Raw genomic sequence first — 72,089 nt, forward strand, 5'->3', positions numbered from 1 at the left:
CCTTCTTAGAGTGGTTTGAACCATAGATCACAATTAACCCCTCAGCCTGCCATTTAGACCATCACGTGTTTTTACTTTAAACTTAATTAGGGCCAAAGAGTACCGCAGTACAGCTGTGGATCCCGCACCAGCAAAGATCCGCTGTGTTCCTACCATGTTGAACCTATCAGTACTGATTGAGCTTCTTCCAGCAGTCTGGAAATGGACTGAGGGCTCTGACCATTCCTATCCATCTTCCACAGGAGATAGGGGTATTTCTGGCCTGGACTCTCAGGATGTTGTGCAGACATTGCTGCTGTGCAGGCAAAGAGGAATACTTGTGGAATTGCCTCCTCTCAGTTTTATTCATTAGGATTTTACCATGAAAGCAGTCAGAAAAAAAAAGAAAATATATATATATATTTCCTGATATTTTATGTTAGGTTTGATCCTGCAGGCTTTGCTAACTTCATTAAGACCTACATAAAATCCATAGCTCTAATGGTCAGACCTTCAGAAGAAGTTGAACCCCCTGGCTCTCCCTAAGACAAAGTACAGAACAAGGAAGAAAACCTCTTTACAGTGCATTGACAACCAGAGAAGCACTGTCATTACTGTAGTCTGAATAGAGTGTTAATGTGGATAACCTTTCTTTTATGAACCCCCAAATGCCTCCAAACTTATCTTGGAAGCGTGAAGTTCAGCAGCAGAATTCTGATTGTCAGATCATGTCAGGTCATCGCCTGACAGTAGTTGTTCCTATGTGGCAGGTGACATCCCTACTTAATTCTAAGGAATATGTCTACACAGATCATTCGAGGTAAAATCTGTCAGCCTTAGGAGATACTTGGTGCTCCAAACTCTCCCTGGTGTCAGTGGGTGCTGAAGCCACTCAGCTACAGGCTTCATTCCTCTGGGAAGACATTTGACTGAAATTTCTTGTTAACACCACTTTAAAAAAAAATAGATAAGCGCTTTTTCAGCTCTTAAATCTTTACCAAGTACCTTCCCATCTTCAGATCATGTCCTTACCCCTTGTTTGCTATCTCTTAAATAAATACAAAACTCAGTTTTACTAGAGGAATGCATTTTCATATAACTGAGTGATGACATATGCTATATAAATGTAATTTAATCTCTTCTTTGGTATGATTCTGGAATTTTACCACGGATTGGATTGGATTTGTCGCATACTTCCAGTTAGACAGATGCATGGAGTCTTGGCAATCAATTACATGAGGCTCTATTAGCAGAAAAAATGAAGGCTCTATACAAGCCAGAACTAAGCCCTGTATTTGGGGTGTAGTCCCTTGTGTCCATTTGTCATTCCTGTCCATTTCTGATATGGTGACAGCATGAAGAGTTTACGAAGAGCCCATGCTTTGGTGAGATTCAGTCCATCTCCCACTTCATTAATACATGGGATGAGAATACACACTACATTAAGACCTGTTTATGTGCATCCCGGACCTACTGAACCTATTTAATTTTGCTCTCCCAGGAATGTGCTCGGGGTCAACATGCACTTTCACCTGCTAGATACAAATTGGAGCACTAAGAAGATGTAACCAGAGAGGAGACTGGGGGATGGGAGGAAAGGGTGTCCCCAGGCCCGAAACTTGGGAAAAGGCAGAGTGAGCAGCTGGGATTTTGCAGAAATACACACAAGCTTAAAGTGAAGGAAGCAAGCACAGGAGTAGGAAAAGGAGGAAGACTGCTTAAATGTCTCCAGATCTCTGTCCTTCAAAAGCTAGGGGTGGTTAACCACGCTGGGGATCATTTCATTACTAGGCTTTAACCCCAACAAGTCAATGCTGTAGGTGTCTTGCTCACTTATCGTATCACCTAGTGGAGTAAGAAGTAATCATAGCCATGACACTAACCCTTGAACACTTCTTCATGGTGTGCAGTTTCTCTCCACCAAACCATGAAGTGTGCCACTGCAACTTACATTTTTCAGCATTTCAGAATCTACATTAAGGTAACATCTCCCTGAAGGCAAGGTGTGGACCAGAGGTGAAAAAAGAGGGCTGTCTTTTCCTCTACAGATTGCGATATGACCTGGTCAAGGACCAGAAACTTGGGCTTCAGGTTTCACGTAGGATGCAATAGGAATTTAAATAAATAAAGACCTTGGAGTTCACTGTGTGTGGTCAGGTATGTCTAAAAGTGACCCTATTGCTTTGTTATTTGCTTAGACAAAAGTTTCATCGGCTTTAATTGGAGTTTTGTCTGCGCAAAGTATAAGACTTAAAGTAACGGTTGCAACACTAGATACTGCATATGCTGTGATTTAAGGAACCTACATCTGACTGAAAGATGTATATCTCACCCTTGTATTGCATATAAATTAAAGACATAAGAGTCCAGCTCAGGAGCCAAAGGTTTACACCATAACCAAAGTACAAACAGTTGTGATCCTAACATAGCAAACTCCCATTAACATCGGCTGCAGTTCTGCCTGAGTAAGATCTGAATATAAACTAAGAAAACTGCACGTTTTAGCTCCATGTGCCCAAGGCGGGGAAAGATTGCAGTTCTCATGTAGGAGTGATCAAGTTGTGTTTCAGAAGCATATTTCATCATATTTGTCCAGAAATACAGCTCTTTCAGACCTACGAAGCTTACATTCTAGTAAATATTCCATTCACCAAGGAGAAAAATGCAAGCCAAGTAACTAATTTAGGGAAAAAAAAAAAAGAAGGCAAAAAGAAAAAAACCCAAAGAATGTTGCATTTTTTCTTATAATCACTAGAAGAATCATTTTATAGTGTTTCCTGTGTAATTACTGCCAGCCCTGTTTAGCAAATGTGAAATACTCATTAGCAATTACTTAACTATACATATATTAAACCTTAATTAGTAAATAAATTAACCATATAATTAATTGCTTTAATCACTGGGCTTTTAATATTGTAATTATCACTTGATACATTAAGGGCATGTTAAGAATACTTTTCTCCAAAAAGTGCATTGTTAATTAATCATTAAAACTTATCTTACTACATGCTCATTAATGATTTATTACAGATGCTGGGCCAAATTCTTCTCTCAATTACAGCAGAGCTAAATCTGTTGAAGCCAATAGAGCTTCACTTGCATAAATTATAGCAGAATTTGGTCCTGTTAATTAAGCAGAAAGTGTTTGTTAGAGCATATCACTATAGATGGAAATCTGTAGTGCATTGCTCACTTTAACCTAATAGGAGCAACCTGCCTTTCTTTTACACTCCTTTGCTTGAACCATGTCCTTCCATAGCCTGAGCTCAGAGGCAACAAGTTGTAATAGCTGGGCAATGAGATGGGATTGGAAAGGTCCAGTTTCATTTCATTCCAGGTCAGTGTGTGGACAAGATCTTCACCTCAGGTAGTTGCTCAGATGCCCTTTAAAGAGGCAAATGATTGCTTCTAAGGACAAGCTCACTTTTTTTTTTTTTTTTTTCCCCTCAATATTAACATCTAAAAGAAGTCTAAAGAATCAGGGTCTAAGGGTGTTAATTTGAAAGGTTGCTATCACACCCAGAACTCAAGGGACAGATAAGATGAAACACAAACACAAACTTTCTGTGGCTACTTTTTTCTTATCCTGGATACGACTTGTCTGTCTGGACTGTATAATCACCTCAAGGAAGTGACATTTTCTTGGGATTTGTATAAATAAATTATCTGCCATAATGGGCCAAATGGGTCTTAGATACAGAGCACAGTTTTGATGCAGAAGCCTTTGAAATGCCAATATGAAGCCTTCTATGGGTTTCCCTTCACGATCGCAATGGGAGTCTCCCACCCACCACCTATTTGCAGAGATCCAAAGTCTTGATTGCATAAATGTAAATGTAGAATAAATGAGGAAACCAAGATTTCATGACAGTGATCTTTGGAATCTGGATGTGTCACATGTAGTATCGTATTAGCACACGTACATATCTCCTGGTCTCAAACCTTAATGACAGCAGACCTTCTTCTGCTTTGGTGAAGGTAATACCTGTTTTTAGAAGGTGGAAATCATACAGCATTTAGTACTTGCTAGGAGGTGCTGTACAGGACCTGCCTAGAGTTTCTATTGAAAAACTCATATTCTCAACTTATTTCTATATTTTGGGAGAGCTTCCCAAAGAGCTTTCATAAGAACAGATTAAAATCTTCATTTTCTCACTGAGACAACAAAGAACTTAATGTACTAACACATCCATGCACATATTAAATCTGGTCTTTCAGTGACAGTTCCAGATAGAAGGACAGGAAGAAAATATATAATTTAAAATGTGTTAACATAAAATAGGTATTTCTTAATATTAATTTACAGCAGAGTGCTTCAATGCTTTCACAACACTATGAACTGATATTCGACACTGCGGGGTGAATAAAAGAAAATCGCTCCCTGGAATCATCCATAGGTCTTGAAATCGTGATCAGTCCTAAGAAAAATGTCTCTCCTCTAGTCACTTTTCCACTGAAGGAAAGAAAGACAAGTAACTTGGAAAAAGAACAGATTATGGAAGTAACCTTTAGGAGTCACATTATACTGGACCTATCTATGACGCTAACAAGTACTGTAGTCTTGTAGGCCCACTATACACCTCTAAATATTTGTGTTGTGTGGACATTTCCCACACAAAAGACAATGAGTATGGTGAATCTTACTTAGATACCGTTCCCTAACTTTAGAGGCTAAATCTAAACAAGGCCCTTATGTAATCTTGACATTTGCTAAGGGAATTCTATGGCAGGTGAAGTTCACAGGGATTTTGGCAATGGAATTTCTGTTACCCAAGGGGTGAAGTGGAGGCTTCTCACTTGTGTGATGCTCTCCATGGGCTTTAGAGAGTTAAACTCCAACGGAAAAACGTCTGAAACTTTCCAGTTCCCCCACTATAACGAAGAAGTATCAAAGTTATAACAGAAAGCAAACCCTGGATTAAATCCTTTAAACAAAAACTAAAGATAGGGGCCTGATGAAAATAAATTTATAAACAATTCTGGTGGATAGTTAACATTAAAAATCTGAGATTCTTGCTGGTAAAGAATTCCATTCTTCGTGCTTCTGATGAATTATTTCTGTGACAATTTCTGATGTACAAAATCATAGCATTTTGTCCTATCCTGAAGGCACTAGTGTCATTCTCATGTACAATATGTAGACAATGGCAACTTTATAGAATATACTAAGAGAGAAATGGTTCACTGATCTAAAAATTTACTTTAAAAGATATTTCCTTTTGACAGAAGCAAAAGATCTATTAAAACCTTTTGTAAAGTACACAATATTTCACATAATAAACAAGAGAATACAGATACAAGTCCTTTGGTACTATGAGCCACATGTGCCTCACCATCGTTGTTCAAGGGGATTCTAATGATGTTGAGAAAACACTGCTGGAAGAAATTGAATTTGACTGTTCTGGTAGTGTTTCTTCATACTGATTATGAGTTCGAAGGTAGACATGATTCACTGTAGAAATCACGTATTCTTAACAGGAAAATAAATTTGCTAGAAAAGTGTTGGCAGTTTACTTAAAACAAGAAAGTAAGAAATATTAGTTTGTGTCCTGACAAAGGTGGTAATTATTTTCATGTTATAATCTACATTTTTTTTAATAAATTTGTGTTTATGTTATGAGGAAAAGTTACACTGGTTTAAATGTACTTAGCTAAACTTATTCAGATTATTAATATAGACTTATTTAAGCGGAATTCGTACATATTCAAATATGTGTGAGTGTATTTATTAGTTCAACTTAAAGCAGTAAATTACTAGCAGACAAAATCAAAGTAGGCAAGAGTTAAGTAAGTGTAAAATAGTCCAGATTAAGGATCTGCTTCAGTTACATTTTATAATAGAAAGTAATTTCAATTAAGCAGATGCATCTTTTTTTCAATGCTCAAAAGGTCTATAGAGATACCAAAGTAAATCAATATCTTCTGAGTAATTGTATATATTATAATTTACATGAAAAGCAGCTATACTGGCTGTCATGCACAATTATGATGGTTTAACAATATCTGCTTTGTGTGGAAAAAGCAATATACTGGAACAGTGAGCTGGGTTTCTCCTTTTCCTGATTATTTCAGCAAAGCTAATTTGAGGTTTGCTAGCTGCTGCAGTTATGAAATTCCCCATGTGTGTTGTACAAATACAGTTCAGTGAAGTCCCAGCTTGCAGACTGCAGCCATTTTGTTGTCAGAGGCTACAATCTGGTCTACCTCACTTGGGTACCCAACTTGCATCCGCATTTAAGTGCCTATTGAAGCAGGCTTCCCAAAGGAAGCACCGAAACTTTCCGTGCAGGCACCAGAGACGTGCGCCTTTGAGGGTCTCTGGAGGGACAGCCTCCCTGCCTAACTTGTGTACCTAAACTCAGCCAGATGGGACTTCTTGGTAGGCTTTCAAAGACACATCGCTCTCTCCTTTAGCTATATACGAGATTTAAGCACTTACTTCAGAGTGCAGCTGCTCTACTTGACTAACACAGAGGTAAAAGTCAGGCACCTGGGGTAGGGGAGGATGGCAAAGGGCGACCCCCAGCAACCCCGATGCAGCTTTCATGTTTTGTCTTCAAGCTGCCTCACGAAGAATTTACTCTTTTTTTTCTTTACCTTGGCATTTCTTAATCAAAAAGACTTGTCCTAGAGTAAAGGTACGTGTTTCTTTCTGGCTCAGATGGAAATACTACTGCGTGCGCCGTTAAAACAAGGGTCCCAGGTGGACCTCAGTTTATCTCAGAAGACGTGCTACCCGCGCGCTGGAGTTCCCGAAGTGCGCTGGGGGAAATTGCAGAGTCCGATTCAGGTCGCGGTTTGAAGTGAAATAATTTTTTATTCATAATCGCCGCATCTATATATTTGTGGATGTCACCAGTGGAAGCAATAAGAAAAACAACTATAAAGTTATAAAAAGAAGCGTTTTATTCCTGCCCTTGTCACCACATGCAATGGAAAGGAACCATATTGGCTCTTTTTTAGCTAGTAATGTCTAATGCAGGAAGACAGGAATAAGCAGAGTAGAAAGCACCTGTCAGCTCTATTTCCCACTCTCCTTGATTAGCATGAAACATTAATAGGGCTCTCAGAAATTCTGGTCTGAAATGGGCTTTGCTTGAAAACGTGTCTGCCTTTACTGCACAAAAGCCGCTGTCATTAAAAAAGGGCAGATAACTAAAGAAGACTCTTTCTTGAAATTTATACCATTTTTTCATACAATGACAAATTATTTTAATAATGGGAATCGCACACTCTGCCATTTGTATAATGTTTCCCATAAAATTCTCCCATTAAATTTGCTCCTCTACTTGACTCATATCTTTTTAAAAAAATGACACACACAAAATGATACATCACGCATTCTTACAAAGAATTGGAAGTGAACATACTGTAATGGGTTAACACGCATTTTAATAAAATTTTCATTGTTGCACATTTCACTTTTCGGTACTGAGAGCCAGGGCTGTACCAGTAACCCCAGGCGATGCCTAAGGATAAAACAAATCATATGGTAGTGAACTATTTTCACCTATTTATCCTTCTACTGAAAATATATTCATAAATACAAAATGAAGCTAAGATACGTAGCCAGTAACATTGTACATAACAAAGATATTCCTTGGTATTTGTATTCTATTGTTTTTTAGTAATATACCTTCTGCATTTCTAAGATGCTTGGGCTTCTGTTTTTATCCCTTACGTATCTTGAAAGCCACCAAACTATTTTAATTTTATCTCCCCAAAGTGGGCAGTAACAAATATTTGAATTCATATAGTTAAATGAAATCCAATTGCACGACCTATTATGGAACATGCATTGCAAGCCAAAAGTGTATGCGTGTCTATTTATCTAGCAGCTGGAGTTTTCTGGGGTAGAAACTTTTGATTTGTGGCATATGTAGGTGCAGGCAGACAATCTGTTTTAAAAGATCTGTGTCATCAAAAATGTTACTGTACACATCAGCGTATTAACTGCTTGTTAGATGGGATTATCTCAGAGAACAAATATTGAAGAAAAAAAGCCCTGAATATTCATTTTGCTATGGAAATACCATACAATTTAAAAATAATAAGTTTCCTTTCTTTGTTACTATATAGGTATCCTAGAATAAGAATTGTATTTTATTACCACAAAGTAAAATGGTGTGGTAATAATAAATTAAGCTCATACAGGTTGCACATAAACACTGATTTTCTTCATTGCTTATTTTGTTCCCTACCTGCAGAGATTTAAAGGTGGAATCAAAAAGGCAGATGCTAAGAATTATATAATAATTGATGCAGTTACTATTTATTTGTTTAAGCAAATTTTAAGATTTCAAATTTAAAAATATGCAGATCTCCTTTTTCTCCCTTCTTGTCCCCCTTCTCCTCCCAAGTTTGATTCCACTAAAGAAAAGATGCTTCAGTTTGTCTCCTAAAATGTTACTTAAAATAGTGTTTCTTCTATAACAATCACGTTATACAGAATGCAATGCAAGTATATTTATTCAACAAACCATCATAAGAAAGCAAACCAAAGTGATTTAACAGCCAGCTTATAAGTCTCAAAGTATTTCTATCTAACAGCAAGAAATCTTTATGAGTATACAAGTCACAAGGACATATATTATGAATAAAACTTAGCATTCTCATAATTTTGCATTGGTCTTTTTTTCTTTATGGATTAGAAACTATAAAGAAAAGATTTTTCTACTTATTTTTGCCCTGTGTTATTTTATAAATAGATAACTTCTCATGGAAAACATAGCTGAGGGTAAAATTACTTAGAGTTTTATCACTCTGCTTACATATGAACAATGCTGCTGAGGAACTTGCTGCTCTTCATAGGCTCTGCTAGTATTACTAGAATTTACATTTACACTTTTTTTGATGCGTCCCGATAGTCCAACCCAGAAACAGAGAATACGAGTTGAATAGAATCCTAAAAAAATTTACATGAAACAGTCAGTAATAACCCACGAAAAAGGGCTAAGAAGAATTCTGATGTGTGTGCCTGCATTGCTTCTTGCTTTCTCTTTCTCTTTTTTCTTTCTACTTCATACAAATTCTTCCTTGTCAAATACCAACAAATAAGTCTATAAGAAACAAAAAATTCAACTTCAAAACTGTTAATATACAGCAATAGAATAAAAGGTATAATGCATATTTGCTAACCATGGTGCATTTTCTAGTAAAAATGCTTCGCAGTATGCCGGCTTGTCAATCTTTAATAGAAACTCATCAATTATTTGTGGGCAGGAGATTGAAGCAGCTAATAGCTCAAATATATTCCTCCATTTCATTGCATCAGTAGCTCTAAATTAATGCCTGCATTTTCCCCCACTAAAATAAGTTAAAAATAAATAAATAAATGAAGATGTAAAAATGTATATGCATCATTTGAATAAACAGTTAAGCATCACAGCACTGGGTATTACCTCTGAAATAGAAATACAAGCCACAGAGCTTTTGTTGTTGAATACAAATTCGTTAGAATGCAGAACAAAATGTGATTTCCTAGCAAACCAACTAACCTATTCTAAAATAATTTTCCAATAGCAAAATTACCGATAGATTTTCCAAATATATCAAAGCACTCAAATGTTTTCTTTTAAAAAAACCCTCCCTACTTTGATTTTTCACTTGAGTGACATCATTCCTTGAACCTGAACTATGTATATATATCTATATCTATCTATCTCTCCCTCTCTCAAAGAAGCTTGTAGGTGGGACGTAGAGCATTCCTCATAAAACAAAAACTACTCATTTCACCTAATTAAAAATGAAACTTCTCTGACATTAATAGGCAGTAAAGCAAATTTATAGGCAGACACAGAACATTTCAGTCAAAAAAGTTAGCCTACAACTTGATAGAAGGCAGGTTTTGCCAATCACATGCCATGAATCTACCCCCCCTGACCCCAGCCTTCTCTCAGATAGCGGATACTGGCATTCTTTGCACATCAGAAATGCGCCAGCAGAGACCATTCATGAGGGAAATAGGAAAGCAAGTCACATTTGAGCAGACAACAAATGCTCCGAAACCTTGACCCACTGCATGCAACAGCGAGTGAGCCGCAAACCCAGCACCCAGCAACATTAGGATGAACAGCAGCTGCAGCTTTCCTGACCTCGGACCCGGTCCTGCTAACGAATCCTCTGTTCCCTGCACACAGCTGCTATTTAAAAAATAAAAGGAGCTTTGCATTATCATTTTTAAGCTAGTAACCGTAGAACAGCGCAGAATAGATGACACACTTACTGTAATGTCCCATGAAGCAAAGTTCCCATCTAGAGAGAGAGGCACTCTTATTCCACTCCCTGCAAAAGGGTTAACCATTATGAAGAAACATTATGCCAGACATTAGCAGACAGCCTACTTAGATATTACATTTTTCCATACATGATAAATCCCGGGTAAACCTGTTTTTCTTTTTAAACACCTTGCAGAGTGAAGCCTAGCACTGCATCTAGTTGCCAAAGCACAATCAATATGGAAGGAGCGGTATTTTATGATTGGAGAAGTTGTTGTGTTTTTGGTGGTGAAATTCATTATTTAGTATCTGAACCCTCAGCATTTCAGTATCATTTATTCATAAAGTCCCTTTTTGCCAGGAGGAAATGGATACAGCTGTAGAGAGAGAGAGTGCGAGAGAGGGAGAGGGAGAGGGAGCGAGACGGATTGATGATATTGATCAGGTACCATCTTGAAACAAAGGCTAGGTGCTCTATTTTAGTTGACAACTGTGACACATAAAAAACAAGCAAGAGAGGGGGAAGGCTAGGGCCTTGAACATCACAGGCTTTAAAAAGCGTTTGAAGAAACCATTATGACAAGCAGGTCTAGGCAAGCTGCTGCAAAAATGTATTCAGAAGAGTCATTAAAAAATGATGCTTTGTTTGCCTTGTGAATATGAGGTTTGTAGCTAGCTGCAGAGCACTCTCCTACAGAGGAAATGATGAGGTTTTTCATGCTGCACAGTCGCCTCTCTCTTCCTTTTTTTTTTTTCCTTTTAAAAACAGAAACTTTTTTTGATGTATTTATATTCCAGACTTAAAACACAGCATTTTTGGATTCAGCGTCAATCAATCACATTCACTGTCAGCTGTCCTCGAACTCCTCAAGTTTGTTATTAAAAATGTTGGGATCAAAATAAATGGAGTGATTTCCTAAGCTTTCCAAGAGTTAAATTGCTACTTTCTGTCCTGCTTGTGTTGCTAGAAAGGTAACTAGTACTTCTGATCGGCTTCTCTGTGATAGCCATGTGTTCTAGTGCAGAGAGGTGTTACTGGCATCGTTAGATCATGAACTCCATGTTTTTTTCCTCCTGCCCTCACAAGCATAGATCTCTGTGTGCCACCAGTTTCTTTGTATGCTCACTCCCATTTGAAAGGGAAGGGAGCGAGACCTTATAGTTAAGGTAAACACTTAAGTGCTACACAGTAGTAGTTCTGTTCCCCATCACAGATGACCCAAGTGCCTTAAAGAGGTACATAACTCAGAAAAGGCACTGGTGAGTTTTTAATCTTTTTATAATTCAGAATCTTTGAAAGCCCTCGTCCAAACAGAAAAATAAGCCATACAAGAAGTGGAAACCTTTCAACATAAATGAAGGTATTCCCCTGCCTCAGAAATAATTCCCCTTGATACGTCTCTGTTTTCTGAGAGTTGCCATTTGTTTTTATACCCAGTTTTGAGGGAAGGCAAAAAAAAAATAGAAGAGGGTCATGGAACTAGTTTTGAAAACTGAGGTGGTACTGCACTAACACTGGGTGAAGTTTCTATTCTGGCTGCAGAATCCAGGCTAGCTAAATGTTCAAAAGGGAAGGATACAATATATTTGAATGAGATTTTTTTTTAAAAACCTGTATCCATAGATTGTTGAAATAAATGGAAAGGCTTCCAATGACTTCAGTAGTCTTTAAAGTATTTCTCAGGTGCCAAATTGTACTTGAACCCTTGCGCAGCTGATCTGTTAAAAAGCATGAGTGATCTAAATATGTTCATGTCAAAAATTCTCCAGTGGTCAGTTGGAGAAACCCCAAATGGAAACTGCTCCTGAGAGACCGAACAAAAGCTTCTACTTTCAGCTATGATTGCCCATCACTAGGGTGATCTATTTGTAGGCTCAAAGAATTTCCTGGTAACAGCAGGGTATGTCTCTATGTGTGTGCCTTTGTGTGTGAATTAAAGGGAAGCTGGAAGCTGTACAAAAGCTCATTTCTCCCTCATCATCACCACCATTTGCGCACAACTATAAGGGAAACCTCTGAATGTTCAACATTTACACTGGCCCAAATTTACACTGGCTACCATCTTGAGGATGAAGCTAACCCAAAAGAATGGGCTTTACACTTGCTTCAAGTTATTCTTAATGCTTCTCAACTCCATCTGAAAGAAAAGGAAGAAAGAAAAAAATCAATCATCTCCCTGCTGCTGACTTCCTAGAGTATACCAAGGAAAACACCTTTGCGCCAAGATTGTACGGGTCTATGTATCTCACAAACAATGCACATATCCTTTACTTTGCCTAGCTGGTAAGACGATCAATATCACACATATACAAGCTACACTATTGTGAGGCTTTTCTTCTGAAGTGCTTTGTGCTCTGAGTCAAGAGTAAAAATAACAGGAGAGACCATACCTGCCAGCCAGTTTGTTGCGAACAGCACACTTTATCCAAAGGTGCCAGAAATGGCAGCATCTAAAAGATGTGAATGGGGTCATAACAGAAAGAGAGGTCAGGACTAGAGGAAGAATACCAGGGAGCACTGCAAAAGCTGTTTAGAGATGAAGATGTTTAATTGAGATGTTGTTCAGGTTGAGCAGAGTGAATTTACTAACAGGATCAGGTGTTTAACTAAGCTCAGATCAGAGGTTGAATCAATGTTTGTGAAATTCCTATTTCACCTGAAAAGGTTCAAATAGCTCAATATTTCTGAAATGTAGTTATTTTTATTTCGTTAAGGACCTGTTATGCTCTATTAGAGAAAACCGGTTTGGAAGCAAAATGTATAGAAACAGAAGTACGCTCTTCCTCCATATTTCCTTCTCAAAGGAAAACTTTAATCATTTTATAGCAAATGCATGGTGAGAAAAAATAACAGTGTATAGCCTTTAGCACTACTAATTTTCGTTAATCTGTTTCTCATCCTATCATACTTGCTTTTTTTTTTCCTGCTTTTATGGCACTGAAGCCAAAATTAGCTAGCACCAGTTGTTAAAGTTCCTGTTGAACTACTCTCATTTATTCAGCTATATTTTCATGTTTATTCAGAATTTCCCTGTTTCACACATTTATTCCTATTATATCACTGTGGTTTTATCCCACTTCTGTCTAGCCACACCTCTTGCTGACCTTCTTAAAAATCCCAGGCTTTACAAAATTTTTTTCATTCTCTGTCCTCAAACATATTTAACCTTCAGTTTCAAAAATCTACCTGAAAGCCACTGTTCCCACACTTGCCATTGTAAGATGTTTATCCAAGCATAATGAAACTGTCTAGTGGATGAAAAGAAGTAACCACATAAAACTATGGACTTCAATATGAGAGCTGGAGACTTTACCTCTTAGCATATATTTTTTTCCTGTATCAGTATCTCACCAAAACAGGATTCCTTTTGGTTATTAATACTCAGAAAGAAGGAGCATTTTGTTTACCAGTTCTCTCAATCGAAGTATAGTTGGAATATCTTAACAGATTTTGGGATGACTTAATATGGGAAACTGTGAAATACTATGAACAATTACTACTCTAAATCACTGGGGAGTTATGAGCTTGAATTTATTAAATATTATGAGATCCTAAGACATTCCAATAATAGTCTCATATATAATGTGTCTAAAAAGATGGAACTGAGGTCAGTTCTGAAATATTGCATTCCACACGAACACTCATGAGGAGGAAAGAAGGGAAGGCTAACTGTCTTATGCCAACACCTAGTACTATAAGCAATATGGGACAAGTCTTAACAAGCAAGTTACAAACTTTCATTTGATCTTTTCCGTTTGAATTGTCTGGATGTAAAAAACAATCTAAGTACTTTGGTGGAACTAGATTTATCTGAAGGGCTAGTTAAATATGGCATCCATCTCAAGCTCTGATATTGCTTCTAATTAATAATTGGAAGTAAGTTTAAGGAAAATAAAGAGAATAATAGAAAGACAAAAGAAGAGTAAAAAGAAAATAATGAAAAAATATTATAAATACAATCATTTTTTCCCCTTCATTTTATTTCAAGTGAGAAATATTCATGTGAAATTTCGCTACAACTGTTCATCAAAGTAGCCTGTTTGATTTGGACATCCTAGGATTTGTTTTCCCTTTGTTAATGCAACAACCCCCAGCCTTGTTGCAGCCTCTGGCTGAAAAAAAAGAAAAATAAAGAACAAAAAATAGTGAAAACAGTTTTTAGAAAGAGAAAGATATAGGACTGGGGAACAGCAAGAAAAGCAACTCTTGCTTGAGGGATTAGCTTTATATAATTCTGTCAAGTCAATTGCATAAAAGTTTTCAATTGATAATTTTTACATGCAAGCCACACATTTCTTTCCTCCAAGCAGTCAGTCACCAGGTCACGACAAACAGAAGTCTCTTTTCAGTGGCAACTCTTTAATTAATCAATTGCATACTACCCACCCTCAGAAACTGCATTATGTGCCAAATTGATGACGTGAAAAATATGTGTCGGGGAGAACTGCTCCACTGGCATCGTAAAGAAAAATACTAAACTAAATAGCTAATAGGGTGTAGTCCGTTTAAGGAACAGTCATGTTTTTTTCATGGGCCAGCTGCCTTGTTAAGCCCACTTTGTTGCACGCTCTCCTCTTCCATTCAGGGTGTAAGCACATCTATAAACTCTGAGTCCTTTCAACATACGAAGAAGTGCTTCGTTTATTAGAGATGCCCAAGAACATTTTTTATTGGCCTTCAGCATTTGTCAGTTGCAGCATTTTGAGTCTTGTAAGAATTTATATATTGGATTATTCCCTACTTATTCTGCTGAATGAGAAGCTTCATTATATTAAAAATGCATTTCAAGAGAAGAAAAGAACCAAATGGGCTGCCTGATTACACTTGAACTAACTACTATTGCTTTTGGGCTGAGAGATCGGCACCACACGGCTAGATGTTGCAACATGCTGTTTCTCAAAGTCTGGCCTCAAAGTGCAGCCCAGATTAGTGTGAGGTACCCAGGTGTTTTATGCAGAGCACAGGGTGAAGGAGGTATACTATATATATATAAGATCTGCTCTTCTGATAGGATTCAGAACTACAGTTGCTCTGAGCTGGTGCTGTGTAAGTTACCGTGCTGGGAAGGAGTTCCACCAAGTTACATAAAAGGGGAAATTCTGCAGACAGGGTTATCTCTGAAGACTAAGGTATTTGGGCATCACCTGTCCCCACTTGGGATGTGCAAACCAGAAGCTGGTATTAGGCCTGGATGCACAGTAACCTAGATGTGATTCAGCAGATGCAAGGTCTGGAATGCTCAAATGTTACATAGCAAATGAGTCTGAGATTTCATTATATTGGACAGAGATGTGTGAAATCCACCTGTGTCTCATTTTCTCTTCCCCTATACAGTTTCTGTGCTACATAATTCTGCAATGAACAGCCCAAACAACTCCAGAGACCTCAGTAAGCTTTCACAGATTATACAGTTCATTGCATAAACTGGCCCTTTGTCATATCTGTGGAAGAAATTAATTTCTGCCATTTTTAATGAACTACAGATCAGTAATACTTTCAGAAGCCTCTCATTGAGTAACAGGAAAATATAATTTCTAATAAAAAAGATAGACATTAACTGCAGGGCTGTTGGATGGAACATACCAAACAGGAATTTTTGATTATAGAGTCAGTAAATTCTGGTGGTCTTTGCCAAATACTCAAACAGCCTCTGCAGATATGTCACCACTGCTCACATCCCTTAAGATCAAAGGGTTTTGGTGGCTTATACTACAGCTTCTGCAACCACATCTGCATTGTATACTCATCCAGGTTTTAATTTGCTGAAAGGCAGTTCTAAGTGGCACTCTGTCCAGAAAATGCAAAGAGAGGGGAAAAATAGTCTTCCAGGAATGGAACAAAACCAAAATGAGGATGACATACCCTGCAACAGAGTCCAGTCTGTGCTCCCTTGGAGCATTAACTGACTGTAGCCCAGGAGAACCTGACCACAACATATTCTGTCCTCTAATATTCACCTATCTGTTCGGGAGTGATTTAGGACATGTTCAGCGCTGTAGTTAAGGGTATAGGCCACTAAACAAAGATTAATTTGGACAAGAGACAGTGTGACTACTTTACAGAGTCTGACCTCGAGCACATAACTGATGACTTTGCCAATTGTTTGCCAATTGATATAACTAGGTTTCCCGGTCTTTCTCCTTGTCTGCATGAAGAATGCAAACGTGGAGACCACTGACAGCATGGATATAAGTATTCAAGAATAATATTTTGGTTTATGTCATGTTGTTACAGGTTAACTCTGGTAGGCAGTGAAGCATCACACAGCTGCTCCCTCACTTCCCCCATCCCTCACCACCAGTGGAACAGGGGAAGAGAAAAGGAAAGTTAAAACTTATGGGTTCAGATAAAAATAGTTTAATAAACAAAGGAGAAGTGGAAGAAGAAACAAAGAAAACCTGACAAGTGACGCAAAGGCAATCACTTGCCACCTATCGCAGGTAATTTTTCTGAAAAATCTAGTGCCTTTTCAGATACCCTAAGGCATCAAAGATACCCATGCCGATTCACTAAATATGACATGGTGTATAGGAGACCTGAGCTCGTCTGCAGCTTTATCTGGCACTGAGGCAGCTCATGCAATCTCATATGGCCCGAATATCTGTGTGGGAATCATACCCTGTGAGAGCAAATGCTCTGATTGACAAAGGTTCAAATGCTGTCCAAGTCAGTCCATCCTGTGCTACACCACAAGCAATGGATATACTTATATTCTCCTCCTATGAATAGCTGTCATGTTGCTCATAGTCAACCCTGAAGGTCCTTCTATAGAGAGTCAATGTGGAGGGGAGGGACTTTTTTAGCCTGAGGACTTTTCTGGAGGCTTCTTTGTGCAGCACTGCAGTTGTTACCCATATATTTGCTACCAAGCTATGGTAAGCATTCTGTGTCAATCTACATTAAGTCAGATTTAAAGTCAGATTTACCTTCCAGACAAATGTTTTGTTCCAAGTGGAGATGTGCCACTCCTTCCAGGTGAATTTTCATGCTCAGAAACTCAGATTCTTGCAGGCGTGGCTTTCTCTACAGCATAAACTGCAACACAGGAACACTTCGATAAATGTGTAACGGTCAGGATATCTCTGTTTTATCCAAAGACTCCAGCCAGGGAGTGGATAAGTGAATTTTGTCTAAATGTCATATTATAAACTACTTGTGGTTAGGAGAAAAAAGCGCTTTAGGACAGGACTACTTAGGAAATTACTTTTATTGATATATTTAGCATCATTACCATGTACAAAAGAGATCTTTAGTATCTTTTATTCCTTTTAAAAACAACTACTAGCCTTTCAGGAAATATATTTTTGATTCAGTATTTAGGCATGAAATATGCAAAGATATATTCTAAGATCTATTAACAGATGGTAATAAAAGTCTGTTAACCAGTAACAAACCAGTTGCTGACTTCTATCAGCATATATCTTTATATTTTAAATGATCTTGTCTCTTGGTCATCGAACAATGTGGCAGATTTCCCACCACAATATCCCAAGAAGGTTCAAATTGGCATCCTCAGTGTGAGCGGGACCCCAAGGAGGGTACATTCTGATAATTACTTTCTTGGGAATGATTTATAAAGATAGAAACTTCCTGTCAAGGACTCCAGAGAGGGCTGTTCAGCCAAAAGGATTGTAGAATGTCAGGATGGTTCAGGTTGTAAAGAACCTTTAAAGATCATCTAGTCCCTCTGCCATGAGCAAGGACACCTTCCACCAGACCAGGTTGCTCAAAGTCCCTTCCAACCTGACCTGGAATACTTCCAATGGTGGGACATCCCCAATTTCTTTGGGCAATCTGTTCCACTGTCTCACCACACTCATCATAAAAAATGTCTTTCTTATGTCCAATTTAAACCTACCCTCTTTCAGTTTAAAACTGTTGCTCCTTGTCCTGTCACTGCAGGCCTTGGTAAAAAGTCTCCATCTTTCTTATAAGCTACCTTTAAATATTTAAATGTCACAATAAGGCCTTGCCGCAACCTTTTCTTGTCCAGGCTGAACAAACCCAACTCTCTCAGCCTGTCCTCATAGAAGAGGAATTCTGGCCCTCTGATCTTTTTCATGTCCCTCCTCTGGACCCTCTCCAAGAAGTCCATGTATTTCTTGGTCTGGGGACTATGAAGCTGGATGCAGTATTTCAGGTGGGGTTTCGTGAGAGTGGAGTAGAGGAGCAGAATCACCTTCCTCAGCCTGCTGGCCACACTTCTTTTGATGCAGCCCAGGATATGTTTGGCTTTCTGAGCTGCAAGCGCACATTGGCAGATCATGTCCAGTTCTTCATTCACCGGTATCCCCAAATCCTTCTCCACAGGACTTTTCTCAATGCCTTCATCCCTCACTCTGTACTGATATTGGGGATTGCCCCGATCCAGGTGCAGGACCTTGCACTTGGCCTTGTTGAACCTCATGAGATTCACATGGGCCTACTTTCCAAACCTGTCAAGGTCCTTCTGGATGGCATTCCTTCGCTCTAACGTATCAACTGCACCACTCAGCTTGGTGTCATCTACAGATTTGCTGAGTGCACTCAAGCCCACTATGTCACTAATGAAGATATTAAATAGTATTCATGTCAGTATGGACCCTTGAGAGAAACTACTCATTACCAGTTTCCACTGATTTCCGTGATAGTACAGGGTCAGTAGACCTTCTAGCTGTGCTAAATACATTGTTTCCAGAGCACCTCTCTTCAGGTTTGGGTTGCCCTGGCTCCCTGAAAACAACTACAAACTCTGTGAAATGTGGTTAGAAAATCCTCCTGATGCCAAAAAGCCTGCTTCTGTTAGTCATAGCGTTTTACATTTATATTGCCATAATGCTAGGGCAGAGGTGATTTGACAGGGATGCTACGGAAAAAGAATCCCTTCTTCGATAAGTATGGTCATATCTTGTGTTAATGTAACTATTATATATATTTTTCTCTTACTTTGAAGGCTTTTATTAAAAAAATTAAGATTTTTTTTTAGTGATCGTTTCTATCTCATCTGCGTAAAACCAAAATATACTCCACTGTCACTGGGATCAAATCAGTGCCTGACTTACATCTAGATAGTTAACAATCTTCGACTCTGCTTTCCATCAAACATAATGGTGAGGTATAAATTATTCAGCTCCATAATAAACCTTTCCAGAGAGTTACAATCATTTTTCCAAATCAGGAAAATACCACTGATGTGCTATAACCATTACAAAAATTGTTTAAATTTCTTTAGGGTGTATAACAATTCTTCTTCAAATATCCCCATTTCAGTCATAAGTCTTTTCATGTTATTGAGAGCATCCTCTTATTACTTTTTGCACTAATCAGAGCCGTCAAATGTCATTTGTCATATTTTGGCTAATCCTCATGTAATATATAGCTGCAGTGGGTATTCCTTTATTAGTTAGGTCACTAATGTTTTTTGTCATTATGAGATATTTGAATAATGTTATGCTTTATGCTCTGATGCAGCTATGCAAGGTGCAGCTAAGTAGATCAGCCAAAGTCCACTGAAGTAAAGAGAAGTTGCTTTTAACCTGAACTGGACAGAGGTCCTGTGGTCTTTTTTTGTGCATTGACTAGATGTGTAGCTATCAGAAGTAATCTTCACACACTCAAAAAAAGCACTCATATTCGGCTTGCAGAGTAACCATTACAAGTCCTAATTCATAGGCCAATAAAAGTATGATGCTGTGATTCTGGTTCTTTTCTATCCACACGTTTGTTGTTGTTTCGGTTTTCTGTGTTTGGGGTTTTTTTGTGGTTTGTTTTTTTTTTCAAAACTATTTTTCTGGCCGAGAGAAAGATATGCAGGAGTGATCAGGCAGCTCAGCTTGAAATTGTGAAAGTTTGTCATGCAGCCATGCAATACCAGATCTATGACACACCTACTCAATATCTGGTCTTCATGTTTACACTATTGCTCTTTGAAATATTCAGGTGGCAAGAGTCAGACCTTCAGAAATCTGTCAAGATATTTACATTAAATGATAACATGAAAAATATATTTTTATGGACTTCTTTATTCTCTTGACTTCTTTATCTTACCTTAGTATTGTGAAGCTGTGCATTGCCAATTCAAATGTTCTTGAAATAAAAAACTTTTAATTATTGTTATAGCTTCAGATATATAGAATCAGCCTCAGTATAACTGAATGCTTATATACACTTACACCACCCTACTAGTTGAATGGAGAGAACTGGTACAATTTCTCTCCATCCGAAGTAAGTGAAACATATTTCCATTTACTCCTTGGGTGAAACATCAGTCATCTCTTTTAGTACCATCTATCTCTGCTTCTCCTTAACATCTGGCCTTTCTCCATCCCCATATTTTGACTTCTTTAACCATGGAGGTTCAGCTTTCCTCTGTTTTCTCCTCTGACATACCTGACTTCCTCGCTACACCTCTGCATGTATCCCATCCTCAATACCACTTTTTTATGGGTTTTTTGTGTGTCATACACAACAACTTCTCATGTAATCTTTTTTACATCAACATCATTTAACCCTCACTGTAGCTTTTACAATCAAGGCATCTTCAAATTCTCCTGTCTCCTAACTTGTCTTCAGATAATGACTGAGTGACCAACCTTTTCCTGAAGATCAGTTTGTTTTTATCACCAATAAGAAATTATGAAAGAGAGATGGGCATTTTGTTGAAATCAGTTTGTGTCCTCAGTGTTATTCTCCATCACAGAGATGGCAGAACTTTCAGATGGAAATAGAGGTTGGATTGACATGACAATAGGGATTATTAACTTCAAAGAGAAACATGAAATTTCATAGTGGTCTAGATAAATTTGCAGAAGCATCTAACAATTTCTATTATTAAGACTTAAGAATTGGTTTTAGTAGTTAAATTTTTTAAAAAAATAAATAAATCCTTCAGATTTCAGTTTTTACTATAAAATTTTGGCAACTCTTGTTTCTAAAATGATTTGGGCTGATAACATTAGATTTTACCATCCTACTGCAGTAGTGAGATTTGTGTATGGATTACACTCTATCAAAATATACTTAGACTAAATTAATTTGCAACTGGCTTATGCTCCCTAAATACGCAGGAAACAAGACATTTTTCTGACTCCCACTAAGATGACCCATACATTAATTCACATGTATTAAATTGACACGTCTCTCATCCAAATTCACAATGGAATCTTTGTTAGATTAGAAAAAAAGGCTTGAATAAATCCAAGATGTGTCTTCATAAATATTAGAAATATGGTAAAGCGAAATTCTTTATCTTTTATCAGCATTATAGAATAACTGCAGAGCCAGTACATTTTGTATCATAGGGACAAGGATCACAACAGTATGAATGACTTGAATTACCTTGGGTATTTTCCTAGCTATAAAGCGATTTATTCCTTATTGCTGGAAGGTAATACTTGTGCTGAAAAATGGGACACAATGCTTAATTGAATTTTTTTTTTTTATGTACATAAAGGCTGCTTACATTTCTTAGAACTGAATGGCATAAGAATGCTTCAATACTGAAGTACACAGGCTGCTGTCACTGTTACTGTGGGGGAAAGTATTGAAATAATTTTGCATATAACGAATAATCGTGGGGATGTTCAAAAAGGCCAAGGGAAGCAGACATTTCAGTCAATATAACAGATGCATAGCTGTTATCCCATATAGGGCCAATTACATCCTTATATGACTCTTTTCAAAGCAATTTCTAAGACTTCTGATTATGAATCTGTAGACCTTAGGTACAAAAGATGTGCATCACAATTTTATATGTATCTCTCTGTTTCTCCCTAGAAACAGGCCCCTTTCTGGAGGCAGTAAATTGAGGTACTTCAGTGAAGGGCATATTTACAGAGATTTTTGTAAGAAATCCAGATCAGTAAGGAGATACAATAGCAGGAATTCCTAATTTTGTAAATATTGGATGGGAGGCACTCAGTCTGACATACTTCTCATTTGCCTGATTACATTCCTAGTCTTTGTTGGGTGGCTCTTCCCTCTGGACGCTTCGGAAGCTCCCATCTAGAAAGTCTAGAAAGACTAAGCATTTGGTATTTAAAATTTGGTTAATGTGGACAGGTTTGATCTCATCTTTTTTTACTGAAGCCATTGTGGATACTCTATGTATCAGGCAGAATTATCAGATCCCCTGTCTTCAGCAACAAGAATCCTTTGGATGCCTATTTAGCAAGGAGACTGTCTAATTATCAGGGCCACAAAACTGAAAAAATATCTAGTACATTATCAGAAGTATAATTCGGAAAAAAAGAGGGCAGAAGAGTAACACACAGATCTTTGCTCTTTTCATAATGAAAATGGCAAAATATATATATATTGACATTTTTCCATGAACAGGGCAAGAGGAGTATTTAGAATTTTATATCCCTAAAAACTGCTTGCCTTTTCTAAGACAGAGCAGAAAAACAACAATTAATAAGACTAAATATAAGAATATGTGATTCCATAGCTACATTTTCTACTCCTAAAAAGGCTGTAAATTAGAATAAAACCAGAAAAGTGTTTTATATATATATAAACATAGTTCTGTATCAAAGTAGACGGAGATTTATACACAGAGGTAAACTCCATTTAGCAATGCATTGTTAGCAAAGTATTTCTGTTATCTGATTTCCTGCTGATGGAAAAGAAGAAAATTTCACTGTGTGCACTGTAGCTTTATTAATTTTTTTACTCTTGTAAAAATTAAAATGCAATGAAGCACAAAACCACAGATTTTGCATTCACCCCAGAAGTTTTTTGGTTTTACTGCTGGAAGGTGCTGGATGAGACATAGATTGCAATAAAATAGTAATAATAATGAAGCCTAGGGAGTAATTTTATTCAAGATATACAATGAGATACTTTTAGCATACTGTATTAAAATGTCTAATCAGTAATATCACTGCTTTCACATATTTCCAAAGATGGCTGCACATAGGCTGGTGAAGATAAGCATGTAAATATTAGAAATCAATACATAGACAGAGTAAAGAGGCAAGAAAAGCTCTGTGAAATACAGTCTGGATAGGTGCAACATTTGCAGTATGAATGATCTTCAAATGTCATGGAATTATTGGCAAAGTTAAATGGGGAAAGTTTAAAGTTCACCCATCAGAATTTTTTTTTTTTTAAATTTCTAATCAATTGGTTCTTGGGCTGAATGTACTATGAATGAAAAGGATTTACTTTCTGATATACCCATTTAGTGTTTGAATTGTAGAACCCAGAAAAACTTATTAGCAAATTGGTGAGATATTAGTAGTGTTTTCACCTAGAGAACAGACTGAGATTTACAGAAGGTTTACTTTACTTAACTGTCCTCCTATTAAAGATCACAAAAGTAATCTGAGTATTTTGGGGTTGATCTTGTATATACTAATTTCAAAATGCCTGTGACTATTGTTTACATGTGAAACTTAGAGTGATGTACTTGATGACAGAATTTGACCAATTTAAGTTTTATTAGTACCAGTTTTTCTACTGGGACTACACTTTCACTTTGAATGTCAGACATGTTTCCAGAATATTGGAGCAGTTTAGTAAAGTGTTCAGTCACAGCTAATTTAATTGGATCATGGATTTAATTAAATGGTATTCACCACTCTTTTAACATTAATGTTATCATCACTAATTATGTCAAAAAGTGGATTGAAGTAACCTTTTGACTGCTGCCAGAGACAAAATAAAAAATATTATTTCTGTAGCTTCATCTTCATCAAGGCTGGATTTCAGCATCAGTGTGAGCAAAGGAAATGGCATTGTCCAGGGCACAGTAAGAGCAAGACTATGGTCTGAAGAAAGTAGAGGCAGAAAAATAATTGCTACAGCCCTTGTCTACCTAATTTCTAAAGACAAATTATAAGATTTGTTTGTTTAAACATAGGCATCCAATACAGGGAGCAGACGCTGGAGACCAGTACCTTCAGAAGCAGGCATCGCAGGCTGCAGCACCTAAAATGACATTACACATCTATTTTTATCAAAACATCACAAGAGAAATGGATCTTGCTAGCTCTTATATTTGATCTCTACAGTGTAGGTAGGTATCTAACCTGTCTATCTGTCATATATGTGAGATACTTTAGGTATTCTGATGACCAGATTTAGGTGTCGAGCTGTTGTGGTTTAACCCCAGCTGGCAACTATGCACCACACCGCTGCTCATTCAGTCCTCCATCCCCTGCTGGTGGGATGGGAAGGAGACTTGGAAAAAAGATAAAAATCATGGATTGAGATAAAGACAGCTTAATAGGGCACAAAATGAAAGGAAAATAATAATAAGCATGATAATAGGATATACCAAATGAGTGATGCACAACACAATTGCTCACCACCCGTTGACCAATGTCTAGCCTGTCTCTGAGCAGTGATCCCAGCCCCCTGCCCAACTCCCCCTAGTTTATATACTGAGCATGATGTCATATGGTATGGAATGCCCATTTGGCCAGCTTGGGTCAGCTGTCCTGACTATGCTCCCTCCCAGCTTTTTGTGCACCTCCCCACTGGCAGAGCACGGGAAACTGAAAAACGCTTGACTTAGTATAAGCACTACTTAGCAACAACAGAAACATCAGTGTGCTATCTACATTATTCTCATATTAAATCCATATTAAATCCAGAACACATCACTAGAACTGGAACTGCTTGAGAGAGTCCAGCGCAGAGCCACAAAGATGATTAAGGGAGTGGAGCATCTCCCTTATGAGGAAATGCTGAGGGAGCTGGGTCTCTTTAGCTTGGAGAAGAGGAGACTGAGGGGTGACCTCATCAATGTTTATAAATATGTAAAGGGTGAGGGTCACGAGGATGGAGCCAGGCTCTTCTCGGTGACAACCAATGATAAGACAAAGGGCAATGGGTGCAAACTGGAACATAGGAGGTTCCACTTAAATATGAGAAGAAACTTCTTCTCAGTGAGGGTGACAGAGCACTGGAACAGGCTGCCCAGGGAGGTTGTGGAGTCTCCTTCTCTAGAGACATTCAAAACCTGCCTGGACACGTTCCTGTGTAACCTCATCTAGGTGTTCCTGCTCTGGCAGGGGGATTGGACTACATGATCTTTCGAGGTCCCTTCCAATCCCTAACATTCTGTGATTCTGTGATTCACTATCCCAGATGGTGGGAAGAAAATTAACCCTATCCTAGCCAAAACCAGGACGCTAGCTTGACTTAGGCTGATTAGCTCCCTAAGCCCCTTTGACTAGGTTGGACAGGTGCAGGATTAGCAATCTATTGCAATGTGTAGTGATCTATAGTATCCAAGACATCTCTACATGGGGCTGGCATGTATGACACTTATAAAAGGATACACAAAAATCTCACACAATTCTAGAGCAGGAACTAGTATCTAGATGCAGTGTTCTACATTAGATATCATAATACTACATACCTGTGTTGATAAAGCTGAAACCTGTGTAGATCTCTGACTACAAGGAAGCTTGTATAGCTATCACCTATTGGTACCTACATTGTAGTCACCTAAATTTAGGTGAGTTCTATGATTAGGCAATTCTACCCTGACTGGATCATTTTATTGCTCACATGCATCTTTGGAGATGTGTTAGGACAACATGATTAACCTCCAAGGTGTCAGTGGGTTTCCATGGTCATGTCTGTCAACCCTTGGGTAGCCTAGGGAATCTCACATAGCAATAATTGTCTTTGGGTAGGCAAATGAAGAAACTAATTTCTCTTACTTTTTCACTCAGATAAAAATGTCCATATTTACTTAAACCACTTGCACAATTTCCATTATTTTCAAAGTGCTTAAAGGTACTTTAATTTAATGAAAGGTCTATTTTTTTAAAAAAAGATATTTAAAGTGTTCAAAAGATTTTCATATGAGTACCTAACATCCACTAATATCAATGGAAGCTACTACTGATTTTGGAAATTTCAGTAGTCCTTGTCTGCACCCTTAGTACTCTATAAAAATTCCTCCAATTTATTACTGAAAGTCCAGATCTAGCCAAAAGTAAATAGATCGAAATCCTTCTCAGTTAAACCACAGGGTAATCATACCATCTTATAAAATGTCAATAACTTAGGATATAACCTGAACCAAATTTTTGTAGATGCTACGGTTTCCATCTTTTTTTGTTCTAGGATACAAGAAATAAAGTCTATAATTGGTTAGACGAATTAGTAGATCACCCGAATCCTTATGAAACAGGTACCCTCCAAGAAAAACTTCTCCTGCTTTCCCCCCACACATTCATTCTTATGAAGCTGTGTTTAGTGCTTAACATTGTGCAGTTGTTAAACACAACCCTGCCTGGTTGAACCCTCATATGCCAAGTTAAACCTCCAGAGACAATTTTTATCTCTGAACTGTATATGGATCCATAATGGAAGCCCTAGACTCCATGCAGCCTTAAATATAACATCGTGAATGTGATGTCCTTATAAGTCAGCAGTATTTCTAAACTTTTACAAAGGGCAAACATCACACTCAAATTACTGGAACCGTTTGTATTTTCTTGCTTGACTATAATGTTAGATGTATACATTATTTATTAATGGAGGATGGATTTTTCTTTTGATTAAATGCTACTGTTACTTTAACAAACAGATATGAGATCCCCAAGCTCTCAGTGTGCAGGGAATTTTGTCCACGCATGCCATGCCAATGGATTGTCAGTAATGGAAAGCGACAGAGTGTGGAGGGGAAGGGGTTTTGCTGAAATACCCTTACTTTCATGGTAATCTACCAGCTACAAATGCTTATCTCAAAGGACTGCACCTTGCTATAATTGCTACATTTTGTCCAAAACTATAAAACATTGTTCTCCTTGCCAAAGCCACTGAGAATAAGGTCCAATGTTTTAATGTTAGAAAAAAATCCCAACAATATATTTAAATTTAGAATTCAGTAATAAATTCAGTTTTGAGTAAATAATCTAATAGTATTGTAGAGTATCAACAGTTCTTTGATATTCTCCCAATGGGTGAGCTAACTGTAGGATATCTACTTTTGTAGCCAGATTGCTGCAAGATAACAGGTAGAACAAAGAAAATAAACATGAGAAATCCCAAGAGAACTGCCCATTCTATTTCATTCTATTCCATAATGATATTACAGTAACTTACTTTTTTACTTCTGTGCTATGCACCTGAGTGATCTCAGTTTTGACGGCTGTTTTCCAGCTGCAACTTCACTGGGACACTTTGCAATATCTGAAAATTTTTACTATAGCTCTGTCTTGGCACCAGGGGTGCGATTCATTCAGTCATTCAAACATCAACTGTCTAAGTTTTCTCTACGGTCACTGAGGATGGTCAACTCCATAAAGTTAGTAAGCTGCTAAGTGCTTTTCTCGGTGTTAATTGGCTTCCGGAACTGCCTATCTTTCTGCTTTATATCAGTTAGAGCTAGTATAACTAATTGTCTAACTTTTAAATGGCTAAATTTTGCAGACACTAATTTCAATCTCAAAGTCTACTGATTGTGCGTGAAAATATCATGCTCCTTTCATTTTAAAAAGTACTTTAAAACATAATTCTAAAATATTTTTTTCATAAATCTACTATTTCTTAATGTTTATTGTTTATTTAAGGTATATTTAATAATTTAATGACACAAAACTTCATTCAGTTGCCATGTTGAGTCATGACTTTTCGCTGAAGTATGAAATGCTTTGCAGCCAGGTAACTGGGTAACCAACAAATTTGTTTTCTACAAGGGACTTAGCTGGCTCCAAAAAACTATTATCTTTCTTATATGAGCCTGAAGTGCAGCTCTCCTGCAAAATGAAAGCATTCCTATTAGTTGACCTGAACTAAAAAGTTCTCTCTATGTCTAATATGTAATATGCAGATTCAGAACTGTGAAACACCACAACAAAGAAGATGGATGGCAGCATCCTCGACGCTAGAACAGGAGGGCTCATTATCATCATCAAGTTGTCACCAAGAGGATACAAATAACAGAGTATCAGACGCTGACATTCATGATTGAAATTCTGAACATTCTGTAGTAGAATAAATGACATCTTTGGTTATGTAAGGGTGATAGCAGTAGCTGCCCTCACAGCAAGACTATTTGCATATAAAAAGTTACATGGATACTAGCAGATAAAAGATTCAACAAAGGAGCACATTTGTTATTAGCTGAAAGTCAAAGTTGGAATACAGTAAAAATATCAGTGATAACAAAAGAAAGCTTACAGTGTAACCAGCCAAATTCTTGATGGGTGGATTTGCTACAGGTAATCTAATTCTGACAGCAGAGTTGAAAGCAGTCAAAGCCAAAAAAGAAAGTTCCACATATCAGATATCAAAAATTAGTTTTTCTTAATGCTTAGAACTGCACCAAGAATCAATAAATCAACCTGTTCCAGTCACATTATCTCTTTTTACAGTATTAACAGTAGAGGAAAAGACATAAATAGATCAGACAATGTACTAAAGTCCTTCCAACAAAATTTAATTAGTGAATGTGTATAAGAAAATATAATGTCCATGGAAGGACAATAAAAAGTTCTGGACACATATGTGTACAATTCGTACCTGATCCTCCATATTCCTTTCCTGTTGAGCTGAGTTTCTGATTTGTGTTGGATGTCTCTGGCTTTGTGTCTTTCAAGCAATGCAGAGTCATGGTTTTGGGAATAGCTCAGTCCCTGCCAGCCAGCTCCAAAACAGACTCACCACAGGACACAGCTGAGCCTGACATCCAAGCTGGTGGTGCCTCTGGGAAAGTGTATTTAAAAAGGGCAAAATGCTGTGCAGCGGTTGTGAGAGACAGGAGTGAAGAAAAAACTAAGTGTGAGAAACAACCATGTAGACACTAAAGTCAGTGAAGGAGAGTGGGATGTGTTCCAAGTGTCAGAGCAGATTCCCCTACAGCCCATGAAGAAGACCATAGTGAAGCAGGTTCTCCATCTGCAGACCACGGAGGACTACGTGAGAGCAGATATCCACACTGCAGCCCGTGGAGGACCCCACACCAGAGCAGGTAGATATTCCTGAAGGATTTGTGGCCCTTGGAGGTGACTCCATGCTGGAGCAGTTCTTGAAGGACTGCGGTCTGTGTGAAGCACCCACACTGGAGTAGGTGAAGTGTGCGAGGAGGAAGGAGCAGCAGATAGGAACTGTTATGGACTGACCACAGTCTCCATTCGCCATCCCTCTGCACTGCTTGGGGCATACAAAGACAAGCTGGGAGCGAAGGAATGAAGCTGAGCCAGTGAGAGCATTGTTTTAATTTTGTTATGGCTTCTCACTCTTCAAATCTACTTTAATTGGCAATAAATTAATTTATTTTTCCACAAGTCAACTCTGTTTTGCTGAGGAGGGTAATTTAGAAGTGATCTCCCCGTCTGTGTCAACCCATGGGTTTTTTTGTCTTGTTCAGGACAGGGAGAGACAGAGTGGCTAAGGAGGGGAGTAGAAGCCAGCTAAGGTCAACACACTATGAGAACCCTAAGAAAACAGTTACTGTTTTAGGACACTAGGATCCAACAAATAAGCACATGTTTTCTAAAAACATCATTAGCATTTGCTGTTCCATACGACACAAATATCTGATATTTCTGATTCTGGTCTGTTGACTAGGCAGGCCAGAACCTATAAGTGACCACTTTCCAGGAAAGAAGGGAAATGAAGAGTTTATGTAACAAGGAAGGAAGTATAAATGCGATGTATGTTTTAATATCAAATGAGGCTTTATACTAAAATAAGTCCCAGAAATTTAGAAAGAGAATTCTTTCTCCTTAATTTTAGATGTCTACACTGTAGATGTCTACATTTGACATAGTGTAAGCTACATGGTCAGTGAAGACAAATGAGGAGCTTTAGGAACCTACTACTTTGAATGTAAATACACATACGCTGGAGGCATATCTTCATTGCAAGGAAGTCCATACCTAGTATCTAACTGACATTTCAGGTGCTACTATGGTCCTCAGATTTGTTGCTTCTTGACTGTGTGAGCACTGAAGGAACATTCAACAGCATATGCAAAGCATCCCTAAGTCTTGACTGCACTGAGCTGTGTGGAGCTTTGCTACGGTTTATGAGTTGTCTCTGAACTGTCCTCTCTATCCTGCCTGTAGGACCTGGCCACACACCTTTACTCCCTGAGTGCAACCAGTAGATTACACTTGATATAGGAAAAACCTGATAATAGTCACATCGAGTCTGGTGGTTTTTATCGCAGCTTCACAACGTCAAGTTCGTTATCCTATTGGATATAATTATGTAGTCTTTTTCTTTCTCTCCACTCATCTCAATTTTTCATTTTAAAGGACTGAACTGCTTTAAACCTCCAGATCTAAAAGGGACTTTAACTATGAATACTAAATGGATGAAGGATTCTGCCCTCAGGCCTGGTGTGAGAGGCTTCCTTACTCATTTTACTGCTTTCTGTGTTTCACTGACTTCCCACTGTTGTACAGAGAACCTAGGCAAGCAGCTCTTGCTTTTGAATTCAGAAGGTGCCCAGAGTTAGGTTGGTGGGATGTTATTCTTGGATCCACTTCTTTCCCATATCTCACTATCTCTCATAACTGCTTGTACAGCCATGCCATAAAACAGATTAAGTGTCCAGCACAGTTCTTCCTCCAGCCAAAGCAACATGCTAATTTATTTGTAAGTCTACAGAGAGTGAGGGAAATGCTGCTCAAATCAGTATGGACATCCATTAACAAGGGAGCACTTTTCTAGCCAAGACCAAGTAATTGAGAAAAGTTTAGTGATTTAAAGATTTAAAATAAATTCACACCTCTCTGCTAAGTACCAATTCTCATAAAGTGATTAAGAACCTACCTGAGTCATTACCTGAAAGAAGCAGCCTTGGAAAATCATCACCAGTAGTCCATATAGTTGAAAGCTCTAGGGCGTTCCACAGGATATTTTCTCTGGTGACATTGTTGATTTGGGAGATTGCCAAAGCCAGCAAATACTGTTGGTCTCCTGGCGTACAGCTTAACAATACAGCTGAGCCTACTGAACAGGTAGCCTTGGCCCTGCTTTTTAGCTAACTTTTCTTTCCTTCCTTGCTTCCAGTTGGGCAGTCTGGCCCTCAGACCTGTGCACCCATTGAAGTAATCTAGAAGAAATCCTTTTTTTTTTTTTTGAGGGGATGTGTGGCCAGGGAAGACTAGGCAAATGGACTATCTTCTGACTTAAACAGATGGATCAGTTCAACAAAGGGTCCAATAAAATGCCACAATTGACACAATGAAAAATATCTGGCCATGAGTAGTGAAGGAAGGAGTGTGAAAGACATTAAGTGGACTCAGCTGTATTTTCAAACTGTACTTTAGCTTCTATTTCACTTCTCAACTACAGGTATAAAGGTAGCAAGCTTTATGATTCCCCTAAGGACAACTAATGGTCTGAGAATGATAGAGTTTGGCTCTGCTTAGTTGCGATAAATCTTTAGGAGTTACAGGACTACATGTTTTTTATGCCAACGGCATTCTAAGCCAGCTTTCTTAGTCATTAAATCAGTTGTTTTGTTTGAGGAAATAAATGGTTGAAGCCACCTTGAGGCTAGTTTGGAGGCATTCACATCCCTGCTACTCTGTGAAGAGTTCCTTTTCTCTGTCAGACTCTTTTGTGCTATATATGCCTAAATTGTGCCTAGTTTTTCACTCTGAGAGCTGTTTAACCTAACTTTATATGTGTCTACAGCTGACCTAATCATCCTACCTTGCACTTTCAGTCAGAGAAAAAGTAATTTTTAAGGCAATTTCAGGCAATTAATCTAAGCTATATCAGGGAGGGCCTGTTTCTCTTCATTGCCCACAGTCGAAGCACAGTGACAAGTTTAGATGTAGTACGTCTCTGCCTTTGTTCTGCCAAAAGAGGATAGACTCTAATGTGGTGCAATCTGTGAACATCTGTAGAGTGAAACCCTTGTTACACGACACAAGTTTTGTGGGTTTTACACCATATTAGTTCTATTCCAACCTCCTGTACTGTGTAAGGGCCTGCTCCCTGGTGTGTCCTGATGCCTGGCTGGAGGTGGTGGGATGGGACCTTGTTATGATTCCCTATCCTGCCATCTCCCTTGGGACCTCCTGTGGCACCCAGCCCCAAGGATCCGCATCTCAGCAATGATTGTGCAGCAATGATTGTGCAGCAGTGATTGCTCTGCATTGATTAAACCACGTCTTCTAGTTTAGTTTCACCAAACCTGAATTCAGTTTGAGCACTGAGATAATTTGATGATGAGAATCAGAGCATGGTAAGCTGAGCTGACCTGGAAAACCATTTCAAAAGCAGCTTCTTGATCCAAAGAAAAAGGCCAATGAAGACACGGCATGTACTTTCAAATTTCTTTAGATAACTGAGGAAATCCATTAATTTTAAATATGCAAAGTCAAATATTATTTTATTTAGGGACTCTATCCTCATTTACTTTGCTAGCATATACCTGTTGTTTTAGCCCATGGTGTGGGGGACCATAAGTATGAGAAGGCAGAAAATGAGACATGGATTCAGATATCAACAAATACGATAATTTCACTAGGTTTTGGTCTAGTACTTGATTACTTCTTTTTTTGTAGAATATGTTTTCTTCTTGGGTATTGCTATTGCTACCACAGGTCTCCTGTATTTGGTCCTAACATTCTTGTCAGACACATATATGTGTATGACAACTGGAAGTGTAAGTCATTCCAGGGTCATCTCAACTATTACTAAAACATACTGGATGACAGCAAGGCCACAGGGAAGGTGATAAAATGTATATAGCGACTCCATACTCCATACAACTAAATCACTTTTCAAGAAGCCTCTGATCTCTACAACAGTTTCAAAGTATTTGGAAACACATTGACAGCACAGTTATTTTCCAGTGTTATTAATAACCTGTTTCCCTTAAGCAATTGGTTTTTTGTTGGTCTTCTGAGTGGCTCCTTATGATAGGTTTCATTGTAAACAGTGTTTCTAACTATAGGCATTCTCTACATGAAGAAATTTATGTCAGTGACATACACTACCGAGCAACTCACAATCAACAAGAAAAAAGTTCAAAATACAAATTGGACACTTGTCCAAATAAATAAATAATGGGCCATTGTGCCATAAACTCAATGGCAAGGTTCATGCCATTCTATATTAATTTAGAGGATATTTGAACAGCAGCAGAAGACAAGATTTTAACATGACACTAAGGCAATTTCTTCTCTGTGTATTCTTATTAAAGCTAGTTGAATGGTGAGAAACAAAGACAAAAACTAATACACCTTCCACCCATCCCCAGTGGTGCAGGGGGATGTGGAACGGGGGCTGTGGTCAGTCCATAGCAGCTCCTCTCTGCCGCTCCTTCCTCCTCACACTTTTCCTCTGCTCCTGTGTGGGCTCTCCAGAACGGCAGCTTCCTGCAGGCATATTCACCTGTGCTGGTGCAGGCTTCACCACAGGCTGCAGTACGGATATCTGCTCTTCCGTGGTCTCTTCCATAGACTGCTCCACCGTGGTCTCCTCCAGGGGCTGACTGCTGGGGAATCTCTGCTCACGTGCCCGGAACAGCTCCTCTTTCTGCCCTCGCCTTGGTGTCTGCAGGGCTGTTTCTCACACCTTTTTTTTTTCCTTACTCCTCTTTTATCCATTTTTTTTTGCCCTTTCTTAAACTTCTTTTCCTTGAGGTGCCACTCTTTTGGCTGAGGGGCTCAGCTGTGCCCTGCGGTGGGTAGGTTGGAGTCAGCTGGAACCATCTATGTCCAGCACAGGGCAGCGCCGGCCTCTCCTCACCGAGTCCCCTCCAGCCCCTGCTGCCAGCACCTGGGCACCTGCACCATTACGGTGCCAAAAACATTATTGTCAATTGCTTTGTCCATTAAAGAGTTTATATTCTAAGCCTAGTTATAACTGTGCTATCAGTAAACTCATGATCTGACACTGAATATTCATTTCTAAATGAGGATTGCATTGGAAGAACTGATGCTAAACTCAGGGATTTTTAGGGAGTATCTACTTAAGACAGTGGTCTTGGTTTTTTATATCACATTGTATGTTATCTACAGTGGAAAGTACGTAAATAGATGAGGCATAAATTATACATGCTTCTTCATGTATTCATCATGCAGTAAGTATATGCTCATAACAGGTCTAAATTATATACAAAAAGTTCTGAAATGAACTCTGAATGGGCTCTTACATGTACACAATTTGAAAGGGCAGGCTAGCACACAAACAGATACCCCATCCTGCTGAGTACATTCAAAGCTGGCAAAGCAGAAGCAAGCTGCCAGTAACCCAGCTAAACAAAACTTCATCCCGTAACACAGCATTTTTACTACACCACTGGCACATTGCAAAAGATAACTTCTCACTGCAAGTGCCCAGTGAGCTGTACAGACTTCCACCAGACTCTGCAAGCAAACTCCAACAGTTTGCTGGCTGGATATTTTATTCTACTCAAATTACTCCTTTTCCCAATACAAACTGAAACAAACACTAATATCTCTTCTTGTCTGTCCTCCATAATTGCTGTTCAAGAGTTAACGAGCATATTTAGACCATCATTACAATCTAAGCTGGTACCACAAATACAATTCCTTGCTACTGCATTAATAGGAACTAAGTGATCAGCTTTTAACATATGATGTTGCTTTGATAAATGTGAAAATAACCTGATGTTTCCTAGTAACCAGATGTTTCTTAGAAGTACTTAAAGTTTCACAGAACCTGTGTTCAGCCACTTGAAAACAGAGTTGGAGTGTTCGACTGCTGTTGTGGTTTAACCTGGCAGGCAGCTAAACATCACGCAGCCATTCCCTCATTCTCCCCCAGTGGGATGTAGGAGAGAATCGGGAAGAAGACAAAACTCATGCGCTGAGATAAAGACAGTTTAGTAGGACAGAAAAGGAATGGAAAAGAATAATAATAATAATGATAAAAGCATATACAAAACAAGTGATACACAATGTGATTGCTCACCACTTGTTGACCAATGCCTAGCCTATCCCTGAGCAGTGATCCCAGCCCCCTGGCCAGCTGTCCCCAGTTTATATGCTGAGCATGATGCATATGGTATGGTTTGGGTCAGCTGTCCCAGCTGTGTCCTGTCTCAGGTTCTTGTGTAACTCCAGCCTCCTCGCTGGTGGAGCAGTGTGAGTAGCTGAAAAGTTCTTGCCTTAGTGTAAGCACTGTTCAGCAACAGCTGAAACATCAGTGTCTTGTCAACATTATTCTCATTTTAAATCCAAAACGCAGCACTATACCAGCTACTAGGAAGGAAATTAACTCTGTCCCAACTGAAACAAGGACAACTGCAAAATGGGTTGAAAATAATGGAAGTTAGGTTGCACATGGGAAAATAATTTTCAAAGGAATATATTGTAAGGTTATGGAACATAAAGTACCTGTTAACATGCATAAAATATATTTGTTCACTCTGCAGCTACCAGTTTCAATATCTGAACTGTAACTGATATCTCAGTTGAGAGCAGGTAACATTTGCTTGTGTAAGTCACAAAAAATTACCTATTCTTCTATGAGAGAAAGAGCAGCTGGAAGACATCCATTGTGAAAAATCTTCAGATCCTGAGAGGAGCTTATTTGCTAGAAGCTATTTTTTTGCAAGCTACGGAATTTGGAATCAAAATAAACAGGTTATATAGCATTGTTTTTCTGCATGGCACATTGCATAATGTAATGCTTATGAGACCTTGAAACATGAAACAGTACCAAATAACAAAGAAATACCAATATGGAGCTGGAAGATTGAAAGTTTGGAAAGCATTGATGACATAGAGTTCTGTATAGCCCCCATTACTTCCAGCACCTTTCTGGAAGGCTGAATAAATTTGGATTATTTACTAACGTGTTTTCTAGAGCAGCCTTAAGACCAGTTATGTTTACACAAGAGAAATGAGCTGACACATGCTGGCACGGGATCTGGAAAGAGCTGCCAGGGTGACGGGGCAGAGTCACTTCCTTCATTACATGCAAAGGCAGAGTATTGTGAAGCTGTGGCCCAAGTCAGACCTTCAGCTTGGAGACAAAGTGACAGCCTTGTGAAGAGTGAACCTGTGCATGATGTAAGTTATACGGCAAATTTGTTCCTCACAGAGCTTTGAGAAAGTGCTCCACTGGAGTCGTTAAAACTGTGATAAATTGCCTGAAAACATGTTGCAAAGATTCATAATCACTTCAGCTTGTTCTTGCTTTACCACTTCATCTTTTTCCTGTTCTTTTCCTTCTTATTTTCAGATACACTAGTGTATTATGGAGCTAATGAGCAACCTGCATGATATTGCTCAAATTTAAGTAGAAGATGGTAGGGGAAAAGAATTCCATACGATCCTGCAGAAGGAGAAAAAACCAAGAGTTTTAAGGCAGGCTAAAAGCTGGCAAACAGAAAAAATAAGATTTGTATTTGCTGTGTTCTGTGTCAGGAATAAATACTTTCTGATATACTCAAAGATAATTTAGATATTCAACATTAACTGGCTGGGGTTTGTGCTACCTAGAGTGTATTACTTCTTGCTGACAAAATCCCTGGAAGTGATTTTTAAGTGTATATGTCACATCAGATTGCGTGTAGCTATGTGGAGGTGAACCTCTCATCCTGTGACCTCACATCACTTCCCATGCAGCACAGTTCACAAAAGTCTAACAGCAAAAAATACAATTCTGTTTACAGTGCAAGGAGAAGCAGGTCAAAAAGGTGGGGTGGAAAAGGGTGTAAGTAACTCAAATTGCTCTATGGATTTAGACACTGATTGTCCAAAGCTGTAACCTGCCTGCTCGGTGATTGCTTTTCAGAGATTTTATACCAGTGTGTAAACTCCTTGGGGAGAACACTGATATGACAGTGTCAGATTTGCTGCCTTTTATCAAGACCCTCTCCAATTTCAGAAAGTGGGTTGAGGAGCATAGACAAGATAAACCACTAAAAGTAGCACAACCTGAGTCTTTCACCGTGCCAACGTGTACCGGAGGCAGGGGTTCCCTGTTGCCAAATGCGCTGTTGAGTGCTGTAAAAGGCAGCTAATATTCCTGTCTTTTGAAAACACCATTCCGTTTAATGAAGACAACACTTGTAACTGCTTTGTGGCTCAGATGAAATTGCACTTTACGTTGTAGCTTTAGGCCATTGGTTTAAGTCCAATTTGACATTTTCAGCTCATCAAGTCCCTGGTGGACAGATGTCCACCACACAAAACCACTGTACATAATCTTGTAAACTTGGCAGTCAGTGAATTAGAGCAGCCAGAATGATAGAGAAGGATCTGAGAATGTGATGGGTCAGAGGAGAAAGACAGACAGAAAGTTGAAAATTATTATTTGGTCACCAGCTGTTACTTTTGCCCTAAATCAGTTTTTCTTTTTCAAGCCTCTTAGTCAAACTTTAAAAATAGAAGAAAATTAAGAGAGAACAGCTGTTATTTCACAGTTTTTAAGGAAGGTCCATCAGTAAGACTTTGGACCAAAAAAAGAGAATTGTTTTTAGAGAATTTAATAGGGTCGTCACTGAGAAATTCTTCATGCATTTGTTAAATTAGAAGGAGCCTTTTGCTACAGAAGCTCACACATTTTTTGTTTACACAGTGAAGTAAAAGAGAGCAGTACAGGGCAAAATAAATAATTTCTCATTAAAAATAAAACATGAACACATTTATTCCTCCTTTTAAAGTGAAAACACACAGAGTCAGAGGTAGGACTGCTATACAGACATCCACTTGCAGATACAGACTCATCTAAATACGTATCATTTTGCGTCTGAAAATCAGAACTCATTCATATATGGAAGAAACAGCCCAGCACCACAAAATAGAGAATCTATGCTCCCAAGCTTGGCTCTTACATGTAAACCTCGAGCTATTGCCAATCATCTGCCCATGTTAACAAGCAGAACAAATATAATTGCAGTGAAAGATAAGGATTTAACATGCAGAGAAGTAGTTTTCCAGCACAACTCAAATTCAAATGCTTTTATTCTGAATTTTCAAATAGCAGTTTTTCGGATGAGAGTTCTTACACTTAAGTCTGTAATCTTATTATCATCCCTTACTTTGATGGAGTTACTTGTGTGAATAAGAATATTCAGTCTTCAGAGAGGCTTGTGAAAATGAGTCCTTAGAGTGTTCTAGAACTTGGATCTGTTCATTTATCTGAAAGAAGAACGAGACTCAGGAAAAATTAGTATAGTCCTCCATAGGGAAGCTACTTATGCATAGGACTAGTTGTAGTCTATGTCCTTCATGGATAGAGCAGTAGGAAACACAGAGGAAAGACTTTTATGAAGAGTATATACTGTTTATTAGGAGATAAAATAACTGTCAGAAGTAAAAAAAACAAACCAAAACCACCAAAGCCAACAACCACAACCAAAAAACCACCACAATCTATCCCATACTTTCTCAGTTACAAAAGTGTATAGCTGACACTTATGTTTGAAGAGAATGGTTAAGTGGAAGAAGTTAGATTAGCCAAAAAACCTCAGAATTTTGAAACCAAGAGTAAGGCAATTTCTAAGCAAGAAAATATTTAAAGTAGTGGCCCAAAGAAACTTCACAGTAACCAAGAGAGGGAAAATGTCTAGCTTTAAATTTCTATCAGAGACAAACAAGGATATCTAATCTATAACAGTCTGAAACTGAGTGTTGATTTTTGGGAGAGAAAGGGAGTAGTAGGTAGGAGGCATAACAAATGCAGTTGTCTATACTTTTGAAATCCATTTTTTCATGAATTGTCTTCTTCACAGTATGTTCAAATAGTGTTAGACCTTCCTTGATCTCAAGAATGCCTTTCAGTTTCTTGATAACAAGGGAATCAATTAAGAAGAATGGAAAAGGAAGGGTCCCCAATGGGTTTTTTCATTCCCTTCTTAGGTCACACTAAGATTTATGCAAGGGAAGAAGTGATCTGAAAGAAGGAGGAGTAAATTATCTCTTTTTTGTTGTTGTTTTCTTTTTCCACTAAATCCTTTAGATGGTGAATTTATAACCGATAAACCCAAATGACATAGGACAGGTTTCTATCGACATCCTGAAAACCTCGCACTTTGGAAAAAAAGAACAGTTGCTTGCACTCACCAAAGGATTATCTCATTTACATTTTCAAAAGGGATTACAGTGCCTTTAAAGGACAAGCATCTTTTGGGCTAATTAATTTTCTCAGACTAACTTGCAATGTATGGTGAGCACTTGATTAAATATTAATATGGGGTAGAGGGTCACACTTTCTGCAATATTCTAAATCTGTTAGCATATTGTCAATGGGCTCAAAATGTAAGTATATGTGCAAATGTTTTTGTGTGTGTGTGTGTATTTATGTGTTCTGGGAGAAGAGAGAAAATGAAGCGGACTAAAAGACGTTTGCGATAAGGTGGCTCCTGCTGGGGAATACAGGGAAGTTTGTGATGAGTGAACAGAACGTCACACATTTAATCCACATTGGTAACATGATGTGATTTTAGAATCCAGGAATTTCTGAACATTATGCATAGATAGATGCCTAGATATAGGATATTTAGTGTAAGCTTTTCATACAAACATTCAAAAAACGTCAGGCTGAAGAGTGTGGTACCTTAGATCAAGGAAAAGCCCCACACTACCCCCTAGTGATCAGAGTTTGGTGACCTCCAAATAACAGAAAACACAATAAGTGGACTTTAGATCACAAGAACAAAAAAATGCCCAGGAGCGATGCAAGTCACTGCTGGTGTTCTTTACTTAGGATCCTTTTTATGATAGAAGAATAAAGCAATGGCTGTCGAAAGGCTGCAACTCCCAATTCCTTGGTCTGAAGCCTCAGTCTTAGTAACCAAACAAATAGAAAAATGTATATATTCAGAAGGAGAAAAAAAAACCCAAAACCTCAGGGGAGGTATCTCAAGTGTTAGGATTTGTAAAAATAAAATAAAACAGGTTTTATTGCAACCTTATAGTTGCCAAAAGATTGTCTTTCAGTTTTGTTAGCTATTTGCATTGCTCAGATGTACTGATTTATCAGATATCATACATATACGTATTTCTTAGCTTTACATAATCTTGAAATTACACAAACCAAAAGCCAGTATCCTATGTATATACATAACGAAACTGAAAGTAAGCACTGATTTATGCATCTGAGGCAACCTGAATCTTAAAGGAGAGAGGAATCACCACCAACAGCTTCAGTACAACTTTGTAATGATTTTGGCCACATTTCACTAAAATAATTAAGAATATATATAAGTATAAGCAGCAGAAGGACATATTCTAAATGAAATCATGCAATTTACATGTTCTAAGATGAAAAGTAACCAAATAACAGCTTTTTTATCTGATAAAGATGTACCAAGAAAAAAATGAAAAAGGTTTTGTTTTAATTTTGTCTTGCCATTTTCCCTTTGAGTGGTTAAGCAGTTAGTTGTTTTGGATTCTCTAACCAGGGAGAAATCACAAACAGGTTCTCTGACACAGATTTGGCTTTTGCTGATAGATTTTATGCCCTAACCACAGGTACATAATCTGCATAGGGTGCTCTCTCGTATTCATAACCTAAAATTAAAGCCCTACAGAATGAAGATCCTTCAGTACCTTTTGCAGAAGAGATATTATGTGTCCTAACCAGATTTAATGTGGTTAATTACAGTTGATCCGTCACTTTAAATTTTACATTGAACTTATTAGCACAGTATCTCAGAACATCCAAAATCAATGCATGAAGTCCCATCTATAAGCTATATTCCTCTTTCCTTCCCAGAGGACAGTCCTTAAGGTCATCGTTTTTATTCTTTGTTTTATTTTAGCAAGTTCTGCTGAGTGTGCATCCTCTTTTGTTGCAGTTGTGGGAAATCTTCATCCTTGCAGCTGACGACTTCATAATATGTAGGAAAGGGAAATATTGAAAAAGCTGGCAGCTCTTAGATTAGAATCATCAGGGCCATGGGACCCTCTAAATCTGATATTCCAGTTCATGATAGGCCTCCGGTGTAAGACAGGCCATGCAGGAAGCAGTCAACATTATGACAGAAAACATCCAGAGGAAAATAATACTAATAGGAGGGGAAAAAAAGTGAAGTAAAATCAGGCATTCAGGATTTCTTAGAGCAGATGCACTTCTCATTGAGACAGAGCAATATTATGTTAACAGGAGAGCAAGAGCTGAGGCAAGCAGTAAAATCAAGATAATAAGACAGACTGGAGGGATGTAAAGAAAAATCCACAGCATCCAAAAAGAGAAGAAGCTAAAGAAAAAGAAAGTACAGGGTTGTGCCACACACTGAAATCACCTTGGCGCAGTCTCAGATCCACAACAAAATCCAAAATCATGGCAGGTGTAAATACAGTTAAAAAAATATATAAATACAAATCCAAGAAAAAATCAAAGATATTTGAAGAAAAAAAAGCATCTATTATAGCCTCCACAGTCTAAAGTCCTTTCCAGAAGCGCATAGTAACAAACATTTTACATTACCTTTAAAATTTGATCATTGATTACAGATTTGTATGAAATTAAAACGGGAAAATCAATGCTGGTCCCATACTTGTATTGCAAAGATGAAATTTTACCCCCATTTCTACCACTATCGTTGGGAAAAAGAGGGTAAATGACTGATCCTTGACCCCAAGGCCAAAGGGCACAGTCTGGATCACATCCCAACTGCTTAGGGCTACTTCTCTCTAGAGAAGATGTGTTGGGGAAAATTAACTGAAGCAGTACTAAAAAGAGCTAGGGAACAAGTAAAAAATTAAGCATGTAAACAATCAGGATTGTAGCACTTGACTCCTCTGACTTTCATGTAGCTCTATAGACATGTCTAGAAGCTCTGCAATAGACTAGAAAAGACAGCAATGATTTTACCCAAACTAAAGCAACTTAAAATGGAGAGGAATTTTTTTTTTCAGGGCACACTGCATATTTTTACAGACAATTCAAGACAGAGATTGTAGGACTGTGTGTATTTAGGTTTTGTGATAAACACAAATAGTTGATAGGCTACTACAGAGGCTGGTCTACTCAGTTATTAAATTATTTTTCAATCCCTCATGAAACTCTGACACAGCATCATAAAGTCTAAGGAATTCATACTTGTCATGTTCACAGGTACAACTCGAAGAATAAACAAGTAGTATATATATTTTAATTATTAATACCTTTCCTTCTCACGTCCCTTGAGATTGATTTGTATCTGTTCCTATCTCCTTATATCTATATTTATTTTGTTTCTTACACACATGTTTAAATTTAATCTGATTGTGTCCTTAGGCCTGTTGTTGATAATTAAACCCACGTATTTTATTCCCTGTAGCATGCATTGCAAACTCAGTCTCTAAAAATGAGTCTGAAGCTCCCCCTTGATCTCAGTAAAATTATAGTTCAGTTTCCCTTCTAATTCATTTTGTACTGGGCACGGTTTTGGATTTTTCATCTGGGGTAAATACGCATTCCTGACTTTAAGTCTAAAGCAGTTTTTCTGATTGATGTCAAGTTAGTATCCAACCTGTAGTTCAAACCTGTTAGCAACAATGGAAACAGTAATCAAATGTCGGTGGCGTCTGGAGATCTTTTTTTGGTTTTTGTTTTTTTTTTTTCCTAAATTTATTACCTGGAAATCATCTCACTGGAGCAACCAGATGTTTAAGCTCTTCAGAAAAATGGCAGGGTGGAAGGAGGCAAATGACCAGCAGATTTAGGTGTCTTGTCAAATATGTTACACCCAAGAAAATTTTTCATTACCATTACAATTTCATACACTGTCCTAAGCTTTATGAATTCCAGGCTCAGAGGTCTTCTTGATGACAATATATACACGGATCAATATCAGATTATGAACCTCATTTACCCATTTAAATTGGCACATTGAAAGCACAAGAACTGTTCAAATAAACAATGCTTCTAAAACACCTAGGAATTGATGGCATTGTGTTTTTATGTTTAAAACCAATTATCATTTCAGTCTTCTCCACATAATGCCATATTCATCTATCATGAAAGAAAATAATTTCTATTTAAACCATAGTCTGTGCGGTTGAACATATTTCTACATGGCATATGAATGCCTAAGAAGGGATATTTCTGCATAAACACAGAATTTATGTGAAATAAGTACACCACTGAACATGTCAGATTGGCAGAGACCTCAGAAAATGCATATGTACCCAGAAACACATATATTTTTCTGATTTCAGTGGTTGTACTAAATGAAAGATAAAACCTCTTTCTATGTGCCTTTCTTTTCTTGTATCATTAGATCTTCACAGCTAAACTACAAAGGTAGTGTGCATGACACACATAACTCCTCATCTGGGTGTTCCTGCTCCAGCTGGGGGATTGAACTAGGTGATCTTTCGAGGTCCCTTCCAATCTCTAATATTCTGTGATTCTGTGAAAAGCATATGAGTCAGTGGACAATATTCTAGGCTTACAATACAGAAAGTTAAACAACTTCACTCAGTTTCATCACTAAGGGGAAACATTTTGATCCATTCATTCTTCTTTCCCCAACCCATGTCATGTGGCTCTGTTTTTTGATATACTATGCAAATATGTGTGTCAGACCTACAGAGTCTGAGCCCTTACCTTGCCTCTATTTCATCTTGTAAATAAGATCTGACAGATTCTTTAGGCTGACCTCTTTTGCCTTTTCCTTCACCTCCTTATTCAACAGAAGCTGAAAAAAGTCCCTGAAAAACTCTGAAAAAAAGTATTTATAGGGCCACTGAAGACACTGTAGTGAGAGGACAGTGACTTCAGGCAGAACCTCAGCAGAGTTTAACCACAGGCTTTCGTTGGAGACACCTGTATGTTTTAACATGAGTGACTGCTGTGTAACCTGAGCACATTCCATGACATTTTATATGCTGCGTTTAACAATACCACCTGTACATACTGCTTGTAAGAGTTCATTCCTGTGGAGACGTCCAAGTGCATTAACACTCTCAGCGAACCTTGGTGTACCATCTAGGAGTTTCAGTACTGTGTAGGTATCAAATTGATAGCTTTGCTTGCTCAAAAAAATCCTATAAAGATGAGAAGAACAGTGATGCTGTTGAACATCACCGGGGAGGTGATTTGCAGAGCATGCCGTGACCACTGTGAAGTGGCTCATCGGATGCTACATCACTTGCTGTTCCCAGCATTGGAAAGGCCATAGGATTGCTGTTACCTTTTCTGCTAATTTTATTGAACTAAGTAACCAGCTTTCAGTATCTGTGCCTTTCTTATGGCACAGATCCCAAAAGATCCCAAAATAACCAGCATCCTCTTCGATCGATATTGAAGAACTAAAGGCAAGTGAGCCTAATACTGCAGAAAGCACTATCCAGAAACATGTCAGCCTTTCTTAGTTATCTCCCTTGAACATGAGTGCCCCTGAAGCTTCCACATTATTGTCATTATTTGCTTCCTTTTGTGATTTTTTTTTTTCATTTAACAGTTCAAAATACTATTGTACACTGGACACCCCAGGGCTGATGATAATATTGGCCAAGTTGTCACTAGTGGGAGGCAACGCTTCCACAGTCATGGTCCTAGCACTGAATAACAGAAATTCTGGAGTTTCTTTTTATCCAGTCTGCTGCTGTTATAATTCGGCACAATGCCATCAGAGTAAAAGATATTTACACTGATTTTCACAGATGTGCAAAATATATAGGCTTAAAAAAAAAGAATTTACTGAAATTGCACAAGCTTAAAACATAGCTAAACCCAAGTGGCTAAGGTCTTACCACTTTTTAATTACTCTATGAACAGAAAATTCTACAGTCCCTCATGTGCTAAGTTTTGATTTCTGTAGCTGTGGTGGGGTTTCGACAATAAAATTCCTGCAGATATTTTTGAGGTTGGGATACATGAAGAGTCAGGACTTCAAATTCAGGAGAGACTGGTGACTAAACAGTCATTAGCCTTATTAATCTAGAAAATTTATGCAGCTTCTTAACATATTTCCTTGTCCACAGTTTTGAAGAGCCTGTGTCACAGGATTCTTTTGAAAATATCTCAGCCATTGCAATTCCACACTTGATTTTATGATCATCTTGAATATCATAGATGCCCAAGTTTACGCCACTTCAGCAACAAACACCATGGCTTGTCTTGAAGGCAAAACATGAATGTGACCACAGAGCTTCCCTGTTTGTCCCAGCTGGAGAGAAACACCAGAGCTTTCTAGTAAAGATATATTAATAGATGGGTTTTGGCAGGTAAGCCAGGGGTTAACTTCCTTCCCAGCACTGAGCCACAACACACCAACAGCAACCTATAGAATAAGAACAATGCTAGATAATGCTGCAGTGTAGATGATGCATTAAGGTGACTAGTATTGCGTATCCTGATTTTAAAGGAATTAGTAAACCAAATAATATGATTCTGAAAGAAATTTATGCCTGCCACCTTCCCCCTGCTCCCTGTGAATCCTGTGTTGGGGGGATGGTGGTGTCAGAGGAACAATGGTGAACGTAGCCCAGCACTGGCTCAGGAAGGCTCTAGTCCTCACACTCAAGGGAGTGCTAGCACGATGATTAGGATTTAGAGCAGAGCTGGTCCTGGAAAGAAACCCTAGAGATAGCCAAGTTTTGAGAAGAAGTTTTAATGCGCTCATTGCTGCTGTTGTTTCCAAGTTTCCAATGAAGATAAATCCCAGGAAAGCAGAAATTAAAGAACTGCTCAGGCTTTGACATGGTGAGGTTATGGACCCAAGCATTGTGTTACCACCTGCGCAGGGACATATTATCAATATGTGGTTGTCTCAAGAGACATACTTCTGAATTTTAGTTGCCATGTGTGTGTCAGAGCTGGGGAGAGAGCAAAAGTCAGATTTTGACACCTCAGCTGTAGGGTTTTAGATCATGTCTTTCCTTGTGGTGCTTAAACTAATTTCAGTGAAAAAAACCTTAGGTTATACTTATGCCTTTATTCACCCAAACTCTGCTGAGCCGAATTTGATGAGTATGAGCTGTGTATGAGGATGACTTCAGAGGATCTTAGAAGGTTGACCTGTTCATCAAAAAACATTCTGAATGTTTTCTGCAATTCTATTTTGTTTTCCTTCTTGTGAAGTGTTCAGAATTAAGATTTCATTTGAGATACGATGTAGGTTTCAACATTGTACTAAAAAGCATTTATTGTAAACTGATACTTAAAGCCAAATTTTGCCCTAATTACTGCCACATGAAGATGTACTGTCTTCATAGCAATAGCAAGCACTAAAAAATCTCATCAGCAGCTCTTATTTACCTTCAAAAAGAAAAACACAGCATAAACTGCATGTCCACAATTATGAACATAGTTTATCCAAAGGTATACCCTTAGTCTTAGTGTTTCAGTATTTGCAATTTTTTTGCCATAAATATTGTACTTGTATTTTATTTGAGAGAGTAAGATAATAGATAGTGTATTATCTCTAATGGTTCATCACTTTTACTCTCAAAATTCACAGAAAGACACAGTGTGCTTCTATGTCCTGATATTCCGATTTTTGTAAGGTTATGAAAAATAGCGAGTGTATAGTGCTAACTGCAAGTATGTGATCTGTGGTAAGCTTTATTAACAAAAACAGAGCTATTTCTTGTTTCTGACAACAGCTCTGTATACCAGACACTGACAAAATATGCAAGAAGTACAGAGAACAGAGCAAGCTAATCACCAACTTTGGTTCTAAGAATATTTTGCCCTGGAATGCAGGTGATTGTGATTCAGCATAAAAGGTAGCTGTAAACCATTAAATATGCTTTCATTGGAAAGAAAAAGAAATTATCATCCAGCCTTCTAAATTACATACCTTCTTCCTAACTTCAGTGAGATTAATTTCTACTTTGTCTTTCAGTCTTTGTTAAAAAAGAAAGAAATTTAATGATACTATTTTCATTATACAGCTATCAGTTACATAAAATATCTTTGTTTAGAGGCCTAATAAAATTGGTCATATAAAGAGGAAATGAGATTTTTAATGTAAAACGAAGCTGACAGTGCTCTTCTATTACTATGGTCTTATTAGGGAAAAATTCTCTGACATCTGTTTATCCCCTGCAGCCAACCTTGTATTCAGAATACAGTAATTGATTCACAGCATCCACTAGGGATCTAACTGGCTCACTTTTCCACACCGCACTACACAGGTATCTCTGCAGCTAATTCTGAATGTACATCTACATCGTTATCTCCTGGTGAACTGTGACCCGAAACACTTTGGAGGCCCAGATGAAAGTGCTTCCTCACCCCTCCAGTGCTGGGGGTGCAGGCGTTTCTGCAGCGCGGCAATTCACCCAGGACACCCAATCACAACCAGCCCCTTTGAAGCCCCGCTCAGCTGGGAGACCATGAATGATTCATGGCTTCTCTACACACACTAAAGGGGGAAGAGCAAAGCTAGTGTGTATTATTCAGGACTGCATCCTCAATAAGCCTCCGTGTTCAGCAAATTGCTACAACATTTTCTGCTTAGTCCTCACCTGTACACAACATCTCTTTTTGTGCACACCTCTTTTGACAAAGATAGGCAGATTATTTAGGAGGCCATGCTAATTAGTGTTAATACAAATAAAGAAGTCCAGTGTCAGTGCATAAAACCAGCGATCAAAGGATTAGAAGGAAATTAAGGAAGGTAAGAAGATAATAATTTTACAAAGGTTGAACTATGAATTTTTTGTTTACCCACTTCCATTTCCACTACAGTAACTGCCATCACACAGGTCAATTTAGAACCTGGTTTAGTTTCAGATTTCAGACTCCATACATATCTTATCTGTTTGACGAAAGACTATTAACTCCAGTTCGATGCTATGACCTGATATTTATAACTAATATTTGCAAAAGAACCTCCAAATTTGCATGCATCCAGGTAGCAGGGCTTGACACCAGTCCTGAAAGTCTGTGTCCTGGAAACATCTTACAGGAAAGACGTCACTTCAATTGTATTATAGACCCATTCACAGAAAGACTTCCAGTACAAAAGATAATAATGACTCAAACAACACACTCTCTTTTCTTTCAAAGACCTCAATATACACTTGGGCTGGTGGGATCACAGGACTGCAAACATCTACACCTTTCTACAGCCTTTCCACACCATTCACACAGACTTCCTGGACACTTCTGAGGTCAGAAGTTGAAATTCCTGTTACTTATAAGTATAACCAGAAAGCGGCAAAGGCAAAAGACAAGCCAGTTCTCATTGTCCTCTTTTCTTCATTGCTGGTATACAAAGGAGCTAGCACAACTAAAAGTCACTCATAAGAAAATGATACAAAATGTTAAGAAGGCAGAGGATTTAAAAATAATGGTTTTGTAACTACATTTGTAACTTTCTAGGTTCTCAAGGTGCCTGTTTTCAGAGATCACATACAACTGTGCATCATCAGTTTCTCTTATTTTAAAGGATAGTTACCAACAGATTAATGAATTAGGTGAATAAAAAAAATACAACAGACTGTGGGTGATGCTTATCACTAATGCAGTAGGATATCTTCACTTCAGGAGGCATTACTTGTTAGGCTTATTATGCACCTACTTACAATCTTATATATACTGTGGTATATTCTAATATTTGGTCCCTTGCCAAAGGTAACGTTTTTTTGGCAAAGACTTGGTTACATTGTTGAGGGTAATGTGTAACCCATTAACTTTCAGGGGACCAACTCATGTAGTAAAGTGAGAACATTGCCAAACAGCACCACTATTTCATATCCAAGCCGTTCTGTGGTTATATCTATTCAAGTGATGGATTTCTGACATGTGAGTGTTACCCTGCTATGTGTATAAATAGCCAGCCCTGTAGTTACATTGATGTGAAAATAAGGGAACACCTAGACAGAGTGCAACTAAGAAGAGAAATTACTTGTAATTCTTTGATCGACATTGTGGAAGTACTTTATTAATATATTAGTACAAGTATCAATGCAAATAAACCATGCTTACGATAAGATCAGAGGGAAATACTGCTGTATACAGCAACAAAGAAACAATAAAATGTCACTGCCTCTGCTACTCAACAATTCTATTCTGGTGTATAGAAATGCGATTTCAAAAAGTAGACCTGGATTTTCTGCATATTCAGTATAATCACTTTGTCATCTCTTCCTATGAAAAGTACCTGCTCTACTACAATTAAGAACAGATTTCAGGAGGTGCTTAAAACGGGATCCACCACATATCATAGAGCTGTAGAATCGTAGAATGTCCTGAGTTGGAAGGGACCCACAAGGATCATCAAGTCCATGCACATGACAACCCCACAGTTCACACCATGTGTCTGAGGGCGTTGCTCAGTCTCTTCTTGAACACTGTCAGGCTTGGGGCCGTGACACCTCCCTGGGGAGCCTGTTCCAGTGCTCCACCACCCTCTGGGTGAAGAACCTTTTCCTAATGTCCAACCTAAACCTCCCCTGGCTCATCTTCCTGCCGTTCCCTCGGGTTCTGTCATTGGTCACCACAGAGAAGAGATCAGTGCCTGCCCCTCCTCCTCCCCTTGTGAGGAAGCTGTAGCCACCATGAGGTCTCCCCTCAGTCTCCTCCAGGCTGAACAAACCAAGTGACTTTAGCCGCTCTTCATACGGCTTCCCCTCAAAATGCTTCACCAAATTTGTGGCCTTCCTCTGGACGCTCTCCAGTAGCTTTATATCCTTTTTATCCTGTGGCACCCGGAGCTGCACACAGCGCTCCAGGTGAGGCCGCACCAGTGCAGAGCAGAGCGGGACAATCACCGCCCTGCCCGGCTGGCAATGCTGGGCTTGATGCACCCAGGACACGGGTGGCCCTCTTGGCTGCCAGGGCACACTGCTGGTCATATAACACACATGGCTGGATATATTACAGACACTGCTTGGACTGGACTTCCTACAGAAAAGGTATCATCACAGTTACTTTTCTTTTAAAACCTGAGAGGGAGAAAGAGGAGTCATTTATAGCTCCTCAGGGACAGCAAGTTTCAGGGGAACACTGTCTCCCTCATGAGATCCAGTCTCACTAGGTTATGGAAACTGGGACCTTGCTTGTGCTCCTCCTGACCTTGTGAACCTTATACCTTATTTTATTGTGGTCCAGCTTCAGTAGGAGCCGAGAACTCCTGGAAGACATGAGATGTGGATGGAAAGTGAAATTCACTTGTGTCTTTTACAACCTGAAGAATTAGCCACAGTAATGAAGCATACCACCTCTGCACTTTGAAATGAGGGAATCTCCTTCATCCTCTCCAAGACGAACAGGAACCATGTCTGAGAGGTTTTGCATAGAGGCAAGAAGCACTTGCTTTACTGTCTTGGTACAGTTTAAAAACTCGGGAAATGGACAGGCTGCCATGGAGACTCTGTACCTTAGCACTTTTTGTCCAGTAATGGCCTCTGATTCTATATGTGGGACTTTAGCATTACTTTTCCAAGGTGCTTAACTCTGCTTGTCGAGAACACAGAGGGGTTAGGCTTTTAATTATGGGGTATGTGTATTTCACATGCAGGCCAGATATTTGCAATTTACAATCCTACAAGTCGATTAAAATTTTTTCAATAATTTTTTACAAAATATATAGCCTCCTTGGGACGTTTGAGTAGCTCCAACTAGCATCGTTAAGTTCATCTATTCAAAAACATTTGAACTGAGATGAGAATCACACTTGAGGGATAAACAGTAAAATCAAAGAGACAGTTTTCTACACTAATCCTTTGGAGTGTAAAAGTAATGAGTAAAACAGTAAGAGTGGCTAAAGGACAATTACCAAACAGATGAATTTGTTAAAGCAAAACAAGGAATAGTCAAGGCAGACTATAATTCAGTAGGGCTTTATAAAGATACGCACATATAATACAGGCAAACAAATATGTGGAGAGATTATATGTGTAACAGACTCTTTACATCCAAAGCTAAAACTGCCAGCGAAAAGTAGTGGCAAACATCTAAGATAGTTTGGATGTCCTATGTGCTGGGAGATGCAGCTTTGCCCCTTGCATTCTGTTTGCTCCCTATGAATATCTTCCTGGCTGCACAATACCTCTGATCCAGCACAAAAAGACAAATCTCTGGCCACTGCTGGGCTAATCTATATTTGGTGATTAGGTCACTCTAATCCCAAAATATGCATGGAAAGATATTCCTTCAAACCCTTTTACATTAAGGGCTGCCTAAAAGAGATTTGTAATTAGATTAATTTTCCCATCCCAACATCGTTATATAAAAGTCACCTCCGTCTTCAAGCTTGGCTTTTCTATTATACATACACAGTATTAGATTCAAGACAAGTTCTCACAGTCTACTAATGGTCTTAGAGTCCATTGTGAGGTATTGTTCTTGTGTGTTGTTTAGAGAAATTGTGCCTAATTTAGGTATTTGAATTGTATCTAAGGGCTAGACAACTGAAGATTAGGCATTGCAACACTCAGCTCTGAAGTGTCACGTCCCATTTTTAGATATAGTTTTAGGACTTAAAGGCTTGTATCTCTGCTTAACACAGCAAGCCTGAAAACCAAGCAGTAGCTAGGGACTAAGACTGAGCTGAGGTTTAAACGTATTAACGTTGATCAAATGATAGCCACTGAAATCGATATTCTAATGTAAATTACAACTCATTAGTTTAGCATTTTATTGTAAAAACTGTTTTTTGCTTTTTCAATTTAATATGTAGTTAATTTCAATATATCCAGTTAGCTAAACATTCATTTTAAGAATAACTTCAATTTAGATATCTATCTTCTCTAGGCCTTAAATTAGTAATGAATTTTGATCTATAATTTTACTTTATGCTGGGTCTGTAACTTTAATGGCACAAACCACCAAACCTGAAGTTTAAAGAACTTAATTAAATACAACTTCATTAATCAGTTTAATAACACCCCAAAGAAAATATTTTACCTAAAATCACAATTAAACTGGTTTCTGAACTTCTGATTTTCTACTTATTTCATTAACCAAGAATTTCAGAAGTTGGTACAGACTAGAATTTTGGTCGAGAAGAAACCGGCTTTACTGATTTTCAGAATTATGCCTTTCCCAGGTAATGCTGTTCTCATTGTACTTTGTTCTGGATGTCCCAAGAACTGGATGTTCTCTCCAGTTGCCTTTCGCATTTTTATATAAAACTGTAAAATTTCTCTATAGAGTCCAAATTTTTTTCCTGGTTCTTCAGTAGGATACAGAATATACAAAGGAATGCTGGTCTGTAATGTGTCCCCAGGTGTTGAAACAGTATAAGTGGTAATAAGAGCAACACACAAGACAATAAAGAATACTGAAAATGTCCAATTATTTGTCAGATTATACCACTCCGAAAATTAGTTTCAGGATCAAAATAAGGATGTAGACATAACCCACCTTTTATTTACATCAGGTTTCTTCAGATCTAGATTTCTTCACATCTGGCTCTCAACTGAGGGAGTAAAAGAACTACCAGGTCCCTCTAACATAACATAGACAGATGAGAGAGAACAGGTAAAGATAAACTTTCCCCTCTTTGTATTTTCATTTTTACTGTTTTATATTTGAGTGTTTAACAAAAATCATGTCAGCATTCCATAATACCTAAGATCTGAAACTTACTAAGAATCGTTATGCATATATTCACAGTTACTTGAATAAGCAGTAGAGCACTTATTTAAAATGTTAATATGTATGCTGAGATTCTTCTGAGAATCTGGTGTTTATAGTACAGAGAGCTATAGTGATCTGGTCACCCTAGGCTCCCTTTTATACCATTGCAAAGAAACAAGCATTGTTATTGTGTGATTCATCTGAATTATTTTAGATGTCCCCTTCTGGTGAGATGTTCCTACCCCAAGTCACAGTGTCAGGAAGGTGATGATTTAGCTCAGATAGATACCTCTGTACAGTCCCAGATGTGTGATATTGTTCATATATTTTTGTTTGTCATACTGAGATGAAAAATGTCTTGAGAATATCTGTAAAAGAAGGAAGGGTGCAAAAACAGACAGGAAGGGTTGTGAGTAAAACGAGCCAGTAGGAAAGAAAAGCGTATACATAAGAAAAGGATTCTAAGCACATGAAAAGTTGGAGGGAAAGTGGAAAGTTACTGCATCTAAGTGAGTTGAGGGACCCACATTAGGAAGAAGTGACACGAGAAAGGCAATTGGATCTAAGTTGTTCAGAGCCATAAAGATGAAACCAAAAAGCTTCAATTAGATGGGAAAGCTAAAGATGACCTAGTGAAAGAACTAGAAGAGCAAAATCTCGCCAGAGCACAAGCAAACAAGGGTTGTAGATTGCTGCATTTGAGCGTCACAGAGGCAGAAACTCCACAGAGCAGGAACTTGCAAGCATGGGAGGAAAGAATGCAAACCAGGGAGGCTTATGGTATATTATATGTGTGCATCCCTTCAGAGGGTACTGTGGCTTGAGATTCAAATCTTCCCTTAGCTACAATCAGTTTTAGGAGATGAAAGGGAGAGATCTTCACCAGAAGCATGAGAAAAAGTTGCTCAAATATTTTTTACTGCCTTTCTCTTTCGACCTCACCATTCACTTTTTTCCTTAAAAATTTTCAGGCCATTCATCATGCACAGTAGTCTCTGGCCTCTAAGTAATTGAACAGTTTAACCAAACCACTGATCACTGAAATATTCTTGCCTAAGCAAGCACAGCAGGAGAATCTGAATTAATAAACAAGGCTTTGTGACTGTAATGTCCTTTCAGGATGAAAAATGGTGAAAGGACTAATGAAAAGAATATTAGAACAATACAGGAAAGGATAACCCTTGTCTGACACAAAAAGAGAAATTCCTTGCGTGTAAAGAGGACAGAAAAAAGTGAAAGATGCCTTAAAAGAAGTGGCTTGTTATACACTCTTCTTGTTTCCCAAAATTCCTGAAAACAGCTGCAAAATTTTTAGAGTACTTAGCACATCAATCACCAAACTCTTGCAAAAAGACTCTTAGGAATGCTGACAATTGCACAAGCCATCACGATATTTCTGTGGGTCTTTTGCTTATACATTTTACTCCTTCTCATGCTGTCCAATGTGCATGAATAATGAGCGTAAAGTTCAACTTTACAGAATTCTGGTGTGGCTTCCTAAAACCATAATTCTGTCTCAACATTGTAAATAGCACCATTTTAAATTCACCATTCCTGTTGCATCTTTGAGGATATCTGCTTACAGCCAGTAGCACCAAAATTCATTAGGTGTGTAATTTTCCAAGGAATAGCACTTTTCTTTTAATTGTAGCAGTATTTAGGTGATGGAAGATTTTGCAAGCTATACAGTTGCAGTTATCAAGTCATTTATATACATGAAAAATAATTTACAAATGTACAAGCAAAAGGAATATTCACAGGATGCTAAATGTCGATAGTGTAAAGAGAGAAAAGAAGCAAACTTGTTCCTTTCGTGACACATCTTATTTCATAAACTTTTATTAATGTTTATAATTTCCTAATGAGAACATCTGTCATCTAAACAATTAAATTGATAAATTTGTGAAAATGCATATTTGTCTAATTCTGACAGAACAAAATTCTGTTAAAATGAAAGCAATAAACTTTAAATTATTAGAAACTGGAATAGCAAAAACATAAAACCCTTTGGTAAATATCTCATGGACAAAATGGCAAGATGGAATAGATATCAGTGCTCACAATTAAATAAAATGCAAAGTCAGCAGTCTGGTCAAGATGTCAAAGAAAGTTTAGTTTGGGTATGTAAGTTACAGTCATTCAAGGAAGAAAAAATTTATCTAGATCCTGCTCTTTAAGGCCAGAAAGCTATTTCATCCACAGAACTCACATGAAAACTACAATATATGATTTTCTTAATTTCTTTTTCTATAAAAGCAATACCAAATCTGCAAGCTGCAGCAAAAACATATCTTGGAAAATGTACCGAACAATCCATCAGGCACACAGTGTGTTGGACAATGTACATGCATTAATTATATTTTACATATTGCAATGCTGCGCTAGTGGTAAAATTCAAGTCAGGTGTTAACAAAACTCAAACCTCTTTCTCTTTAAACAAGCCTTACCTTTTCACTTACTTTTTCTCTAAACCTTTTCTGGGTGCACTTTCACATTTCAGTGGAATAAGGAATGATTCCATACAGCACTGGATAAAAGTTCATCTTTGGGAAAGTATGTGAAGAAAACTTCAGAACGTTTTGAAGTGTGTGAATTAGTGCTCCTAACTCTGAACCAAGCACTAAGGCCAAAGGAGGAGAAAAAACATAATATTGATTTTTCTTCAGAGAAAAAAGAGTAGCTGCATTTCTGCTGATCCTTATCTGCTGAGCTCTCCCATTCTGGGCCTACACCTGTGCCTGCAAAATCTGGACTATGAGCTATATCAGGTCAAGCTAAGGTCAAGCTATTAGGAACAGTTATTTCACACAATGTTCAGGACCTATTTTGTGCATCCTTGTTAAAAGTCCATCCTCTCATGGAGGACTTTCCTTGTTATCAATTAATCTCAGTATCTAGCCCTGCAAACACACCCCAGTGATGACAATTTTACTGGATCTCAGTCCATGCACATTAATTTTTGTTTAGCTGTGCCTATAACCTGCAATATAATATAACATTCAACTAAAAGATCCCTACCCAGCTGCGAGTTGACCCCAGAGTTAAGTGCAGGAAAACTGAATTAGTGCATTGCTGCCTGGTGGAGAGATTTGGCCATGGGGTTGCACTGATACATGTGTCCTGCCTTTGTGGCTCAACTTAGCCACTCGCACTGGTGCTTTGCTCTGAAAGTACCAGCCCACTGAGAATTAGCTGGGGTTTCAATGGAGTCACGTCACTGCAAAACACTTTTAGGAGCACTAGCTTATTATTCAGATTCCCCTTATGAATTAATGGTCGTTCCAGTGAGAGGAGTCAGATCACACGTATGGCTGCAGTGGGTTGCCAGTGAGGCCACAGCCTGGAGGTGGGACCTCCTTCCGGAGGAGAAACTGAAAAATTACAGCATTTACATACAGTTTAACGTATCTGTCCCCTATCAATTAAAACCAGATGATGAGGCACAATGTTGTATTTGCAACATTGGTCACTATAGGGATGTTTTGATAACCCAGATTCAAAATCAAGGGTTCACTTCATGACCAATGAAGTATGAGTAGATTGTTCAAAGTGGAGTAACTTTGTTCTGAACACTAAGAGCTTCAGAAATTACATCACTAAAAATCTCTTAAAGATATAGAAATAATTTAGGTAAATATGATAGTTATTTTTTTTCCTCCATCTGAAAGTATCTCTTTAAGAGAGCCACACTTAATTTTATTAATTTGGAGATGAAAGAAAACAGGCAGAAGCGTGACACTGACATCTTTATAAAATATTTAACAAAGGTATCATCTGTTGAGGTTTTCTTTATTTTTTTTTCACACCGTAAGCTTCCATCTACTACTTGACATAGAAAAAAAAAGCAGAATCTGAGCCAAATGGAAAGAGCATATCAGATCTCCAGAAATCACATCACTAGAGAGCAAAATCGTTTTCTGACTTTCAGACTTGTGAAATTAGAAAAGAATATCCTTAACTTCTCACCAGATAAACTGACAGGTTTTAAGAATTCTTGTGTCCTTTTTTTCCACTTGACTTAAATCTTCTCTGTGAAATCAAATAGGGCTCAGCTGAAAATGCATTAGCATTAAGAAAGGGCTAAATTCCACTCACAGAAAGCAATTTAGAACAAGTAGGGACAATTTTAGATTGTCTTGATGAAGAAAAGGTGAGTGGGATGAGTTTTCCTCTTCTATCATGCATGAATGTTTTAAAAACTGGCCTCATCCATACCTGGAATGAGTAAAGGCCTACGAGTCTAAATAAATAAGGGACGAAGGGAGTGAACCGGGTAAATCAATTAATCTTCTCTAGCAACATGTTCATATGAAAGGAAAGAATGTATCATTTCAAGAGAAAAGCTTTAACATCAGTAATTTAAACTTATTAGACATTTAATGTGCACATATTTAGGAGAATATACTGTATATAAGAGTTACCTTGATGCATCAAACCAAGGTTTTAAAAAAAAAGTACTTAAAAGTGCACATACCTGTGCACATATATGTATATGCAAATGTAAATTTCATTAAAGCACGTATAAGTTGATGGAAGATCAGCTATCCATTTTCTTTGCAAGTTCTTACCACTGTACATTAAATGTTTATGATTCAGAGCCATGTAACAAATCGCAATCTATGCAAAAAAAGACCTGCCAAAAAAAGTAGCTCAGATATGCATTCAAGTCACTATGTCTTTACTTTTTACCTGTCTTCACTTTAAAGGTTGCCAAGCAAAATTTCATGTGGTATAGAAATTAAAAACTTTTCTAAATCTTTTGATTTGATACATCACTGATGTGGTACTTAAATCTATTATGTCCAAGTATCAAAAGTTGTGCTCCAATTAAAGAAACGTCGTCATGATCTGAAAAGCCAAAGGCAATCCTGTAGTAATGGTTCTTCAGTAAAAAAGCTATAATGTCTCCTAATCGATGGGCCAGAGCCTAGGCAAAGGCAAAACTGGAGTATTCATTTTAACAGAGTGGAAGATCCTTTTCCCCTAACATCAGCAGTGAATGGTCACAGTGCTAGCCACTTTCCTAGGAGTCGTGCTTCTACCACATATAGATTAAATTATGTGCCTTGATAGATGACATTTCAATAGAAGCAATAAGTGCAGGCGTCTTAGAGCAGAAGCTGCTCTTCTCTTCATGTAATATCCAACATTATTGTGCGTTACATTACCATAAACATCTGCCTTTGGAGTCTGTTGCATGTGTTATTTAATTATTTTGTCATTTACTAGAATTATACTGTGCACAGACGGTTTTCATCCCAACTACCTTATATTAATTTGAAATCACTAGTCTTAAGTATCATTGCAGGGAGGATTTCAGATAATAGACCACATTGAAGCAAGAAGTTCTAACAGGCTATCAAATTTTCCAGAGGTATAGTTTCATTATGAATGGGTTGGCTTTCTGTATATACCTGTAAGAAAACTTCTCCAAAAATTTACTAGTGCCAATGCAAGAAGATTTCTGAATATGCATGCTGTAATAAGATCAAATATGCCTATTATTTTAGCACTATATATCGTGCAAAACTGCTACACAACTCTCTGATCAAATGCTAACAAATGAAATCCCTCACTGCTTCAAATAAAATGTGCATTGCGTTTTTTTATTTGATTTGTGCAAGAAAACAGGGAAGTCCTGGCTGCCTTTTACACAACTTACAGGAAGAAATTACAGTAAAATGCATATTATCTGCTTCAGTCATCAAGGCGTGATGTTCCTTCTCACTCCCCTTGCAGAATTAATGCAGACCCACACGGGTTTAGTTCCCTCAAAATCACAACTACCTTGAGATGAAAAAAAAATTCTTACTCCCAATCAGTTTCCACTGTTGATGACTACCACACTGGAAAATAACATGACCGGGGCAGTGTGCATCTGTGTCTCATTAAAACTAAGGAGTCATTTTTATGTATAGTGAACAATTAACTCTATGCAAAATTCCTGCTATATGTACTTGCCTTGGGGCATTGTTTGTTATGAAAGACAAAATAAAAATTGAGGTCTTGATCTGTCAAAATGCTGAGAAACTCAACTACTGTTGAATTCAATGTGTGCTCAGTACCTTCCGTTCTTGTTTAATTCAATGTCAATTTAAGGTACTCAGCTAATCCACAAGGTTCTCGGAGACCTGGGGTTTGGGCTCTGCTGTTCTACTCTGCAAAGTCACTTCTCATACATTTCACACAGACAAAGCTCTTCTTTCAAAAACCAAAGTCTGCCAATGCCAGCCACGTTAGATCAGGCACTTTTAGAGATTTTTCTTTCCCCATCGTTAGCATGAATTTTGAAATATTAAGAGCATTACACTGTTTTAATGTTTGCAGCCTTTATGTCAAGCCATAAGAACTTGCTGCCTTACAGTGATTCTTATCACATTTTGTAGCGCCTTATAACAAGACTGCTGAAACATACGAATCTTTTTCTTAAACATTGTTAATAAAATATTAAATTGAGTATTAAAATTTCCAGAATGACATTCTCATCTCTTGAATTTATTTATAGGTGAAATAAAAGAAAACTTTCTGAACATGCAGTGATTTATCCCTACTATATATTAGTGTGGCATAAGTTAAATGGAAGACAAACACATTTATGTTTATACAGTTCATGTTTCCATTATCTATATATCTTTACATAATTTAGAAGTATGAATAACAGTAATTTTCCAGGCAATAAAAATAACACTTCTGAACCTCTTTTATGTTTATTGTATCTACTTGCAATGTTACCTTGATTTTTCATACTGAAATACCTTCTGAAGAGATTTTTTAAGTGATTATTTTTCGTGTTTTAGTCTACTTCTCTTCTCTTTGCTTTTACATAAAAGTACAGCCTGAAAGCATAATTCTAAAGTCTCACTCTTTCAGTCAAGTTAACACACTGTCATTAAATCTGACCTGTTACAAAGACTTTCTTAATTTTCTCTTTATTAAAATATTGAATAACTATTTATGAACACAATGCACATCCATGTGTCCATTACATAATAGCCATTAGAAAAAATGTGTTTAATTCTGCTGCTATGGAAATGGATCACCAAATATAGAAAAAAAGAAATTACAAGGGAGGATAGGTTTTAAAACAACAGAGTTACACAGGAACATGATCTGCAAGTGTTTGAATACTAATTCTAGTCAGTAAGTAACATCTTTACAGCCAAAAGGATAGATTGTCATATCGGTCACTCGCTTTCAAACTGGTGCTGCTTTACTGACAGTCACCGAACTTAATTTTATTGGTTTAGTTTTTCGCCATTATGAAGTGTCTCTTCCCTTCGTAGTAGTAGTAGGAGTTTGAGTTATGGTGAATTTGTATGAGTCTCTGTTTTTATGCATTCTTTTGCCCTTATTTGTCAGTCAAATATAAATGAAAAATATATATCGACTGTCTGGTTTTCTTCTGTGCACTGGTTATTCTATAGTTTATTTTAAATATCATTCTAAACTACTAATTCCAAGATTCTTTTTTAATACACTAATATTGCAGGTAGCTGGATGGAAAGAAAATTACAAAAAATACAAATATACTCATACAAATGGCATTTTGATCTGAATGAGGAAAGTAGATCTGATCCAGTTGATTTACTTTCAGGTTACATTTGTAGGTGTTATTGAAGAACTTATGAAATAACTGGTTCTAATAATCTGCTTCTTTGTTTTCATTTTATATTGTACCTCATTTTTTTTTCTCTTTCTTAGGAAAGACGTTTTGATATTGCCATCTCTAGGATATTTTTTTCTTTCTTTCTTTCTCTTGCTTTTAAAATGTGAGATAACATGTTGTATGTCCATTTCTCGTGGTTTATTTTTCCTTAGAGAATTCCCAAGACTATGCACTGACAGATCTTGGTATCCAAGGGGGAGTCTACTTACAGGATTAAAGGCGAGAACCTCAATTAGACTATCTCTGATTTCTTCAGATGTTTTTTCTAATCTTTTAATATGGGATTAAAGTCAGCTAGAACCTAGCTTGCTTTTTTCTTAGCTGAGATCTTCTTTGTTGCAATGCAAGCTAGATATATTTTTTGTTTCTCTATTAAAAAAAAAAAAAAAGAAAAAGCATACCTCTTTTTCCTTAATTTGGAATCATTCTAGTCCAGATGAGGATAATGAACTTTTGTCAGCTCTTATGTGATACTGCGTGCAAAATAGCTTGATAAGCAATGTGAAGCATACACACGCTTCTCAATGATCTGCAGGAAAACTCCCTCAGAGACTGATTAGCCCATGCTTGTCACAAGTAGGGGAGATAATTATGGGGGCTTAACAGTCTATATGGTGGATCTTTTGAGAGGAGAAGGGTAGATCTAAGACTGTCTCGTGGATCAACTGTAATTTTTAATATTACAGATAACGCGTGTGGTTTTTTTAGTATATCCCTGGAGCCTGGGTGGTGACTCTTCCCATAGAGTGACATCATATTACTTTTTGAGAAGATAAAAATTGTTCAAATTAGATTATCCCTAATTAGTATAATCTTATGAACCATTCTGAAAAGTTTATTGCACCCATGCTGGCAGTCTCTGATTCCGTATTGAGGGCTCCTTATTACAATTTGTGTGCTAATCCTTAACCATGGAAATGGTACATAAAAGTAATGTCGTATTTCTTCATTTGACAAACTCCACATTGTACTCTCATTCCAATTCTAATAGCTATTTTTATGGATCTCTGTGTATCAGGTAACAAAATATTTCAACTTTTTTTAAAGTAAAGAATGTGTCATTCCAGTAGTAATTTACATTCATTAGACTAATGTGTTTGTTAAGCAGTACTGGCAATATTGAGGGAAGGGACCTTTAACAAATGTCAAAGAAAAAAATTGTTCTTTACCCTTATTTATGAACACAGGCACCTTGTGAACACTTAGTCTTGTGTATATATAAAGTTACTAAGCAGAAAGGTGTGTAACATACCCACATTAATTCTGTCTTTGCTGTTGTTGACTACAGTGTCATTTGTGGATGCTCAATCCTCTAAAAATAAAGATACAATTTTCCCTTCAGACAGGTATGAATATTCTGCAGAAGTGGATTTTCTCGTTAAAAGGGCATGGAGGCTTGAGAGTTTTGAACTACCCCCTTACAAAACCTTTTTTGCCTTTTGACACTAGCTGCACAACCCAGTAATTCTGCATGCCTTCCAGTACAGCTTTCATCAAGGTGATATCCCACACCATTTTACAACCCAGTATTTCCTTTTTACCTTTTTCCTGGAGTTTCTTCACCTCTACCCACCACATTCTTGTGTATGAGTTGGCAGGCTTGCCAGACCACTTGCTTGGACTGCCTTTATTACGTGGCCAGAATAAAGCAGCCACTTGTGGCTTTGCAGTGTGCAAAATCAGAAGGACCCATATGATGTGCATCTCTCACCGGAGGCACTGTCTCATCCCGGACCAGGTTAGCCTGCATGGCACGGCTTTGCTCTGTACCCCTCCAATTGAGGGAAATGCTCAACTGTGTACAGCCCCACCGCAAAAATTACACAGTTAAGTAGGTGAATAAGTGTAATTTTCTTCCTCCCCTTCACTTTCTGGAGTGTATTCAAGGCCTGTAGTCATCAACAAAAAATCTGAAGTGTCATAAGGTACATGGGCTTCTACAAACAGTCCCTCAGCATCACTATGGGGAGATTGAAAACAGCAGTAAATAGAAATAACTGTGTTAAATTCAGTGAAGATTCACTGACACTATCCAGATATCCAGAGGTTTGTCCCTCTATCTTGCATGTGCTTTTCTGCTTCCACTTAAGAGACACCACCCCTAGATTTGAAAATTTTCTTTGACCTCTGCTTTGCAGACAGGGCTAAAATGATATTTTGCCTTGCTCCCTCAGCAGAGGACTTAAAGGTGTATTTGTTTATTGTATGGTGGTATTTATTTGTATGGTGGTATTGCTCTTGCTGTGTCTGTCCCTGAAGTTTCTTCATGACAGAAGGACAACAAGAGTGTAAAGAGTGTTTTAAATGAGCAGAAGAATTCTCACTTATGATTATTTCTGAGTCTAAGTCTTGTAACAGAGTAAGGCCAGGATAATGCACTTGGTAGTAACCCATGGATCAGTCAGATTTACTGAGACACTTTTCATTGATTTCTGACTATGAGTTGCAATTGATCCTGCTACTCTTAGCTGTCCTCACAAAGCCAGCCAGTGCCACTAATCCCCTTAAGCTGCAGTCAAGAGATGCAGATAAAAGCTGGTGATTCACCTTGGCTCGAATAACAGTGCTCTTAAAAAGAAAATAGAGGGTTCATGCCTTGGATATAAAAATGTTTAATCTGCATGCTTACTGCATGTTGTGTCACAGCAGAGCATATTTCAAGGCTATTAATTAAGACAATAATAGATTGAGAGCTCAGAAAGAAACTGCGACTAACAAAAGCAATAATTCTTCTGTCTTTACATATGAAAATGGTTATAAAACCAAATATAAATGATTTTGTATAGAATTGTTGTACTTAGATGAACCTGGGAGTGTGGGAGACAGCTGCTCTTGCAGATCTAATGTTTTTATTTCAAGACAAAGGAAAGCAGTTTACAGAGAGCCACAGAATATCTAGGTGCAACATCCTGGCATCCGTCACAGTATATAGAGCAGGATACTGTGTTAGGAGGAAATACTACAATCAGACAAGAAAGTATTAAAATGAAAACACCACACGATAGCATGAAGGTAACCTAGACAAATACGGGAAAAAACAGACGAAACCTACGCATTTTCTCTAATGGTATTCAGAACCTTTTCTTGTGTTTTCTATGAGGAAATGTAAGCTATGTTGTGCTTTATTGAGAAGTCGAAAGAAACTGAAAGCCAGGTGAGCGTGTTCACATGAGGCCTTTATTGGAAGTGTTCACCGGACTATCAGCAATTCTCTTCCACCTCCTGAAAAAAGTTTTTGGCATCTCATAAAAAAGTAACAACAATACCATGAAAATTTGATGCTCAAAACACACACAACAAAAGGCAAACAGTGATGAGTTACAAGCACAGTTAAAGCAGGGTTACTTGTCTAATCTGTATGATGAAATATATTTGCGTAGTCAAATCACATCAAATAGTAACCAAGCTGCATGTGTCGGATTGATTATTAAATGGGACTTAACCTATCATCGAATAAATTATTTGCTGGGAATAGTTCACCCTGTTCTAGTTAAGTCATACTGTGACTATTTTACATCTCTCCATAGCTCTAATCAAAAGTGCATTCCCTTTTTTTCTGCAGTCCTAGGAAGGAAAGCAGATCTCTTTTCCTCCTTGGCTCTCTTCTGTTCCCACCACCTTTCCACCGTGTGGGGCCCTTTGCCCAGGCTTCACTCAGAAGCCTGATGTGTTTCAGGAAGGAAAAACCACATTCTGCGCGTCACAGTCTGCATTCCAGTATCATGTGTCAGGATGGGCCCATGTGGCGGTTGCAACTCCCCACTCCCCTGCAGCTCCTGGATCACTCTGCTACCTGGCTACCAGGGCAGTCAGGTAGGATTTGGGGAAAATAATTCCCATTGTGCGAGTGCACAGGATCCTTGCTCTCTGAGGACATGACTTGAAGACACTCTGGCCCCTATCCAGAGCAACTACTGGCTTTTCTGCCCATGGAAATTAAAGTACAGGAAAGGGCTACCATGTGCCTGGGGTTGGGCTCAGAAACTAGGAGACATCTGGCATGTATTTATGGTATTCAGAGGCATTCCTGGATGTACCTATGCAGACGTAGCACAATCAATCTGATTTCCTTTGCTGAGATAGTAATCTATGCTTATTTATGTTTTTTGAAAAATAAGAATTTAGTACTTCCGTATGATGTAATTCACATATTGCCTGAGTTTAAAATACTTCTGTTTAGTCGTCAATAAAATATTTTATGAAGTTCAAACACAGTGAAGTAGCAGTGGGATGCAACTGAAATCTACCTTTTGACGGACAGCTCCTGTGGTTAAAATGATCAAACTAAGTGTGACTTAAATAAAGACATGCCCACCCCAGATTTTGGAAGCACCAACATGATCTTTTAACACATGGTGTTATATTGACTCCTGCAAGCTGAACACAAGTCAAGCTACAAAGAGTTTATTAACATCAGGCCAAAGAATCATCTTTTTCTATAAGATTTTTTCCCCACAGGTGGGAAAGCATAGTGTGAGCTTAGAAAGGATAATTAAGAGCTTTACCTAGAGAAAACCACCACATTAATTCTTGGATTCCTCTATGGACAGCAGTGGAGGTAAACAGGAAATGGGCTCAATAGGCTATTAAATAGGACTGGCTGTCAAACAAGAAGTTGCTGTGCTTCACCATTTGTTTTTTCTTCTCATGAAATGAAGAACAGACCTTTAGAGTATTCTGGGACAAAGAATGAGTGAGAATGATGCTCTCTATAAAGCAGCCAGCAGTGCGACTGTGAGAATTACAGAAAAGGTGCAGAAATACCTTGAAAACTTCATTTTGCCTTTTCTAGAGCAGGAGGTTCCAAATTACAAGCAAATGTTTTGGCTACTGGCATACAGCATCAGGCTTGCTTATTAGGTATAGAATGACAAATAAGTCTAAGAGAAAACTTTGAGATATCTCCTCTGAAACTGAGTGATTTCAGTAACTGACATTTTCTGACACGCAAGGTATTTTGTGAAAATAACCCAAACAAAATTGTTCTGCTATTAAATTAAAATCAGTTTTGAATCATTAAAGATGTTAATCTGTTCCATCATGAGCTCATAGATCACTGCTGGCTTTTTAGTATCTGATGATGGCACCGGAAAACCCTTCTGACCAATTTGTTTCATCATTCAACTTCCTTTGAGCCAAAAAAACTTTATTGGTGAGATTCATTTCAGTTACTGACTGTAGCATTTAGATATTGAACTCTCAGCTAGTCTGATTTCAGGTACCTGTTTTTTGTCACAGACCACAGAAGAATCATCTGGTTTGTCTTCAATATTTTTAACATGGCTTTTGAATATCTACATTTGGGCTTTTCCTCCACAAAAATAACTTTTCTACAATATAGATCTCAGGGATTCTACCAATATTTCTAGTCTCCCTATGCCATCATCAGAAATCATTGTTGATGCTACAGACATGTTAACAATGTATCACAAGTTTTGATTTCTTCTTGAATATACAGCTGCTAATAATAAACATCCCCACTTAGAACTATAAGATATCTGCAGTAATATGATGCTACAGTAATTTCTAGGCACCAGGAGGGAAGTGTGGAGGTCTTTTTCTTTTAGGTAATATTGCTTTGCCTTTTTTTTTTTAAATAATGACATTAATCTTTTTGTATAGGTGGGATTTACTTCTCTTTTGCGAGCACTTTAATTTTAAATACCGATCAGAAAAAATATTTATAAGCATCACTTTTTAGAGAAAGACTCTGCAGTAATTACCACAGATTAGATCAAATTAGGCAGAATCCTGTACAAAAATACTTAGAAAATCTCCAAAAGCATTCTGTCAAATTCCATAATAGAGCTATTAAACTATGTCTACCAAACATCTAGCATCAGAACAGAGACAAAGCATTTTTAAAAGCTCCTATTTTTAAAAATTTTATAGCATTGCTTCATAATGGAAGAAGCAACAATTCTTTCTTTATTGTCCCAGAAATGGATAAACTTTTATTATTTCTGTTGATCTTAAAAATGTCCATTTTAGCCCATATTCTGGCACTTAGAGATCAACTATTTACAACAGCCGATTACAGAGCTAGCACATGTGGATGTATGGGCATAATATCTGCACATTTTATTTTGAAAACCATCTTTTGTGTTCTCTCCCTTTCGATCAACCAAAATTCAGCATGATGTCTCTATTCCAGAAGGGAAGATAAACAGAGGATGGAATCAGCTTTCTTCAATATATTTCTCTAAGCATATAAAAAGTCCTGTTTGGCAGAGCAAAAATCAAGCAGAAACTGTTTCATTGCTTGCCACTCTAAATCTCTTCCAGCCAACGATTTAACTTAGCCTCCCACTTCACGACTGTCCCCCAAATTCATAGCCAAGGGCAGAGTGGGCTTTCTTCAAGCTTTGCATCTGCCTTTGGGCTGAAACATGAACTAAGCTGTCTCTTATAGCAAGCCACTTGAAAGAAAAATAAAAGGCTATTTCAACAAGTTTCACCTTGCAGTGTTGTTGTTGTTATTATTATTATTATCACCATCCTTTGTAAAGGGAGTTTGTATTATGAGATTGCCTGTGAGCTATCACAGAATGCCTTCTATAAATATAACTTGTGAAAAAGAGCTTACACTCAAAGTGTAAAATGAGAGACAACAGGTGGAAGCAGCCATCAGCTGGAAGGGAGCACAGGGGAACAATGAAGCAATTACGAACAGTTGATGAAGCAGCAGTCAGAGAACACCAGCTGCTTAACTATTGTGGGAGCTCTAATTACAATTCTTCTTAGGATAGTGAATTACTCTTGGAGCGCTCTGCCCAGATCCCTCCCTCAGGAAGATGTACGTGATTTTGGGAAGAAGGAAAATGCAGTAGGGAGGAGTGCAGGGCCTCTGTTCTCCTTTCTTGACAAGGCAGAACAAACCAAGTTCACATGTGTGTAATGCACTTCTCTTTATGTATTCAGAGCAATACAACATGCGCTGCAGCAGAGGTCCTTGAGCTGTTAACTTGTGGATCTCTAACATGATAAAATGTGTTATTTCAGTATAGATATTGAGCTATTAAGATAGATCATGTCAAAAATCTTAGTTTTAATGGCTCCACGCTATGCGTTGACATGATCCATCTTAATGGCTTCTTTCCTTCACAGCTGCTACGATGTACTATGTCAAAGCATAATATTGAGCCTTTCATTTGAAGTGCTACATCATATCAAACCTTCTTTTGCAGTTATTCAAATGTATAATGTCAGCATATAGAATGGAGCTCATAAGTGGATCCTTGACAAGATGTATCATGTCAATGCATGGTAATGACTTTTATGACACCAGGCAGTGCTTACTAAGTATGAAAAAGTTACTGTGTGTAAGCACAGTAAATTAAATCCAAGAGGTTTGGATTTTGTTTTGTGTTTAATACAAAGGGAATGAATTCAAACCAAATAGGGACTGATTTGGAAGGATCTTACATACTAATGGAACATCTTTTTCTTCTTTACGAGCCTGTAACTTTTCTGATTAGAAGTGTATCATTTCAAGCAAGGTTAAAAGGAATGTGAGCAGCTTATTCCTATGTGAACTGCACAGGAAAGATAATGAAACCTTTCCATGGGTCATTGTTATTTTTTTTCTCTTGAATGTTGCTGGGTTTTTTTGAAATTACAATTGCAGTGTGCTGGTTTTGACACTACTTCCATCAAGGGAGTCTACTAAACTGCACAATGAGAAATTGCATGGAAAATTCAGTACAAATCACTTTTGTGCTTTGTACAACTGAGAAGACTTGTTTAGACTACTGTCTTAATCACAAACCTACTATGAGTACTGAAACCATGAAACTCTCTTTCATCTTATGCTTTCTCAGTATATATTTACACTGATGCATGTGGCTGCACATATATAACAGTATTCTAATAACACAGGTCGAGTTCATGCTGTGGTACTGGAATAAGGACATTTGCTCTTCCAGGATTTCAGGATTTGCAACAACAAACAGCAAATTATTCTTATGAAGCACAACAATTTTGCCTGGAAAAAGGAAGAAGCAGCAGTAGGATGCAGAGACTCCTCAGAAATGGATGCAGCACTTTGTTGCATGTAGGATTCAGAATACCTGTGAGTTACAGTCATCCTAGAATAAAGTGAGAAGAATCCGCCGCCTGGGACCTTCTTTTCCCAGAACAGCCTAAACAAAAATGTAACAGAGTGAAAAGGAGAAGGGATAAGAAATAGCACTATGTGTGTACACTTAGGCAACTGAATTTGTATTTTTGCAAGATGAGTGTACTACCTATCCTCACCATTTTTATTCATACAAATAGATTTTTTTATATATATTCAGTGTCTAAGGGTTCTAAGGTTAAATTAATCCACAAAACGCTAGGGATTGGAGTCTTTTACCTTGAATCTTTTATCTTTATACCTCAAAGGGTATCCTACAGTACATGAAATGGCACTAGGTACCTATTTGTATGGCATGGGCAACTGAACCCAGTCCTAGGGGTCCAAATTCTGACCATGTGAAGCTTGAAACACTTTTTACTTGCTGTTGACATTGGATTCAATTACTTAAACAGTCATCGCCTATAATTTCTGTATCAAATCTCAGGGACTGGAAATAGGTATGTTTACCATCTGTCTTCCCATAAACTGACAGCTCCTATGTAAACATTGCACACACATAATGAAACAAGGAGAAGTCGGTATATATAAAAATTACACAATATATTGCACATGGTAATAATACGTGGTGGTAAATTTAGGTTCATAAATCATTACACAGCGCTAAAACCCCACAATAATTAGCATTTCTTTTTTCCCATTAATACAGTGGTTTATGAACACAAATGGTTAGTCATTATTAGGAATAAAAAAATAACAATAAATATTCATGTATATGTACCTGAGTGATTGTGTCTCTGAAACTGGAATAATATCAGCCAAGAATATGCACAGTTAATCCATATCTCCAAGTTGAGAACCATTTGGTTACAAGCTCGTAATTGTGATTGACTAAATATTGTCTTACACTGATATATTTTGACAACAAAATAACTGGAACATTTAATTCTCTATCCAAAATGCCCAAACACAGGTGAATCTTCTTCAGAGGCTTTTTTTTTTTTTTGGCTTTGAGAAGATATCTAAAGGAGGCATAAAAGAAAGCTGGAGAGGGACATTTTTACAAGGGCATGTAGCGATAGGACAAGGGGTAGTGGCTTTAAACTGAGAGTAGGTTTAGATTAGATATAAGGAGGAAAGTCTGCACTGTGTGGGTGGTGAGACACTGGAACATGTTGCCCAGAGAAGTTGTAGATGCCACATCCCTGAGAGTGTTCAAGGACAGGTTGGACGGGGCATTGAGCTACCTGAAGCGGAAGGTGTCACTGCTCATGGCAGGGGTGTTGGAACCAGATGATCTTTAATGTCCCATCCAACCCAAATCATTCCATGATTCTATGCTTTTATGATTTCTTTGGTTTTTAAAAACAGTCAGGTGTATATTTACAAAACACTCCCACACAGACACATGAAACGTTCATTCCCTTTTATGTATTTTGTATCATTACAATAAAAAAGACAGGACCACCTAGAAGATGTCCAAAAACTCAAGGTGTTTGTTTCTGACAAGGCAATGACACACCTGCCTAGCTGAAATTGAAACGGTGTGTCTGGAAGGGAGGTTCTCATACAAAGTGCAGGCAAAAGCAGAAGAGATAAATTGAAGAGCCCCATACCTGCTGCAGGCCATAGTGCCACCCCACCTGAGTTGAATTGCACAGGACCAAGAGTGTCAGACTTCGGTTACCAGACAAGAGAAGTTAATAACCGAAAAGAGTGTATGGAAGGGAGGAGAATGGAAACATCCTATTTGACACCGGTTTCATGCATTGCCAATAAATGAATGTCTGTGTTTTAGCAGGGAAAGACAGCAATATCAGTCACCAATGTTATTTTTAACCTATATTGTACATTATTCATTTCAAACATACCTAATAGATTGCACCAGGCTTTCCGCCTGGGCTGTGTTTAAGATATGAATTAAAAGGAACCCAATTCTATTCAAAAAAGTGTATCTGTTGCTAATAAACTCTCAACAGAGACTGCACAGCAACCTATGTCCTTGAGCACATGTGCTCAGCCTCCTGGGCTGCCTCTGTCTGGCCCCAGAGAGCCCTGCCCTTGGCACAGAAATGGAAAGAATCTACTTTTTTGCCTGGAGTTTTGCCCAGCAAGTGAAGTACTCACTACAGACTGCCAAGATAGATACCTAGTATAGCAATTTCTTATATATACATGTCAAAATGCATTTTCTTATGACTGTCCCAAATTCCTGGGCCTTTGGGAAAAATTTCTTCTTTTTCTTATTGGCTTTTGGCTTTCAGATGTTACATCAAGAAGACAATTTACTTGCGGCAAGAGGAAGAAAGTCCCCAGAGTTTGAAGCACTACAAAAAACCCCATACAATTTGAAACAAAATTCATAGTGGTATTATATTGCAAGGCTTTAAAAAAAAAAATCAGTGTCACTTTTGAAATGTCTAAATGCTGATACAAAAAGTGTGAGTACACAGGCACTGCAAGTGTATTTTAAGGAGTTATAAATAACCCAACATGACAAATAATTTGTAGCACAATAGAACCTCTTTAGGAGAACAGTTCTGTGGAGTAAGTTTAGGGTAACAAGCCACAGAAACACAGTAGCTCAGTAAAATATCACAGGTGAGTATTCTTTAATTTTCATTGATAGTAGGGTAAATGTCTAAATAGACATTTTTGTAGAAAGAGCTACATCAGAAAACTCTTCTACCCACATTGCATCTTATGTCACAGCCCCTGTAGTTCAGAATACACAGTACACATTTTGTTACTCATTGCCTTGAGAGAAGAATCAGACATTCAGGAAGGCACCTCATAAAGAGGTGGTATACTTCTATGTAGAGGAAGAACAGATGTCGTGAATGAAGTGAAGGATTATATACCTTAAATTAGTGTTCATGGAGTACTAAAGCAAGTAGGATGCAATAAAGTGACAGGGGCTGCTAATAGAGAAGTGAATTCTGCAAGATATTGGAGACAAGAAGGGACAATATGAAATCACTATAGTAAACATTATATTCTTCTGTTGGAGCTGAGGAAGAACTCTCGAAAAATACTTTCTCCCATTCTATGAATAAATAAGTAAATGTAGGCTGTATTTTACATACAACTTTATGTTTAGTGATAATATTTCTTGTTCAATTGGACTATCACATTTGCTTTTTTTTAAAAAAAAGCAGCAATTACAAGAAGTCCTGTGTATTTGCCTTTCATTTTCCATTTTTATAATTTCCACTCCTTTCATATGTAGAAAAACAGCATGGCTACGGTACTGACTCATAATCAAAACCATTAATGCTTTTATTAGCATGCTGTACAAGCAGAAGCATTTCTTAAGAGTACGGTAGAGCAAATAACAAATAAACAAACACATCAGTTGGAAATTGTGTCAGATAACCTATTTCTGTTTTGGATGTTTATTTGCAAAATATAAAACATTAGAACACATAAATTATTCTCCAAAACCTCCACAGATATGTAGCTATTTTTCATATTTAAAGCTAAATAGATTCTTATGTATTTCAAGCTTCCATCTATGCTGTACCTTCAGCCAAGACATGGGTTTACAAGTGCATTTGTAGACCAAAATCAAGTTACTTCATTTCCAACTGCAACCACCTTGCTCAGGAAAACAAAAGATCAAAATGACATTGTATTAATCTTCAAATACTCAGTTACCGGTTCAATTCCCTGTACCTATTTAAACCAGAACTTAGGTACAAAAGCTGGTATCTAAATATTAGCATTGCATTTTTCCCTCAGAAATAAGTATTAGGGGAAGTTTTCAAAGAACATGGTGAGATCTGGAGT

The sequence above is a fragment of the Caloenas nicobarica genome, chromosome 1, assembly GCF_036013445.1.
Source record: "Caloenas nicobarica isolate bCalNic1 chromosome 1, bCalNic1.hap1, whole genome shotgun sequence".
Classification (NCBI taxonomy): Eukaryota; Metazoa; Chordata; class Aves; order Columbiformes; family Columbidae; genus Caloenas; species Caloenas nicobarica.